The 72,089-nt window shown below is 32.7% G+C and overlaps 5 protein-coding genes across 6 annotated transcripts; 3 read left to right on the top strand and 2 right to left on the bottom strand.

The window, feature by feature from the left end:
- The first annotated feature begins 2,175 nt into the window (after positions 1 to 2,175).
- On the top strand, positions 2,176 to 11,324 carry LOC134277242 (mannan endo-1,4-beta-mannosidase-like). Its single transcript, XM_062759559.1, has 7 exons — positions 2,176 to 2,221; positions 3,116 to 3,295; positions 3,660 to 3,854; positions 9,558 to 9,789; positions 10,314 to 10,467; positions 10,842 to 10,919; positions 11,052 to 11,324. Exons 1-7 carry the CDS (start codon positions 2,176 to 2,178, stop codon positions 11,301 to 11,303), a joined length of 1,137 nt encoding a protein of 378 aa, XP_062615543.1. The 3' UTR covers positions 11,304 to 11,324.
- A 7-nt stretch (positions 11,325 to 11,331) lies between these two features.
- On the bottom strand, positions 11,332 to 15,926 carry LOC134277241 (uncharacterized). The gene is made up of 9 exons (XM_062759558.1): positions 14,648 to 15,926; positions 14,349 to 14,448; positions 13,612 to 13,662; positions 13,347 to 13,526; positions 13,065 to 13,235; positions 12,764 to 12,931; positions 12,361 to 12,557; positions 12,032 to 12,194; positions 11,332 to 11,854 (listed from the first exon to the last, which is right to left on the bottom strand). The coding sequence occupies exons 1-9, from the start codon at positions 15,881 to 15,883 to the stop codon at positions 11,781 to 11,783; spliced, it is 2,340 nt and encodes a 779-aa protein (XP_062615542.1). The 5' UTR covers positions 15,884 to 15,926; the 3' UTR covers positions 11,332 to 11,780.
- A 7,851-nt stretch (positions 15,927 to 23,777) lies between these two features.
- LOC134277225 (cell growth-regulating nucleolar protein-like) lies at positions 23,778 to 31,584 on the bottom strand. 2 transcript variants are annotated; one of them, XM_062759541.1, is made up of 8 exons: positions 31,567 to 31,584; positions 30,544 to 30,668; positions 28,931 to 29,051; positions 27,115 to 27,222; positions 26,701 to 26,784; positions 25,753 to 26,056; positions 25,402 to 25,547; positions 23,778 to 24,214 (listed from the first exon to the last, which is right to left on the bottom strand). In XM_062759541.1, the coding sequence occupies exons 2-8, from the start codon at positions 30,666 to 30,668 to the stop codon at positions 24,083 to 24,085; spliced, it is 1,020 nt and encodes a 339-aa protein (XP_062615525.1). In that variant the 5' UTR covers positions 31,567 to 31,584; the 3' UTR covers positions 23,778 to 24,082. The 2 variants fall into 2 exon arrangements, with proteins under 2 accessions (XP_062615525.1, XP_062615526.1); XM_062759542.1 differs by having other exon boundaries at positions 31,562 to 31,576.
- Positions 31,585 to 34,034: 2,450 nt separating this feature from the next.
- Positions 34,035 to 47,690, top strand: LOC134277224 (uncharacterized). Its single transcript, XM_062759540.1, has 9 exons — positions 34,035 to 34,202; positions 34,923 to 35,109; positions 36,101 to 36,251; positions 39,381 to 39,661; positions 43,639 to 43,705; positions 44,183 to 44,341; positions 44,532 to 44,713; positions 46,482 to 46,577; positions 47,577 to 47,690. Exons 1-9 carry the CDS (start codon positions 34,195 to 34,197, stop codon positions 47,610 to 47,612), a joined length of 1,167 nt encoding a protein of 388 aa, XP_062615524.1. The 5' UTR covers positions 34,035 to 34,194; the 3' UTR covers positions 47,613 to 47,690.
- An 11,682-nt stretch (positions 47,691 to 59,372) lies between these two features.
- On the top strand, positions 59,373 to 69,676 carry LOC134277223 (tetraspanin-33-like). The gene is made up of 7 exons (XM_062759539.1): positions 59,373 to 59,524; positions 64,020 to 64,220; positions 64,970 to 65,143; positions 66,549 to 66,680; positions 67,388 to 67,432; positions 68,268 to 68,381; positions 68,742 to 69,676. The coding sequence occupies exons 1-7, from the start codon at positions 59,444 to 59,446 to the stop codon at positions 68,808 to 68,810; spliced, it is 816 nt and encodes a 271-aa protein (XP_062615523.1). The 5' UTR covers positions 59,373 to 59,443; the 3' UTR covers positions 68,811 to 69,676.
- The last annotated feature ends 2,413 nt before the right edge of the window (positions 69,677 to 72,089 follow it).

Here is a 72,089-nt window from a genome sequence, read left to right as displayed (position 1 = left end):
AATTGCCGCAATGAAACGAAAAATACTCACAACCACCTCAGTAAATTGAGTAAGAAGATCATACCGCTTAAAATCCTACTTCCAACTCCCCGTGATACGTAGGAGGCAACATCGGGTTTCGCGAGGCTAACGGAAGGGGTACGAAAAAATATGTGGAAAAGCTAAGAATTACGGAAAAGCAGTATAACTTGTCACGGAAAAGCAGTGCCGAATCGGGGAAAAATGAAACCGTGGGGAAAAAAATTGAAATTAACCGAACATACTAGTAACTGGAACTAAACGCCTTTCATTAAGATAATGAAATTGATATTCAATTTAAATAGTATCTACCTCAGCACTTCATTATATAAAAAACATCATTTAATTTTCAGTGACTAGTACTCTGACTCCATAATATCTACGTAGGATAAGCAAAGCTAGCGGTACTGTAAGGTACTCATTTAGAGAGCATGAAAATGAAAAAATCATGAGCATGAGAGAGACCGTAAAAATCAGAGTTAATGAAAAAAAAATCATATAAATGAATTTATTTTCTAGTGAATGAATATCTCTTCTCTATTGTACCTTCTTATATTCAGCATTCTATATTCAGCATTCTGGTAGATTTGATTGATTGTTCTCATTGTATAATTATTTGTATAAACAATAATGTAGCAGTATATATATGTCTAGTAATCTATTTTGTACAAACTGTTGAACACTTCTAATTCATCCTGTTATAATATTTCATGTAGGGAGAGGGCGATTTTTAAATTTTTAGAACTTGTGCCCAATCCCATTGTATATATTTAGTGCAATAGAATATGTTCAAATCAAAATTTTCTAGTAAAAAATCTAATTTTTAACAAGAAAAAAAATTAAATTAAATGTTGAATATAACTTAACGAAAAGTACAATCTTGCAGTATTTTCTTAACCAATTTCACAAAATATGGCTGAAAAGATATAAGTAAACGTAATTCAGAATCATCTATTCTTTGTCATTTTTTTCTTTTACACTTTAACTTGACAAAGTTTGGAAATAATTTATCTACATTGTTAATCAGCTCCAATTCAAACATACACTCACTTTCACATGCCTCGACTAGTACGTACGAGATAAGGATCGGTAACTACAGTGCAAAAGTATTTCTAAACTGGTAATCACCGGTATTTAGACTACATATATAGTACCTGTCCATTTATCAATCTGGGTCGTTCTGGTTCTAGGGACAAGGTCAGACAAGTTCTTCCGAACTGAAGAAGGTATGGTAAATATTTCATGCAAATGAATTTAATAATATCATTTCTTTAATCACAGTCAAATCATTACTTTTTATTAAAAATATTTTTGACCCTGATATAGAAATACAACTTTTCTATGCAACGATCAGTAAAAATTATGCTTAATTGTAAGAATTCCGGTATCGAATAATCGATTCATATAATATAGAATCATCGGAGTTTCTATGTGGACATGAAACTGAAAATGAAGAACGATATGGATACCATTTTAGTGCATGTTTATACTTACGTGATTTTACTACACACAGAACTAAAATAAGCTTCATGCTTATGCATGTTATGCCTACCTGACAATTCAAGTCTCTGTTATGAACAAACTCATAGCATATTCCCAAATCTATTAAGTCTTAAGGTAACAGTAGCTGTGTGGCTATAATACATGCAGTGAGCGTAGGCACCAATATGTACGCGTACACTTTTATTGATATTGGTAACAATATGCACGCTGAGACTTTCAGAGAGTATGTGCATTCTGTTACCTACGAGACTATAATGCACCGCCTAAATCCTTACTGATCAGCAGCTTGTAGTTTAACTATATCATACCTCATAAACTGTAACATTGTAATTGATAAACATCCTATGCTGAAAAAGTTGAAGATAATAATACAGAGGATGATTTATTTATATACTTATACATTTTCATGACTATTATTTGTGAAATGATTTTATTATACACTCAATAATAATTATTACTTTAAATTAATTTGATCTTTAGTTAACGTTTGTTGCAACATCAATGAGAAATACATGGACACACAAGATGAACAGTTCATCAGAATTATGGGCACAAGTGTAAAATTGTTTTGCATCATTTGTGTCTAAATAAAATTCAAAATCCTAAAAAAAACTTCTTAAAGTGTCAAATTTCTTTTCCTCTACAGGCTACATCATGTTTGTGTCTTTTTTGCTGTTGTTGACTGCAGCTTGCATCGAAGGTAAGTCAAAGACCAAATATATGAAAATACAAAATATATAATAGAGTTCTTACTTTCAGAAAATCACACGTAGGTAAAAACTGTATCAAAAAATACCTTATATTTTTTTTTGGAATTTTTACATGAAAACTACTTAAAGGCAAAATAGCATGGAAACCAGTCCAGATTGATAACCAGATCAAAGATCAATTTCCCTATAAGTAAATTCTGTATAGCTATCCACGTACATTGTACGTGCAGGAAGCAAAGACTTTAGGCATGACTTTGTTAAGATTATCAAGGAATACTTTGAGAGATGAAAATTTAAAAGAAACCCCTTCATGTGTTTTCCTTATTTGAATATTTATTTGGTATTTATTTGTTCGACCCTCGATCGTACCTTTCATTACTGAAGCGGTCAAATTCACACTGTTGGTAAAAAGTAGTCAAAAGCCGTTTCTACTTTGCCTTTTGGGGGAATGTAAGTTTTTACGCAAAGTAAATGTTGATTAACAATTTGATCAGAAAAAAAAATCTTAGCAGTTAATTATCAATTCGGTTAGTTGTTGGTCATCATTTCGGTTAGTAGTTAATTATCATTCCGCTTAGTTAGTTGATTATCATTTCGGTTAGTAGTTAATTATCATTTAATTCTTTTATTCCTTGTATCAACAGATACATCAGATTAACAAAAATACATACAATATACATAATTGCAATGTAAACATATATTACAATGTATTTACACAAGCATTGATAAATGTACATATCTAAACATACATATTATAATTGTACTACATGTATCATAATAGTAATTCAATATTACTCATTATTATAATAAATTTATTTTACTTTCTTGTAACTGACACGCTTCTCTTAAAAAATTCCCCAGACCTCTTAATTAATGCATTTCAGCTCGGCTTTACATTCAGGGCGACCACTTTTACTATAATGGTCAGAGAGTATTCTTCAGTGGAGTTAACCAGGCGTGGGTATCTTATGGTTATGACTGGGGAAATAACCAATACCAGTACCGACGGAATAAGTTCCAGTCTGTCATCAATGCAGTCAAGAACAATGGTGGAAACTCAATCCGTAAGCTACTCAGAATCTTTGTTTCTAGAGATTTTGATTGATCATTTCAACGTATGATTCCAGAGGTCAGTCTCTCTTATGTTTTTCCTTTTGCTGTAGGAATGGTACAAAAGTAAAATTACTTTTCTTTTCTTTTTATTGAATTCTTATAATTATTCTTATAGAAATTCTGATTTAATTCTCAAATGATCAAACCAATACCTTTAGCAAAACACTGATATCGTAACCATCGTAAACGTACTCCTCTTATTCATGAGGTAATTTCCCTGGGGTTTTTTGTTGTTGTTGTTTTTTGTTTGTTTTTTTCAAAAAAAGCAAAAGTAAACGTAACCATCTGTTATCCTTCAAGGTTTTGTTTCTTCAGGTGTTTGGGTTCACGTAGAAGGACAGACGTCTCCGGCATTTGACCACACTGGTCACGTGAGTGGAACAGACTCCAGAAATTCCTTGATCCACGAACTGACAGAGTATTTGCAGTACGCGAGGAACCATCAAATCTTTGTCTTCCTCTGCTTGTGGAATGGTGCAGAAAGAGGCAGCACAAATGCCAGACTGGAAGGTATAGTTTTTATCCCCTTGCCTTAAATGTTGGGAATAGTTAGAATCAGATAACCTTATTCGAGAATCAACGTGTAATTGCATACAATGTATATCGTAACTCAGAGGATAACAATGAATCAAAGGCTGTAGAATCCATTAAAAAGCTGATCATGTTTCTCTGTATGTGCTTTGTGCAATTTCTGGAAATCTTCTCTACCTGGGACCTGGTTAACTTTAACACAGTGTTATCCTTAGCATCGTGTTAAAACACACAACTTAATTTTGATCCAAACCCCTATTATTCGAAAAATAGAGATAGACTGATAGACATTTTTATCTAGCATTACTTATAGTTTTTTCCTGGTGTATTTATAAGTATAGAAACATTATACATGTGAAAATCAGGAATGGTAAAATGCCCGATGTAAATAAACCAGTACATATTCATATAAAAGATTTTTTTCAATTTTATGAGAAAAAATGAAGATAACGAACAACAATCGACCTTAGGAAAACTAATAAAAACCGTTTCTATGAACAGGAAAAAACACGGACCCCTGGAAATTTCAGGGGTGGGATCACTGAGGTGCCTAAGAGGAATAAGTGTTTCCTGTTGACCGTTCACACCAACCTTGAGCACTATGTATTAGTGAGGTAGACGCAACATTCCGTAGTCAAATTCGGTACAAAAAAGCAGAGACCCCACAATTAGTATCAGCCAAAATAGGAAACAGTGATAACCTTAGAGACTGTATTAGTTAAAAAGTTCATTATAACGTCTAGTGAATGAGGTTTAAAATCCTTGTAACATCAGCTGTATGATTGGATTCCCTCAGTTTAAAAATTGCACTCAATACTAGCGAATAAGATGGAGGACATCAACACAGTATGCAGGTGTGATAGTGGAACATTTACTACAGAAATAAGAAAAGTTGACGATGGAAAAGCTGAAGTCACCTCATTTGTCATACATTTAAGTGATAAGTTAACTTTTTGTCATCTATAGTCTGAAAAACATCCAAACATACGAGGGCTATTCAATAATTAATGTCCTCGGTGCTTGGAAAGAAACAAAAAAAAAAGCTTTTCAATGATTTAGCCTTAATGATTTCATTTAGATATTTTTTCTTAACTAAAATACATGTCCGTTACATTTTTATCCACTTTCTGATTGTTTATAGAACACATTCTTCAGTATGGCCCTTTTAATACTGGAATATGGCAGATCCTATGATTTCCTGGACTTGTTTCTTCTTTCTGAAAGGTGTTTGTTCAAGTTTGGAAAATGCAACAAGTCAAAGGGTGAAAGATCTGGCGAATATTGTTGGTGTAACAAAATATTAACTATCTCTTTATCACCAAAACTCCTTTACTTTTCATGGCGTGTGGGTCTGGACGCTGTCATGAAGAAATTTGATGTAGTTGATTTCTGGTTCTAGTTCTATCCTATCATAAATCTTTTGATTTTTTCACAAAAATTTGCTTTCTAGACTTCTCCAGAAATTGAACTACCTCCTCGAATAAGACTTTGAACAACAGGACCACTAATATTTAAGAAAGTGGCATATAAAACTGTTTTTGTGCTTTTGGAATCGTTTGCTCTTCTCAGACCTTGGCTGTTTTTGTCATGTGCATCTTATTGTAAATTTGTTCTGCGGGTTTAAAGCAACTGATTCAAGTTTCATTATCTGTTTGAATGTCAGAAACACATGGATAACTAAAATTTTTGATTTTTTTTTTAAATAATTGTTTATATATTCTTACACGCTGTCGTTTTCACTCATTGTTCAAAAAATAGGATGACTGTTGAGTTCTAAGATTTGTTTTTACTGTCAAATGTTTCTTTAAAACAGCGTAAACTTTCCCCCAAATGATGCCTATCAATTTTGCTAGGTGTCTTAAAGTCAATCAAACACCATCAGAAATAATTTTTTGAATTTTGGCAAACTGTACATTGGTTGTTGTAAGTCCTTGTCGCCAAGGACGATACCCATTTTTGAAGCCAATTATATAATTTTTGTTCTTTGAAATCCACTGCTCATGTGTCTATAAAACAGACCTTGGTTGCTGTAAATTTCACATATTTCAGTGAATATTCCTTGGGATTTTTAATGAGTTTACAGCAGCTTTAATGAAGCGTTTAATTTCACTCTAGTTGAATGATTCTTTACTATTTAAGAAATAAATAACAAGTTTATAAACTTCAATGGGAATTGAATTTCACGTGATCAAATCCTGTGAAGGCCGAAGGCCTTCTCAGAGGATTTGATCACGTACCGACCCACTTCAATCCCCATTGAAGTTTAAATAAACTTGTTATTTATTTCTTATATATACATTTGAGACAGACAATTGAATATTTTCAAATTTAATTATTGCACTAACCGTCCGTCGTAGATTTTGAAATATGACGCAGGTGTAAATCGGCTTGCATGGCGGTTACGCTTCGAATTCATAAGGCTAAGGAATCTGTTTCGAAGGGAATATTTTGTGAAAGGCTACTTGTGATCAGTAATAGTGAACAGATTGTTGTCTGGGAATATTTTTATTCGTCGATGCTGAAAAGACACAAGAAACACATCCGAAGTTTGATGATAAAAAGTTGGAGGAATTTCGGTCGCCGGAAAGGGATGGATGGATCCGATGGATTGAGACACTTGTCCGAGCCAGTTAATTTGCAATTGATCAAAAACATTCTACGATTTCAGTAACTAAAGGCATACTTATTGTAAAACACTGATAAACACGGAGACACTGGCGACAGCTTTACCATGTTTATATTGAACTACGAAAACACTGAGGTGTTTGGCAGCTGTTCATGGCATGACTGCAATGATATTTTCCAACAGATTTACACATTTATCGTGAGTAGAATTTAGAGATAAAATAATTGTTTATCATGAAAATTTAACGAAAGGTCTACCCAAAAAATAAGGATGAACGTTAAAGACTGTGCAGCTGACAAAATTGAAAAAAAATGTAAACAAACGCTAGGCCTAGGCCCCTAACGTGTTAGTTTTCTCTATGTACACAGGTTGAATCGATAGCCAACAACCTGAAATACTTTTTTACAATGTAAATAAAATAGTTATCATTTTACTTGCTTAAATTTTGTTCATTTTTGTACATGAAAAGCAAGTAGAGCAGGCCATTTTATAATTTATGTACTGGTAAATATTATTGCGCCGTGTGATTAGGTCACGTATTGACCTCTGACCTCTGACAAACTTCATTTAAGAAATAAGGTATCATTTTTAAACATTTGTGACTAATTCATACTTTATATTTGCATAATTGTGACTTTTAACGTGTGAAATGCATTATTTTTCAAACCCAACGGCATGTATGTAATTCACTGAACGCGCGTCGACCCTTTATGACGTCACTGAGAAATTACGTCAAACGATTATCCAAACGCACATCAATGACCTCTTGACCCCATACCTGTATTTATACAGTTATAGATACGCATTCCTTTCAGTAGTGTTATATAAAGGAAAACATTTGCAAATGTAAATATATAGAATTGAAGATATTTTCTCTCTGTATGTTTATATAATAGAGAGATACCACAAATGTATATATTCATTTTTAATGCAGTGTCTCGAATAGCCCTTGTTTTTTAGCTTCTCACAATGAAACTATGTGATGAAATGTGGTCACATAAGCTGTTATCAATTCATCAAAGATTCAATCATGAGAGAAAGTCTAGCTTAACGTCATATGATATCTATGTTGTATGTCATAGAGCTCAGGGGCTCGTAACATAAAGCTTGCTAAGTTTTTGACTTAAGTAGGGTCATAAGTACGTTTTAGGCACAATCTTAGGACCTGCCTAAGTACTACTTTTAAAAGTATGTCTTAAACCGTAACATAAAGCGAACTTAGGAAGGTCTTAGCTAAGTCAAACTTATGTTCAAAATATTTCTTATGAATAACCCCATATTTTTTCTCTTTATTCAGATATATTGCTACAAAATGATTCCGTTACGCTTTAATTAAATATATATAAAGGTTAACGTCCTTACCTATCGTTTTAGTTATGTTAGTTTAGATTTTGTATCTTAAAAAGATATATTTTAATTTGTTATATAATACACTGCATATTTGATTAAGAAAAAATACTATTATTTGTGGTTCAATATGTATGAAGACTGCGATGTTTTCAGTTACCGTTTATTATTCTTTTGTTTTGACAAATGTTCACTTGCTTTGTTATTCTCGTAGACATGACAACATAACCGACCGTCTGTCTATGTCTCAGTCCATGTCAGCAAGCAAAGACTGCAGTAGTTATACTTATTTACAATTTCATCGAGAGTGGAAATTCTTTCATTTCTCTCTCTCTCTCTCTCTCTCTCTCTCTCTCTCTCTCTCTCTCTCTCTCTCTCTCTTAGCTCTGAATGTCTAGGAAACCCTGTCTAAATACGCGCTTGTCGTTCTACATTTATTTTAATTTACGGACACTCTTCTTTATTAGTTTTTTTTTGGTCATCATCCTCTTACTCCACAACATTTTTCTGTGTTTAAAAATCTATTTCATCTCATATTTTCAAAGTCAACATACAGATCCATGAATTAGACTATAACTGTACGTGTTCAATTTAATTATAATGATTAGTGAATTAGTGTATATACCGATCTGGGTAGGTCCCACTAATTTCAGACGTATCCCCCAAATTAAATTTTGCATTTACACGTACGGTGTCTTGAGAGTAATAGTGGAATCATTGATCAGTAACCCCCCCCCCCAACCCCGACGAAAAAAAATCTCATAATAGTATTTAATAGGAATAATTATTTTCTTTAATGCATAATGTAAATACTGTAAATCACTTTTTATTCGCGAAACTTTGCGTAATTACGCCAACAAAATTTTGTATAATAGTATTCCTTAAGATTATATAGAGAAATATTAACAATTTGTGAAAATTGATCTTCGCTTATAAAGAGTCAATGACTATCTCGCGAAAATAAGATGTCGCTAAAATATAGTGATCTACAGTAGAAGAATGCTTTAACACCGAAAGTCAGCATAAAATAGTTCTGAATAGACGTATAAGAAAGTTAAGATATACTTAACACCTCTTCCGACCGCCTAAGTTTTGCTAAGATTGTCAAATCTTAGCATGCTTATTACGGTCTTAAGTTTTAGACTGTACCTCAGCACGGTCTTAGACTTAAGTAGCCTTTATGTTACGACCCCCAGGACATTATTTAATGAACAGCCCTCGTAAATAGATTTAGCAGACTGCTGTACGTGTCTTTTATTACAAGTTCACTGGGATAAATAAGTCGACATATGAATGGAAAGAACTACTACAGTATTTTTAATTGATAAAACGTCGTCAATATTTCTGAATGTCGATATGAGGGACATTGCAATGTTTCTGTAAAAGTTTCTGAATAAATTCTGCACCATGAGAATACAAACAAAGGTCTGTATATAAAGAAGCACAATTAGTGCCTATAATTTGGATTCCAACATTTTGTTGGAAGACCTGGTCCCCAAAGACGAAATAAATGTTATAAATGAGGAACTCATTCTTTTATAAATGAAATTATCAAAAGTGCTTATTTGTAGAATCTTTTAACAATTTAATGACCGATCACAAGATGTTAAAAAAATCGAGTTCCATTTTTTATTGAAGAAGCATTGTCTATGAAATTAAAAATCTTTTCAATTTATATTAAGGAATAGTAATTTAAATTGTTTTTAAAGGATTAATAAAGGACACAGGAAAACTCCACAGCTATATCAATCATGCTCTCATCCCAATGGTGAAGGCTCTAAAAGACCAACCTGCACTAGCTGGCTGGGATATAATGAATGAGATGGAAGGCGTCATCAATCCTAACTTACACAATTCTGAGCCATGCTTCGATACCACCTTCTTAGGTCCCTCTGGAGCAGGATGGAAAGGTCACATATACTCAGCAGAACAACTTCTAAGGTAGGAGTTATTTTATCTTTATTTATCATGGGGTTTAATTTTCTTGGGTTCTCCGTGACTTACGATATATGCCTGACCGGAGTAGTTATATTTGCGACACCTTTGAGCATTTACTTTACCAAAAAACAAATCATTTTCTATAAAATTTTTGAAATCCACTTTATTGTCCCTATGAAAAATGTGAGGATAACGAATAATAATCGATCTCATAAAATCTATAAACAATACAATTCTGCGAAGAGGGCATAAAACGTGGAGTCCTGGACCATTTCAGAGGTGGGATCCGGTGCCTAGAAGGAGTGAGCATCCCCGACAAATAGCCAACAGTTTATTGATCACAGAGAATCCAGATAATGGTTTGATATACTAGGATACACTTTCATTCCTTCACGACGACACACGAATAAATCTTAAAATCATTTATATATAGACGAAATTACTTTAAAATTTCTATTTCATATTCTGTCTTGATCGCCTTTTAAGAAATCTCTAATAATATGAATTCATTAGAATCATTTTTGTAGATTTATAAACTGGCAAGCTGCTGCTATACGTAAGACAGACCCACAAGCTTTGGTGACGGCTGGGTCCTGGAACCCAAAAAGCAACACAAACATGAATGGCATGAAAAACCTGTATAGTGACCACTGCCTCATCAGAGCCGGACATGACAATGCCGTAAATACAGAATCTTTAGAAATTTTATCGACAAACTTCTAAATTTAGCTGCTCCAGCAGGATATATCTTCAACATTTTTTTTTACGCAAGACTTTGGAATATACTGTAAACCAGCAATTATTAGCGCCATCTTTTATTCGCGATTCGTCAGTTTGAAATCAATTCAAGACGATTAATTTTTGCGACCGAGGAAACATTCTCTACAAATACTTCTCAAAATTTTTGATTCACGGCGATTAATATTCGCGAATAAAAGTAGGTCCCGAAAATCGCGAACATTTCTCGCGCGCGAATAAAAATTGGTTTAGGCTACAGTATTTCATTGTACAGAAAATTAAGTAATTTAAATTCTAATTAACTTCTTTATCTACAGGGTACTTTGAATTTTTATTCCACACATACGTACGACAACAAAAATTCTCATCAATATGACTCTTACTCGCCCTTTAAGGTAAGTTTATTTATGTGTATAATTTTTTTTAATCTTTTCAAATATTGGATTTCAGCTTATTGAAAACTAAACCATGCCTTTTCTACACTAAAATCTGAAAACATTGCAGTTTTGATTTTTTTTCCATTTAAGCACACTAAACATCAGTACAATCTAAATAAACCTTTGATAATCGCCGAATTTAACCAAGTGCGAGGAGGACATCAAACTATTGAACAGTTGTTTACATACGCATATTACCATGGTTACGCTGGAGCATGGTCATGGCACGCAAACGCAGACGGAAGCGACACAGACAGCCTAGCAACACAAGAAGCGGGAATGAGGTCTCTAAGGGGGAAAAATGACCAGAGAAATGGCGGACTAGTCAACTTCACTATTTAAATAATCTATGGTATTATGTAAAAAAAATAAATGAAGATCTGTTCAAACAATGCTGCTTTATTTTCATAAAATTTTGTAGTCTTTATCAACATGGGCACGATTAGGTTATCGTTTGTCAAAGAAGATGACTTTGTACCTGTGTAATTCAATCAGAACAATGATAAAATAGAAACACGTTTCTACAAAGGAGGATGATACACCCACTGACTGAAATAAAGGGTTTTGTTTGTAAAATTCCATTAAATTTACTGTCAAGAGTATTAACGATCCTCATGGCAAATTCTAAAGTAGCTGATGTAGACAAGTATACAAGACAAGATAAGCAATAATATTCAATACCAAAGAACATTATCCATTTCTGAAAGTCTTTCAAAGCTGGTGCTGCATGCAGGATGTATATGAATGACGTAAACTGTTTTCTGACAAAAATGCATTTGAATGCCTTTGGTTGCTCTTTTCCCCTTCTCCATCAAATGATCACAGTAAGTTCCATATTGTGCAGAAAAGAAGAGTAAGCAATGGTAGAAAATGAAGATAGCTTGTGGTCAGTTCTGAAAATAAGCATTGAAGAAGCACATTTATTTTTCGTTGTGATTAACCATCCCTTTACAGACTTTTATTCTTATATTCAGGAGTTTTAAAGTTAATTTTGTCTGTCATTCCTCACAAGTATTAAACTTTAAAATACTTCTACTTTTGCAATTTTACAAATCAAGGATTAATTTTACCAGCAGCGTCGTTGTGACAGTCGGTTGCATTAAATGAACAGCTTGCCCACGTGGCTGATTCGTCACTTCCGTCGTCACAGTCGGATTGACAGTCACACTTCATTGACATCTGGATACAAGTCATACCTCCAGATTCACACGTAAACCACCCAGTTGGACATGTCTACATATAATAAGTCATGAACTAAAATTAGAACAGCAAAAAATTACTTACCCGGATGTCGCAATATATGCGCACATAACACTTTCAAATCTTTATGTTACTTATGATGTTCAAACTGAATTTAAAAAAAACTAAGTTGATTAACATAAAAAAATATTAAACTGACTTGAACATAAGTGCCCTGGGCGACAGTTGGACACGCTGTGGGATTACAGGCCTGGAACTCCGTTGGGTCTCCTGGACACATCTTGCCTCCGTTACTTGGGACTGGGTTGTTACAGTCTCTATTTCTGGTTCTGGTACCTGATCCACAGGACTTGGTGCAGGGACTCCACACAGTCCATGAGCTCCATCCGCCATCCTCTATGTTAATAACACAATATTCTGATTTATCAACAGTCTCTTTAAAAGTCAAAATTTCGCACATCCTATGGTCCATGTAATGAATTTGTCAGCAAATACAATTTTCAACGAATTCGATTGTTACCTGATGTTTTTCACACAACTCACGTACCGGCTATTTGAATATTCAGAAAAGATTTCGTAAAAAGGAGAGGAAAATTTCTTACTTGCACAGCTCCCCGTGCATGCTTGTGTTTCTTTGGTGTCTCCAAGACACGTTTTTCCTCCATATTGAGGTTGTGGGTTTGTGCAGGTGCGAGTTCGTTCTGACTGCCCAGCGCCACATACATACAAACAACTGGAAAAAGCCGTCCAGGGTGTCCAGCTTCCATCAACTAAGGTAAAATATCATAATTCTTTCAACTTATAGTTCAAACTAACAATCAATTGATCTTTAATGTGTACAAGATGTTACCAAAACATTTTAGTTATTGGTCAAAAAGTTGTCTAGTTTCAAACATTCCCTACCCGGACAGTTGTGGGTGTTACAGGATTGAGACATCGTTCCATCCCCGGAACAGGAAGTGCCGCCATTAGCTGGGGATGGATCTGTACACGTCCTTGTTCGGCTCTGTGTTCCAGTCCCACAAGTCACGGGGCAGGAAGCCCAGGAACCCCATAGGGCCCAATTTCCATTTACTAATGGAAAAAAGCTTCAGTTTTAATAATGAAATTCTCATTTAAAATGATGCTCAAAAAATGCAAAATCCTACCAAAATTTTGAGAGACCCCACAACAAATGTTACTTACAAACACATCCGCTTTGTGGAGAACATGTTGTGTCGGTTTCCACATCCGCTCCTGGGCAAACTTTTCCGTCATATTGTGGAGCCGGATTATCACATTTGCGCCTGCGTGTACGTGATCCTTGTCCTCCACCCGTGCACGCACATGGACCCCACGCCTCCCACGACGTCCATACACCATCAACTAAAAATGGACATATTTATTAATGCAATATAAAAACGTGTCACTCTTCAGTTACTTGGATCCAATCAATGTATGTTTAACTCACTTGGATACGGCTTAGCACAATCTTCTTCTGCCGACCCATCTCCGTCGTCATCTGATGTCAAAATTAATTCACTTGTTAACAGTAAGACGATGTCAAAATAATAATTTAATTCACTTGTTTTAAACAGGTAGGTAGAACAAAATAAAACCGCTGAATAAAAACCAGCTTGTATTTTAGAAAACTCAGGTTGCTGATCAACCAAAAAAACTTTATATGGCAAGTAATATATAGTTAAAAGTACTCGTCCAGAATAAACGTTGCCCCAACTGCCCTCCTTTTTCAAAACAAGAGATCCATGGGCCACAACACTCACCTAAATTACATAATCCCCTGCTTTCCTTCACCAGATATCCCCTTGTAATACTTATTGTAGCTACACTCTAACCCTGGTTACATAATCCCCTGCTTTCCTTCACCAGATATCCCCTTGTAATACTTATTGTAGCTACACTCTACCCCTGGGGTCAGACTTTGAACAATTTAAAATCTACCGGTACATTTCCCCCAGAATGTTTCCATGTAAGTTTCGGCTTTTCTGGCCCAATACATAGCTCTTGAAAATAACCCTATTAAAGATTCTACCTACATATTTCAATGTAAAACTTCGATTTCCTATTATGCCCCAACCCTATATTTTTGGTGTAATATATATAGTTTTGCATATTTCTGGAGATTTCATTTAAGGGGGCAGAAACATGCCTTTAATGTATTTGAAATCGTTGTGAAGAACTTTTTACCAGCATAGTTATTGGCCAGAGTACACATTTCTTCGTCTATTTTCCCGTCACAGTCATTATCTATTCCATCCCCAACAACCATTGTTGTCATCGTGCATGGCTATAAATAGAAATATATTTTCAAAACACTTCTTTAAAAAGTGAATACAACGTACGTTCAAGTAAATCAATTGCTAATAAAGCGTGAACAAAAAATGGTCCCCAATTGCAAAAAAATTAATAGTAGCTATTTCCTCAGAATAAATGAATGTTGCATGAATCCTGAGATGAAAACTATTCATATCTAATATGTTGCTCACCGCGTTAATGGATGCCATTCTCATTCCCGTGGGAAACCCATAGGATTCATACTGGGCTCGCCCGTACAACACTCCCATAAACACAATATTTGGCGAAATGTGACGAATTTCGTGAGTCCCTTCCGTCAAGGATATATATCCTCCTACGTAACCCCCTCCAGGGTAATTGTTGTAGGTTGGTGATACCGCAGAACCATCCACCCGAATCCCCGATTTTTCCGACGCCTTAACTACGAACATGAAATAATTCGTATACGACCCAGTTGATTTTTTCGGAGTCGTGAAGACGTAATCCGATGCATACTGTTCAATAGGTGGAATGATAATCATTGCTGGATCCGCCACGTTACAGGAAGAACAAGCCTGACTTTTAGAGAACTGCATTACGTATATTGGCTTTGTTGCAGTGATTAAGGAATAAAACTTGGAACTGTACTCCTTTTGCACCCAAGAACTTGCTGTGGACAGCGTGAAGGTTTCTGTAAAGGAAGCGCCATTATTCAAACCGTTGACAGTGACTCTGGTATCATATTCACTGGCCACAAATCGGAAATAGTCGCCAATGGTTCGACCAGGAATGGGTACAGTGGCAAATGTCTTCCCCCATTTTTCCACTGGCACATGTTGTTCAACAATATGGTCTTGTGTTCCAGTGGCAATATTTGTTAGAATGTTTCCACTAAAAACGGAAATGGCTTTATTGGCTGTAATCTTGCTTCCACTTAGATCGCCAGGTGCCTGTATTTGCCATGTATAGTATGAATGTAACGTTGTAGTAAGTTTGTCATTCTTGTAGTAATTTCTGCCTCCGTAAGTCACATTTAATCCCGTGTTTGGACCAAACTGTACAGTCACCGAGGTAGAATCATGAATCCCCACCACTAGTATCTCTGTATTTCTGTCCGAGGGCCAATATGTGAAAACGTAATAAGTCGTACCCAAAACGTCCGTGGGAAGCCCAAGGAAACCGTCGTTGGAGTTCGTTTCTTTATTGATTCCATAGACCATTATTTCGTCAGATCCAGTTATACGAATTCCCTTTGTGCTCTTTCCTGATCCTGTCATTCTCAGTGCGTTGTTGACCAATACCTGTTTCACCGTGCCTACGGTAACGGTAAATGATTCGCTAATAGAGGGACTGCTCCATCTCGGTGACGTCACAGACACGCTAACCGGAAGAGATTTGTACGTCGTAACGAAGATTTCGAGATTGAAGTTCGAGGCATAATTTTCCATAAAACCGATGACAAAATTAGTTCCTCTGTTATCTGGCACACCTAAATATATATTACATAAAAAATGTTAATATAACAAGAGATGAAAGGATGAATCTGTAACCGGTTTATCGGTCGGAACTCTGAACGTTTCGTAGGTTTTAATGTATTTTTTAAAGCTAGTGATTATCAAGATTTAGATTGGGGGGGGGGGGGGGTTGCTTACTTAATTACATCGTTACATGTGTCTATCCCGCTTTGTTTTTCTTAAATGATATTAATAAATTAAAAATGAGTAATTATTATGAACGTTTCATAATGTATATTTTACGCCGCCTTTCTCTTTGCAGTTACGTCACACCGGAACTGCTGCCACCGCACAGCTTCCTTAAAAATGCAAAACGCTGAGATGAACGCCTTGAAGACGCACCGCAGCATGAACACAGTGATAGTAGAGCTGTGCTTCCACCTCGCGAAGTGCTACTGCGATCATTGCGCTTTTTTGGCGTTTCTACCATGTCCGATGGCATCCAAAATGCGCTTTCACGGCAATGTTAGACCATTGTCATCCAGCTCAAAAAACAAGAGCAATGGCCTCATATTTGATCAGCAATAATTATAACGTATTTGTTGCACTCCTGACCAAGACCGTGGAAGTCTTTTGAGTAGGATTGTGAAGTGAGCACAATGATCGCTGTGACAACTCCTTGTTGTCGCTGTACATGTATAATGCAGTTAAAAAACAAGATTAATCTCATTAGAAGTGCTGTAAAAGCGCGATATTTCTAAGGACTCCGCGAGGTCTCCTTGAAAGTGCAGTCTACAGTCACTGCGTTCATGCTGCGACTCTTGCGCTTCTTCAAGGCGTGTCTACGGAGCTCCCACTGCACTGATCAATGAAGATCTCACCGCGCTGCTACGGCGATCATACTATGCCTCTACTAGTGCGTTATTATTAGACCGCGCTCATACGGCCTGAACTTTTTGCATGCTTACATGCATGGTGTGCGCCGTCCTTTGGCGATCTTATGAGACCCTACGCGACCCTACCGCGTTCAATGGAGATCTCGCCGCATTGTCACAGCGCTGTAGGAGACTCTACTGCGCTCACTTTGGCGTATTGCATTTTCATGGGCGCTGTGCGATCGCCTCAAGAATGCAGTACCACAGTGTATACTAAGTACCCGCCCGTCCATAAAAATGAAATAAGCACTGTAAATGACTAAGTTCTGATTGTGGTGACAATGAACTTTAAAATTCGTGATATTTGGTTTGAAAAAATATCAGTGTCTTTGATATTTCAGGCATATTCCAAGTTTTTTTTCTTGCCTATGGTAATAATATAGGTACTTAGTGTTCTAAGAATAAACAGAATATTATTAACATCTTATTCGTTTCTGTTGTATATATAGAAAAACAGAGTTTATTTGGAAAAAAATGAGATAATATTTATATCTTTGTAGAATCAGCCGACTAATTGATCGGAACGTCTTGCGGTTAACCGATTTTCGTTTGCCATTCTTATGAAATATAAGGGGGGGAAAGTTTTACAGCAAATTTCATTTGTGAGATTGCAAAAAATAGTAAATGAAAAAATGTTATAGCATTCGAGAAAACTCTCTCTCTCTCTCTCTCTCTCTCTCTCTCTCTCTCTCTCTCATTTCTATGCTTATTCTGTATTGACACGATTAAGTACATGTAAGTGTAAAATATCACAACTAACTGAGAAATTAAGTCCTCTTTATGTTGTTTTAAATCTATTAGGTTAAGATTATTAATTACTTGCAAACCATTGCTCGGTCAATTTAAAATCTAGGGCTTTAAAAGATTTTGTAACTGATTTCAAATTAGAATATATTATATGAGCGTTTCAAGGATTTTGTGTAACATTTAAATATATATTTTTTCAAATGGTATAATAGATAGGTAATTAGGTATTAATAGATTTCTGATCTCTCTGCAAAACAGGACAGTAAAACAATAATGTAATCACTATACAAAAGTAATTTTTTATTCATATTTCAGAAGTGTGACATTTCGTAAAGGAGTGAAGTCGTAATATTTTTTAGACCTCCGTATACACATCGTCGCAAACCACGGCCAAAAAGTACGATCCTCACCCATTCTGGAGAGAGCTGTATGCGGACTCCAAACCGTGGCTTGAGAAGATGCCGTCTGCATTTCTAAAGTATTTTTTTCAATCGTATATTGATAAAACAAAGACTAATAATTCTCACCAATTACGCCAGGCCAGACAGACACCACCACAACGATCCCAAAAAGTATCATTGCCAGGGGGGTCTCTTCTGAAAAAGTATGTAAAAAATATATTTCATAAACATCAGCATGTATACTAGTAAAATTTAATTCATAATTCTATTATTACATGCATATATTATCTCAAGATTGGTCATATTAAATTTATAAAATAGTAGCACGCGGCTGTACAAAAAAATTAAATAAAATCTAAAATTAATAATGAAATTTAAAAAAAAAAACTATGACATTTCGGGGAATTTGATAAAAATGAAAATGTACAAGCAAGTTTTCTTATAACCTTATCATGAAGTCACCCTGTTCAAAATCGTAATAAAAAAATACCAAAAAGTGTATAAATTTGGATTAATTGATGAATAATTTTACTGTGAGTGTGAAACACATTTGTGTAAAAAAGTATTATGCTTAAAAAGTGTCGGAAAATGTTCAAAATAACATGACTAAAGAATTGAAAATAACATGCTGATCTAACATTTTAAAATATTAAAGTCTATAAATGATAAATACGTTATTCTTCAGTACAATTAGTTTTTACCTGGCGACGTCCAACATGCATGCTATGTACATGTATCAAATAATTAAACATATACGTATTTGAAACGTCTCTCTTTGCGAGGTAGATTAGCTTCTGCGTGTTTTATTGTTTTATCTTTTCTCTTCTCGCCTCTGGTTGAAAAAAAATTAAAATGACAAAATGGAAAGCAATAACCCTAACTTTAGTTATCTGGAACCGAGAGAAAAATCTGCATTATGACGTTCGCCTACATGAAACAAATTTAAACGATTTTTTTTAAAATCACCGAATTTCAAGTTTACAATGAAAAATTCTATTTTGGAGGTTATATTATGTGCATGTATATTTAGGAAAAAAAAATAATCTTCTTTTGTTTTTGTAAATTTACTTGCTGATACATATTTATTTTTTTCTCTTCAAAATATTTTTCAGTCAAGGAAAATAATGCGCACCAAATTCTTGGAAGAACTTTGTTCAATTTTTTTTTTTGAAATAAATTAAATATTGTTTAATTTTTTTTTATTTTCTCACACTTTTATGATTTTTTATGTATAATTATTAATTTTCATCTTTACTTACCTGACACGGAGCACCTGCTCTCGATTCTTTCGTGGGTTAAGTCAAAGCTTGGCCGGATTAAAAAAAAAAAAACTAGTCTAGGTCAATCACATACTATTTACCATTACAAAAAATTAAGACGGATTACCCTATTGACCTAATGGCTAATGCACATTGCATTAGTTAGATTATATTCATCATTGATTAAATTTTAAAAAGACATTGAAATAAAGTATACGTAAATATTCGAATATAATAACATTACAAATGATTTCACAACCATTTTTATTCATGCCTAATATAAGATAGGCAGGCATATAATTTTTCATCTGTCGACCGTCTGCCTGTCCGTTGTCCGCAAAACTTAATCCTTACATGTACCTATATCGATCTTTTGATTGGTTAAAGAGTATTTCCGAGTATACTTTTTGACCCTGGATTTTGAACCCCACCCACTCTTTTTGCCATACATTTTGAGCGGTTGAAGTTAAATGTTGGTCTTTCATATTACGCATCTTTTTGAGGCCTTCCTTTGGGTACCAACATTTGTGATCTTTTGACCTTGTCCTTAGAGGTTGACCTATCTTTTAAAAACATTAACCTTGACCATACTCGTAACCTTTGAATGGTTGGAGCTTAAGTTTTCATATTCTTGTGGAGGGACCTTTCCTCCACGAACAATGATCGTTTTTATCGTGACTGCTCATATCTCACTGAAACCGTTTTTAAAAATACAAAGAAAAGGTTTACAAGAATATATACAGTGAAAGCATTTTTACACGTTTTTACGCTTGGGATGAAATATTATACATTTATTGACCGAATCCAAGGGCAACATGCGTTTTGTCGGACCCGAGAACCAAACTGTCTGTCTGAGGCCGTAAGCATTTTGCCTGTTTTATTATACCTCAAATCTTTATTATATCCAAATTTTATTTCATATTTCACTTAATACTAAAGCATACTTAATGTAAAATCTCTATAATTTACACAAATCTCACAAAAACTGAAATTATTTGCCTATGAAAAAGTATACACAGACTTAAAGGAACAAAAACGATCATTTTTTCGTACTTTAATAAAATTTTTCAATATGAGTGGGTCTTCGCTCCATTTTTTGAAAGATAATCCTAAAAGTTTGCGATAAAATAAACATTTTTTGGTTTACTAAATAATGGAGTGAAGACCCACTCTACCTTAAAAGTACACTTTTATGACAAAACATTCGCATCTTTCCGAGAAATACTTTAAGTCCATTAAGTCAAGGGTCATATCACAAACGTGATTTTTATGCCCACTATGAGCTGTGTAGCCTAGTGGTTAGCCCGTTCGTCTCAAAGCAGTATGACACTTCGGATTTTTATTGATGAGGTTCGAATCCCACGTATACTATCTAAAATTTTTATAAATTAGGGAATAACTAAATAATCTTATAATTTGGTATTTGCGACCGTTAATCTGATTTAACGGTCGCAAACTGAGTTTTACCGGCGACGCGTAAGCGGAACCGGTAAAACGGATGTTTGCGACCGTTAAATCAGCATTAACGGTCACAAATACCAAATTAGAAGATTAGTTATTCCCATTCTAATGCAATAAATGCATTTTGTTTGTTGTTTACGTCTTATTTTGTTGAATTTTGTTACATGAAATACGTCACGGAGCATTGTGTTTTTGCATCGCTCTAATTATGACGTCACAATGAAAAAGCTTTCACGCTCGTTAATGCTCGTTTTACTGCTTCAAACATCAGTGCATTATCCAATCAAAACGTGTTTTACAAAACAATTGCATTAGAATGAAATTTTTATTACGAGATTTATTTTCTCTCAGAAAATGTTTTTTTCTTCTCATAATTTCATAAATTTCAAGAATGAGAAGTCAATTTAAATACTCAATTCACATATTAAATGTGATTTTTTAATATCTGATGCTATAGGCATTCTGCCCGCCTTATCCCCCCATCTTCATTTTTTGGTTATACATGTATTTTGTAAGTTGTCTTCCGTTGTTTAACCTCAGGCCCTTCAATGTTGAACACCAACTAAAGTACATATACGAGTTCCATTTTTATTGAAAAAGCAGCTGTCAATGATATCAAAAAGCCCGGACTTTAATTTATCGTGGGAAATGATAGTTGAAAAGTCGTAAGTTTTAAGCTGTTGATTTTGGTAAAATCTTGTGATTTCAAATTTTCAAAAAGTTCCTCGGAATTTTTCAGTATCCACATCTGATTTACACAACTTCTTGAATATGTTGTTGAACAGTACTCTTGCAATTTCTCCTTAATAATATCTTAGTGAGGAGTAAAGAAAGAGGCTTGGTTGAACATGTTCTGGAACTCGCTATGTATCTTTGTTTGTTGTATGTTTGTAAAGATTTTTACGAAGTTTCAAAATAGATCCAATGTAACTCAAATTCATTTTGGTTGTTTATATTAAAAATATTCAAAACTGGCAAATGATTTTGAAGAATTTCTTCCTTAGAAGGGGAACTATAAGTATAAGTTGGATTACCACTGGTAGAATTAAATCCAAGTTCTTCTAAAATACAATTTATATAATGTGCCTTACAAACGAAGACAATTTTGTTACATGTACCTGCTTTGTCAGCAGGGACCATTACATACTGATTATGTAATCCAATTCTTTTTTCACTTCCTGGATCATGGGATATAGGATAGATGATTTTCATATGTATTGTCTCTCAATCTTTCAAAATAAAAAGATATTTTCAACACAGTTTATTACGTTGCAGTTGGCCTCCTGGAAAACTCCCTTGCCTATTGGCTATATAAACCCCGAATTACATGTTAACATTAAACGTAGGATTATTACACTAAAAGTGTCTGGTATCAAAAAGACCTTAACGTGAGCAGGGGGGGGGTGTCCGAAATAGGTTTTTTTTGGGGGGGGGGGTTACTTGTCAAGGTTGGATTTTTTAATGATTGGGTGAACACATCCCCCCTCCCTCCCCAGAAAATGTTCCTGGATCTGTGCCTGATTAAAAACAATGATAAAATATTATAAAACATTGTACATTTATACTGTTTCAGACACTTTCTGTCTCTCTGATTCTAGAGAATTTTCATTATCTGTACTATATCAAATGAAAAGCTATGAAGAGAGAAGATACAAATTAAGTGTCCATTACATGTACCCAAACATTTTTAATGTCAAGTTGAATTAAAGGTGACTTTAGGAATGAAAACAATTTTATAAGAAGTTTTAAATTTGAAAAATTCATAGATGACAACATATCTATATGATAAATACCATTAACTTTCAAATTAACAATCTCACACTAAGCTTTTGTTGGGATGAGAAAAATAGTTGAAACACTTCAGTATGTTTGACATTTTTAAAACATAGGTAATCAGAGATTACAGAGCTCACCTCAACGAATCTTGTCTTTAAGTAAGGCAAAGTCACACAATTAACCAACAAAAATATATATCTAAAAATGCAATATTTATGCAATTTTGATCTGATATTTTGGAATAGACCTATATAAAAACTTCAAACTAGTTCTTCATCATGAAAACATAATTAAAATCCAGCATCTGAAGCAAGTCTGGGAGTTTTCATCCCTTGATGCATCATTTGTGCAAGTTTGGTTTATATAAGCCTTATAGTTTCTTGGTAATAGACCTGCACCCATAACTTTTACCAGGTCCATTATCTGGAAAATGTATGTCGAATTCAGCATCTGAAGCAAGTTCATTAGGGTGCATCCTAAGATGTATCATCCATGCAAGTTTGCTAAACATGAGGCTCATAGTTACTTGGAAATGAAACCTGTATAAAAACTAACCATTTCACTAATCCAGAAAATGTAGGTCAGATTCAGCATCCAAAGCCAGCCTGGTAGAATGCACCCTTAGATGTATAATCCATGCGAGTTTGGTTATTAAAGAGCTCAAAGTTACTTAGAAATGAATCCTGCACCAAAAACTTTAATGTAGGTCAGATTCAGCATCCGAAGCAAGTCTGGTAGTATGCATCCTTAGATGTATCATCCATGCAAGTTTGGTCATTATAGTGCACTTGGAAATGAGACCTGCACCAAAAACATTAACCTGTTCACTCATGCAGAAAATGTAGGTCAGATTCAGCATTTAAAGCAAGCCTAGTTGTGTGCATCCCTAGATGTATCATCCATGCAAGTTTGGTCAACATAGGGCTTATAGTTACTCGGAAATGAGACCTGCACCAAAAACATTAACCTGTTCCCTCATGCAGAAAATGTAGATCAGATTCAGCATTTGAAGCAAGCCTGGTAGTGTGCATCCCTAGATGTATCATCCATGCAAGTTTGGTCAACATAGGGCTTATAGTTACTCGGAAATGAGACCTACACCAAAAACTGCACCAAAAATGTTAACCTGCACCAAAAACCTTAACTTGGTCATTCTTTCGCTGAAATTGCAGCATCTGAAACTTTGACTGGCACAGTGAAACACACTAGAAACATCTTCCATGCATCTATAATCAATACAGGACATAGAAGTACCTAAAAAGAAAACTGCTCCAAAAAACTTAACCTTAACATGGGACGCCGACGCCGAGGGTATTACATAAGCTCCCCCAACTTCGTTGAGGTGAGCTAAATATATTGAGTCATTTACAATGACTTTCACTGGGTTGATTTATTCATAATTCACAGTTATGAAAAATATTTGAAAACTGCAATAACATCCACATAAAATCATAAAACTTAAAACTGTTCAAAGTTATGCTTGCATTTGAAAATTGTACATCAATATAAATATAATGTCTCAATTTATTTGTCTTAGCAGTTTAAAATCTTGACCAGGATACTGAACACAGTAACAAGGAAGAACCAAAAAAATATTACTGTTAGCAATTCTTGCTAGTTCTTTAACTTGACTCTCTCTTTGTGAACTTTAAATTTGGGGTTCTTGTTGACTTTTTTCGTGAATTTGGCCAAAATTCTCTCTTCTGATCCTGGCTCCCCTCTCACTGAGGCATATTCAGCTAGAACCTGTAACAAATAACAGAAAGTCCAGGTGAAAGAGACTTGCTGAAAAGTCTGAACCAAAAACTTGTTGTAAAAGACTGGGTCAGAGTAAAAGACTAAACCAAAAATCTGCAGCTGGATCTTTTTGTCTTATGTACAGATTCCTGGAAAAGAACCAAAGACTTGTGGTCAGATTCTGTTCTAAATACTTCATGTTATAAGTCAGTCCCAAAATTCTGAACCAATGACTTAATTGCTGTAAAAATCGTTCCTTTATAAGCAAATGCCAAAGGCATAAATTGCTACATCTCATTTGGTTGAAAAAAAACGCTGACATCTGGTCTAGGTAAAACAAAAAAATATATAACTGAGCAAAAATGCTGAAACAAAAATTTTAATGAGAAATGAACTTATTATTATGTATATCCTTCAAGGTTTCATGAAGTCAGCACAGCCTTGTTCATGTAACAATGACACAATGTCTGTTCAAAATTAATTTTTTAATAAAACATTGTATAGCTAATTTCCAGTGTGCCTGCTGTCACTTCATTAGTAGAGGTGTCTGCTGCAGGCATATTATGTTAACAAGATATGAAATTCTTAAGAGAGGTCATTGAAAGTGTCACATGTACTAAAAAGTATATAGAATCCTTTGGTTCACCGATTTATCTCTAAGAAAAATGAAAAAAATTTACCATGTGAACAACACCATGATCTACATTTTAGTTGGCACAATCTGGGAATCCAAGATATATCAACTGACAAAGTTTATTGATTCTAAGCCCCTTATCATCTAAAATTTTCATACCTAGTCATAAAATGCCAAAAATAGGTCACAGTGCCCATAAAACATACACAGTAATATATCCCATGATATATAAACTGACAAATCTTGATGATTCTAAGCCTCTTATTATTTGAAAGATTTAGATATTGCCTTTATTCCACAGTGACCTACTTTTTTGCTGACACAATTTGAGGACTTGAGATGCATAAAGTGACAACAGTGAATGGTTCTAAGCCAATATGTCCATGATATTCAAAAAGTAGATCATGGTGAACTACTTTTAGTTTAAGTACTTCAAGGATCTTAGCTTCGAAATTGCTCAGTTTTAACAATACATGTTTTCTTTTTTTTTTTTCAGTTTTGAAGCGACATTGTTAAAATTGACAAAACATCAATTTTGCTTTATGAAGTTGTTTTTTCCTACCTTTTTCCTTAATTTTTTGAGTGGAATTTCTCCTTTTTTCTTTAAGACTTCAGTTATAACTTCCTCCCAATCAAATTTGGCCTTTACTCTACTGCCCTTCTCATCCATATTTTCCTGATTGACCTCTTCTTCTTCCATTTGCTTGTCTGTTTATTGTAAATTGAAAATTGAAAAAGAAGACCACGTTATTAATGTAAATAAATTGATATAATATACTAGTAAACTAAAAAGAAACATCATATATCTACCATCTGTATGACCCTTAAACGTTTATGAACAGTGCACATTTATAATTAAAAACATCTACGTTACAGTATGCAGGGATTATCCAAAGCATTTTTAAACAAGTACCCTGACTGGGATCCTGCGTTAAGGTACTATCCTCCAGTTCTCCATTGGTCATCCCCTCCTCACATCCTTCCTTCTTCCTCTTCTTCTTTTTCTTTGGCTTCTCCTCCCCCTCCTCTTTGACCTCACCATTTTCCTCTGCTTTCCTCTTCCTCTTCCTTTCCTCTTTCCTCTCCTTCTTCATTTCTTCTTTCTTTTCTTTCTTTGTCTGATCTTTCTGACCTGTTTCTGTCTCAGCTTTCGACTGTGGTTCATGGTTTCCATTCATAGATTTAGCTTCTGAAGATTTTGCCTCAGTTGTCTTGGTCTGAAGAAATGTATAAGAGGGTTATTTCAAAATCTAAGTCATAATCATTATGGAAATTCCCCTGTGTGGTGCAGTGGATAGAATGTCTTCTCTAGATTTGCGAAGTAAGGAAATAATAATTACGATGCGGGTTCAAATCCCACTGTGGGATGTGGAGACTGGTGCTTCAAAAGACTTAGAGACTGCATAAAATTACTTTTAATGAGGTCCCTGAGGTGCTGGCATGAAAAAAATCCCTACCAATGGCTTTGAGTGCCGAGTATAGTACAAAATTTGCAGCTCTCCACCGGAAAGTAGTGGCGTCTCCATATGAGTGAAAAATTCTCAAGAGGGACGTTAAACAACAAGCAAACAATTAAAAATTATAAGAAATGGAACATCAGTAAAGAATCTTAAATTGTATATTTTATGGGTCTTTGTAAGAATACTTCACTCAGAGCCACTTTTGAAAGTTTAATCAAAACTTTCTTGATACAGAGTTCTTTTAATACTGTAAGTATCACTATGGTGATAATTAAGGTCAAACTGACTTATCCACAAGTTTGGCTCAGCTTATAATCTCACCCGTACAATCTCACCCGTTAGTATACGTACTAAATTTGACTAAGTTTTGGTTGTACACCCACTTCTTTAGTTTCACTAACCTGCTCTGCATGTTTCATTATAAGGTTCCAGGCTTCGTCTACTAATGATTCCTTCTTTACTCTCAGTGAATTCTTCAGGAAATTCTGTGGAAAATAATATTTAACAAATAATCGTCCTATCAATATTTAGAATGTCAAATTTGCAACTATATTATCCTTTTAGAATTAATTTGATATTTTCAAACATAAGGAAATTTTCAAGTGAAACGTATGGAAAAAATATTACATTATATAATTAAAATGACTGATTAACTGTATATTGTTTTACATTCCATTTGAGAATTTTTCACTTATATAGAGACACCAACATACACCACAAAGGGTTTCAAATTTAGACCGATTTTTAGCACTCTTGGGGATTGTCTACCTTGACCAGATCCTCTTTTTTATGTGTAGGACATTTTCAACATTTACCTTAAATTTGGCCTGTTTGCGAGGGATGTTCGGATAGTCTTTAATCTGGTGTAACAGATGTAGTACATTCTTGTCAGATTGGGCACTATCTATGGCAGCCTGTACTTGCTGAAAGTCAAGACATGTACGTGATAAATAAAAGACATACAAGTATGGGATATTCTAAGGATATTTCTGCATTTCAGAAATGCTCCTCTCTACTGAAAATGGGATTATAGCAAGTAGGACTTACATACAATGTGAATACGGCTTGATAAACATGCAAAGAAAAAAGTTTGCATGAATACTTAATCTAAAGAGGTAACTATAGCTAGGTGTTACATTTTATGATTAAAAAAGAAAAAAATTCTGTTTAATAACATGACATACATGCACATACATTCATAATTTTTCTTCAATTTGCTATAAAACTTTTATTTAAATACAGTACCAGGGTTTGACACTAACGCTAGCCCGCTGGCCCGGGACAACTGCATACTGAGGTCTGGCTACCAAACATGTCTTTAAACTTGCCCTGCAGGGCTACAGTAAATTTTACCAATTACTCACTAAGAGCAAGAAAAATAATTATAATTTACACACAATATACCTGATAATTGTTAAATTTATTTTCAAACATGTTTTATCATCATAATTCTTATTTTTGTAAGTCAAAATTTAAACTTTAAAGGTGATTCGAAATACCCTAAATGATTATAAATATGGAATTTTTCGAATAGAAAAAGTGTCTTAGGTACAATCATAGCGTGACATATAATTTTTACCCAAAATACAGCCAGAATGCAGAATTTTGCATCCCTATTTTCAAAATTTCCCGGGGGAGGCCCCCGTACCCCTACCAGCAGGAGGGGGAAACCCCCTCCCACACCTACCCCCCTCATCGCTTCGCGACTCGGCCACCAGCCTTCGGCTGCTGGACAAGTAATACATGAACAGGGCTAGTAGAAATTAGAAATGGCTAGCCCTGCTGACAACTATGGTTTTAAAGTTAGTGTCTATCCTGAGTACTAAACATTTTTTACTAATATTCTTCATGTATACAGACCAAGATAAAGGGTTTTCAATAAGGAGAGACTGGAGGCAATTGTCCCTCTTTTTTAATGATAAAAATACATCTCTTCAAATATTTTAATTGGCAAAATAAATTATGGAAATGCTTTAAAAACAGCCTATTCTAAAGGGTAAATTCATCTCCTCTCTACAGTCACAGTGATTGGGAAGGCCAAAGTGGTCAATGGGACTATGGCGCAACTGTCAACATTTTTGATGGGCCATTTCGAAAATAAATGGGCCATCAATATAATCTGAAGGGCCATTTTAAGAAATAACAAAGTGACAAAAAAATATGAAATACGAGAGAAAACACGTTTTTAATTAACCGAATCCGACTTTTAACGCATGAAATGCAGCAAATTTAAAGGCACTTGCTTAGAATATAACTGACCTGTATTTTGTGTTAAAATTACGACAGTTTTGGAAAGGGCACAGCCCTACCATACAAATGAATGAGGTATTGTACCTCATGTAAGTGCTTCGTTTAACCGGAAGTACTTTTTGACAGGTTTCAACCAATGAGATTTGTTGTTTTAAATTGACTGCATTTAAAACGAAAGTAAAACAAGAAAGAAAGTCGTACGCAAAATATTTCCAAATAACATCGCTAAAAATTGAATGCGCACCTTGGCGCCATGACTGATTGATTTAATGCGCCATTTTTCACTCCAATGCGACTATGGCGCGTGGCGCAAGCCCTTCCCAATCACTGCAGTCACAATTATTCAAAGCCCTGGAGATAATGATATTGTTCCGGAATTACCTCTAGCCACTGATTCTGTTTCTGTTCCCCTTTGTTGGCCCCTGCTTTTGGTACATAGTTTTTCCCAGAGTACTTCTCTTCTTCAGATATACATTTTGTGTGTTTATCGTATTCTTGCCCCCTGAAATTTCAAAACAGAAATTTATTTTTAGTGATACTTAGAAATATGGAAATACATATGTAGATGGTAATAGATTCTCAACTGAATTTGTACAAAAATTCTTAAAAACTGCAATTTATTTGATTTTTGTTTTCTCTCCTTTTAAAGACAAACAATATGAAACGTTCACTGAAAGTATAATATAACCATATTGAACAACTAGGAAACTTCCACCAATTTGGTCAAAGGGAAATAACTCAAAATGTATTGTGTTTGAAATGTTACATATTATCCAGTATTATTATAAAATTCTCAATAATTTCTGAATGACACATGAGGGAAATATTACTCTGTCAGACTTCAATTAAAAAAATTTTAAAAGATTGATTCTCACCATGAAAACTTGATCAGGAGGAGTAAATTATTGTACTTGAGAGGTGTTTACTCTTTTCCTCATTTTTCACACAGGAAACAAACATACTGAAGGTATGTGGCCCCACCCTACCCCCCGGGGTTTAGCTGCAGATCTGTAGCGTTATGGTTTTATATATTTGTCTTTGACCATAACGCTACAGATCCCGTAGTGCAAAAAAAGTGCAATTTACGGCGCAATATTTTTTGCGCTCTTTTTGGGAGAATTTCTCCACTTTCTAGCTTTGGTCAATCAACTACCTTTCACTCCCTAATTCTAGACACATTTTGTAGCCAATATTATAGTTTATCCACCTCCCAACCATTTATAGTTGTCTCTACAGGCAATAAACTCGCTTGATATGAATTTTCAGTAATCTAACAAATAATTTTAATCAAGCGAGTTTATCACTTGTAGAGACGACTATGAAGGGTTGGGAGATGGATAAAATATACAGATTAATTAAATAATGTGTCTAGAATTAGGGATTAAAAGGTAGTTGATTGAACGATGCTGGAAAGTGGAGAAATTCTCCCCAAAAGAGCGCAAAAAATATTGCGCCATAAATTGCACCTTTTTTGCACTACGGGATCTGTAGCGTTATGGTCAAAGACAAATATATAAAACCATAATGCTACAGATCTGCAGCTACTCGGGGTTATGATTTGAACAAACTTGAGAATCTGCACTACCTGAGGATGCTTCCCAGGGCTGGGACGATTCAACTTTTTTCAATATAAATATGTCACAATATTTGCAATTGGCAATCCTCGGCTGACTCCACTATGCTCCATTCGAAATGTGTCGAGAGGTACATGTACGAGCCACCCGAAGAGCTCCGAGTGTGATATTTGAGCCATGATATCTCATGATATGTATCACGATATGTTTAATTGGTTATAAAATCTTTTTTTGCATTGAAATAAACAAAATATTTCTTTGTATATATATAAAAATAATTTCTATATTTTCAGTCTTGGCAAATCTTGCAAGGATTTATAACATGTAAATATATTGTAAGACATTTAATAAATCACCAAAAAACAAAATTATATGAATCACCCTTGTAATTTTTTTTATGTACACATAAACTGATCATACCAGAATTCCTTGCTACAGTCAATACAGGACAATGACTTGGCTTGACGACATTTTGTTGTGTAATGCTTTTCCACTTGGTTTTTCTTTAGTGAATCACCACAAGCATTGCAAGAAAAGAACACCATCTGTATTAAAAAAAAGATAATAAGGTAATGGTCTTGAAAAATACAACACATTGAACTGAATCATATGTATGTATTTATATAGTATTTTATGAGTACAATACATAATTTGCTACACCAATTGTTTGTATTCTAGTTGTGTTCTACTGTATTTTCATGCTTATCACTATGTTTTCCAGGCGCGGATCCAGGATTTGGAGTTAGGGGGGGCGCCAAAATTAGGCAAGGGGTCTGGGGGCCGCCTTGAGGCCCCCAGTGGGTCCAGGGCAAAGCCCTGGTGGGGGCCCAGGGGGCAAAGCCCCCGTAAGCTCCTGGATTCTAGAGATTTTGAAGGGTTAAAATGAGGTCTACCAAAGCCCTGGTGGGGGCCTACAGTGTAGGGGGCGAAGCCCCCGGAAGCTCCTGGATTCTAGAGATTTTGAAGGGTAAAAATGAGTTCTACCAAGTAGACATATTTGATTTACGCTAAGTTTGACAATTTTAGGGGGGGCGCGCGCCGGGTGCGCCCCCCCTTAAATCCGCCACTGTTTTCTATGGGCCTTTACCAATTACTGTAATTGTGTTGGTGCCAATAAAATATTTGTATTATTTGCATAAAAATAACTAGTTTTAGAGTCAAATCTGAAAATAATACGATGATAATACAATAGTACTTGTTTGAAAACAGTTCAAAACATGTAAATTTATAGATGCTGTACAAGTATAACAATTTTTTAAAATCCACGTTGACTAAGTTCACACATTTTAATACATCAAATAGGCCTACATATGAATATTAGGCTTAGCGCATGTCTTTGAGCAATCTTCCTTTCAAAATTTCTGACTAAAATGGTTATTAAAGATTGTTTAATAAAAGTTTCCTTTCATTATTGCAAAAGAGAAACGTCAAATCTTGCCTTACATCGATTTAAAAAATCTACAAACATGTGGCGGAAAACAACAAATAAAAGTAAAATGAAAACTTGTCTTACGCACACTTTTTAATTCCGTGTAAATGTTCGTGATGAAAAACCGCGCATTAGGCCCATAAATACATATTATATATGGATAAATTTTTCATTAAAAAATGTATGTCAGTGATTGATTAATTTTTATCAAGCCTTTTTTGTTTTTGTCTTTTGTTTTTTTGTTTTTGTTTTTGTTTGTTTGTTTGGTTTTTTTAAGGGAGGATGGGGGGGGGGGGGTCTCCTATGTTTCTGCTATTTTAATAATAATTATAAATAAATTGACTGAAGAATAGTAGTGTATCTTATATAAGCATTCATTGTATTCGTGCCAATTTTTTAACTCTATTTTCCAATAAAAAAAAAAGTTTGCATGCAATAACTTTGGAGGAACTGAACATTCTAAAATAAACAAATTAATAAAACCTTATACATACATGTATCATATGTATATTTTTTAAGGGGAGGGGGTCGGGGTATTTCGCCAACCGGCCTTAGAAGTCAATAATATGTCGTGAAACGTGTACACAAACGGCATATCGACATCCTATACCGTGAACACGTTAAGATTGAATTTGAAGAAATTGTTTTTTTTATAGGTCCCTTCTTTAACATGCATTGCTGTGATGTTAGCTGCAATAATGTAGCCCCTCTCCCCCCCTTTTTTTTTGGGGGGGGGGAGAGGCCTCTCCAGAAATCATCAGATAAAAAAAAATCGGAGAGGGCTACATTATTGCAGCTACTGTGATGTCATTCCTTTGTTATTGCAGTCTAAAAATGTAGCTTGAAGAGGACGCTTTTGCGAGACTGAGACAACCTTGTAACAATTTTATAAAGTCCACATTTTGATATTTCTTTTTTGATTTTATGTATCTAATCTTTAACAGAATGATTTTAATTTTCCCAGAAGCATGATCGACAATTGATAAACTAGGTTTATCGACTGTAAACTATAGTTTACAAACAGTAAACTATAGTTAACGATTCGTTAAGTATAGTTTTCATCTGTAAAACTATATTTAACGGTTGTTAACTATAGTTTACGAATGTTAATTTAAGTTTATCTGTCTGTAATAAAGCGTTAACAATAGATTTTGTTGATAAACATAGATTCACGTTTGTAAACTATAGTTTACAATCGTAAACTATAGTTAAGAGTTGTTAATCATAGTTTCACAAATTGTGAAACTATATTTATCAGATCGTTAACTATAGTTAACGGTTTGTAAACTATAGTTTACAAATCGTGAAACTGTATTTATCAGATAATCTATGTTTTGCAATCGCAAATGATTGTTTTCGGTGTTAAGTATAGTTTACGGTTGTGAAACAGATTATCGCGTTAACTATGGTTTACAGATGTGAAATATAGATTAACGTTGTTAACTATAGTTTACGGTTTGTAAACTATAGTTTACAACCGATAAACCTAGTTTATCGATTGTGAAACTATGATTATCTCATTTTTGTGAATTTGGCGTGCCATATATATATTTTTAAAAGAAATTTCTCTGTCTCTTTTTGACACCAGCTAAGAAAAATTACTTTGCTTCTTTAAAGAACTGTTGAAACTTGTATCATAAGATGTTATAAGTAAACATAAGAATAAGCTGAATACACGTTAAGCCAAACAACTAGACAGACGGATGGACAGAACGAAACTATATACCTCCGAATAAATATTCGATTACGGGAACATATAGAGAATGCACGTATCCAGTCATTCAGAGAAATTTGCATAAAATAATTTTATTCAATACTTTATTTTAATTTTTACATTGTGTAAAACATATGCTATCTTTTGATGTCTTCACGTGCCATCTATTTTTATAATATCATACTACCAGATAACACGCATTGGTATCTAAGGGTATAGATTAATTATGGACATTTTTAGAATTTTACTTCTCTAAAAGTGTATTTTCTGTAAAAATGTTGTATTTTGTTCTTTTATATGCGTAATTTCTTTTAATTTTAATTTCTAAGACATCAACGAACATTTCAGTCATATTTACTGGCATAAATGAAAAATGTTGCACAAAAAGATTTTGAAAAATTATATCATAAAACTTAGAGTTATCTTTCCTGGCCGAGGAGCGAATATCCTTAAACTAGCTGAATTGATATATATATGAGGGCCCTGGTAATGTATAATGATCCAAACCATTGATTGGTTAAAAGTGTAATTTATCTATGACCAGCCAAATTATCGAAGGTGACACAAAATGCAAACGTAAGTTTTAATAATTCCTGAACAATACTGCTTAATGACACGTAAAGCAACTGCGCATTGATACCTGCGTAAGCATCCGATCATATATATGATAATAACACCCTCTGGGTACCTTGTTTGACATATGTTACATACTGTTTGCCTTTTTCGTACACTTCCTTAAATAACAGTCTCCGGACTTTATTGAATTCTATATTTACTGGAAATCGATGAAAATGACAAATTTCTAAATTTTCAAAATTCGGTTTTGGTGATTTTTTGGATTTAAAAAAGTGGCCAGGTTGGACCCAAGATAAATACTAACGTTCAGCCAAAGATGTACCTTTGTGGTTGACATATAGGTGTGGGGAAAATGGTGAGGTAAGCATTAATTTCTCTATTCTGACCTTTATACATGACCCTTTATACAAGTTCGTGTAAATGGTGGATTTTTCAAAGCTTTGTTTGACATTCATACTTTGAAATTAAAAAAGAAATGCTTTTTATTTTATTTTATTTATATATTTTTGTAAAGTACTTGCGATAGCTTTTCTTACATCGTAGCCGATACTCATTAATGTTGTAGATGCAGAAATATCATAAGTAGATAAAATTATTTTAAAAAAAAAAGAACATATGCTCTCCAACAACATTTCTCAACTTAAAGTCTATCATCTGACTTTGGACGATTCTGTTTTATTCTACTCTTTTTCTTTTTAATTGTGTGGTAGCGGACATGTGGAAGACAGATGAGATATTCCATACGTGTATAATTAAAGGCATAAAGCGGGTAGAGCTACCTTAATAGGGGCGGGGATGGGGGTTACCAATAAATAACAAATCCAACACAGTATTACTATGTGCATATGCACTAACTGAAAAAATTTAATTTTAATGGAGCAAGTTTTGATTTCACCATATACTCTTTCATTATTAAACATTCAAGTTAATTTTGTAATTATGTATACAAGTATGCCCCCTTCCATCATGAAAAACTTTTTTTTTTCCTTTTTTTTTTTTTTACATTTGAGTCTCAAGATTTTTTATAATATACCAGGTGATAGTAAATACATAATTTACAAAGTAACAGAATCATTGCAGGAAGAAGAATATTGTTCTTTTGTTTTGGTACATCTTGTTTGTGGGGGCGGAATTCTGTCGGGCACAGACAAAGTTGCTGACCTACAATGCTGCACTTTTGGGGAGTATTCCGAATAAAGAGGAGCGTGGTGACTATATAGCGACTAACATCGGACACACGGACCCAGACATCATCTGTTTACAAGAGGTGATATAAGAATTAAAGGGGTTCTGTCTAGTATCATTGAAAATTCCTGGGGAATACATTTTCATGCCGTTTGTCTATAACTGTAGGAAGGGTTGCGTTTTCAAAAAATTTTACAAAACACAATCAGACTACAATACCATTATGCACAATAGTGTATAACACGTTTTGTTTTCAGTGAATGTCGTTGCCATGGTTACTAAAAATAGACATTTCTTAGAAATATTTTCAATATACTACTCCTCCTACATTTTTGGTTTGATTTCAATATTACTCGGTACACAAGTAGACTACTCTAAGATACATAATTCTTTTTATTGCTGCCTGTTGTAAGGTTCCAAATCTAATTAGATTGTGCTTCTTTTCTTTTGTTATACGTACAGACCAGTAGAGCTAAAGTCTCATCGAAGACTTCTGGCCACTTATTAGGGTTTCATAGTTATTGGACAAGGAAAAAAATGAAGTAAATTCCTTAGGATTTTATATCCTAGTATTTCAGTGATGCATACAATTTAAATGTATATACACTGTATCAAATATGCAACATTATTTTAATTTTTTGTAATTTAAGGAAGCTCTAAACACTGCACAATAAAGAGCTACACTTATGGGTAGTTTTATGCAGTTAGAGTGATCTGCCCTTAGAAGTTAGATTATTCAAATTGTTACACTTAATTACACATTTTTGAAAAGATTTATAAAACATTTTTAACATTATATAAGACCAAAAATAAGTTAATGAATTCAATATGTTCTTTAATTTTCCCAGTGTAAGTAAACAGCAGTGAATTCTGCTCACAAATAGACAACTGTCTTTGAACATTTTTCCTGCTGAAATAAGGCACGTACCCTATGTTATAAAAAGTCTCAATATGCACACCTTTATATGATATATTTTTCTTTAAGTCCAAAAAGCAGTTTCTGTTCGTGTTTAGAGCTTCGTTAAACATTGAGGTACGTCTTAACATATACTTCAATCCTTTCTTTTTGTCAGGTCTGGCTGAAGAGGGATGTAGAATTGCTGACATCGACCAACCAGCACCGATATCCTTATTTCTATAGCGCAGTCGATACGGAATCGTCCTCCAAGCCTCCCTGTGCCAACATCTCACTCATTAGTGTATTTTTTAAAATATTAGCAAATGGTAAGTCCTCTATAATATTGTGAATTTTTACTTGATGGTGGTAAAGAATAGGAAATGCTACATGTAAATTTTGCACACATTTCTACCTAATAAATTCAAAAATAATTTAATATTACTACTGATAAGTAAGACCAACTCTAACTACTTACATGGACTCCATGGAAGGACGTTTTTACCGACTTTTAATTCTAAGACAAAGTTATTCAAAAAGTATTTCTTATTAAATGAAAATGTTTATAAAAATCCTTACATCCAATACCTACGTATGATTTTTGATGAAAAACACAGCTATATTTTTTAAATCTCTTTTTTTTTGAAAGGGGGATTAGAGGCATAATATCTAGCTGTGTTTGTTGTATAATAAGAACAAAGGATAAATGACTTATGTACACGACTGTGTATATTGCACCATTAAAATGTCAAAATTCCTTGAAAAAATCATTTCATTAAAAGTCAGCATTTTGTAAATTCTATGACCAAATAACGAAATACTACCTATCATTTGCGTCGAATTTTGTCTGACATATTTCATTCCATTTGTTAGATCATCATCATTTTTATAAGAAATTTAATTGACATCGAGGAATTAATCTGTCTCTCTGAACAAAACAAGGCTAATCAATAGGGGATGCTTCTACATGCTAGATACCTGATCCTACCTATTTTATGATTATGAGTAATTTATGATTTGTTCACTGATGATTATCGTTTGTTGGTGTTTTGTTTTTCTTTTTTCTTGAAGGTCGACTATTACCATAATATTGCTCTCATCAATTGGATACCAATTCATTTGATGTACACATCATGAGAACAATAAAATGGTGAAATTATTGCTATCAAAAATTAATTTTGACCTAGGTTTGAAGTACCTTTTTAATTCTTTAATTCAGATGCATGATTATATTTTTACTGGAATAAGCTCGAGTATATGCAGCAACTTCTTTAAATAGAGCAATTATGACAAAAAATGGTCATTATATGCATTTTGACTACGCTGAACTGAAAATATCCCCAAATTTTTTTTTAAAAAATCGTTCTCTCTAATAAAACTTTTGCGGGCAATAATTGAAAAATAAAGTACAGCATACTTGGGTCTTGGTTTATAAATATGTGTATTTATACATACCTTATTGATAGGCCAAGAAAGGCAATAAGGTACATACACTGGACAAAACTGCTAACGCACCACCCAAGAGAATTAATGTTTTAAGTTTAAAAACCAGTTTGTGATGTATTTGGTATATAAATATGTTACAATAGTAAAAAATGAGGCATATTAATGTCAACCCTTATAAATTACTTCAATGTTCACTGAAGTGTGACCAATTCAAAGAAAATAATAAATTCCTTTCTATTCAATTTTCGACGAGAAAAAAATTAATTTTTTCTTCGTGTTTGTGTTCTTTACATTCGTACTAATTAAAAACTCAGAAAAAAGTTACACTGAATGCGCCGTTTGACGCTAGAGGAGCGTGCTAAGCAGATATCATGGCGTCTGAGGGGGTTCCTTTACAGAAATCTATAAAAAATGAAAACAATACAAAGCTCATCAATTCCACTCATGCAAAATGTTGCAAATAGATTAGCAAATAGATTAGCAAACATAAAAATGTTTAAGATAGTTGGCCACTGCATTAAGTTCGCAGCATACAATAAGTTGAAAATTGTTCTACAAAACTTGGTCAACCGGAAGTTGGGTGGATTTGGTATGGACGCTAAGGTACCGGGTGATTACTAGGTGATATGCGAGTCAATTACAGTGTCTTATTTGATTTATAAATGGGGGAATACTCATGTGGCAACCTCACAGACCACCTTTAGTGATCAAGAATTTCATATCTGGGCACAAATGGTGCGCAGAGCACATCTGGAAATTGGTTTTTGGACAAGAAGGTCATTCTAGGATCTTTTCATGATACCAAGACTTTTGTCAATCCCACTGTTTTGGAAATAATGACATATTATATACATTAGTACCGATCTGGCAAATATTCAATTCACAAATAAAAATTAACAAGGGGTGCGTTAGCAATTTTGTTTAGTGTACATATTCATAGACCAAGACCCAAGTACATGTACATGTGATAGACACAATAACATCTTGCAACATACATCATTTTATAAGCCAATCCCCGACACAATAATATTTTGCAGCATACAGCATGCATCTTTCATAAGGTTGAACGTCGACTGACCAGACATTGTTAGGCTATCATTTTTTATATCTTGAATTGAATATGGATTTTTTTCGTTGACCCATGCATGAAAAAGAGCACTTGGCGATATGATGTAACTGGTTGATAGGGGAAGCTCACTCCTCCATTATCCCTATACTACCTCTGATGTTTTAGAGGTTCGTCTTTGCTCTGATCACAGGTGGTACTGTTTCAAAAGACTTCAGTACTGATAAATGGTCGTTATCTTTATATATTTCATTTTCTGAAATCTCGAGTTTATGTTAAATACTAATGTTCAAATTAATTTAGTTTATTTCATTTTTCAAAAGAATTTTAAAAAATAAATTAGAAGTCAGATAATAAACTTATTTTTCATGTTTTTCGTCAGATGTTCTGATGTAATTCATGTAATTATTGTGCTTTAAAGATCTACATATCTAGCAATCTTTATATTGCAAGTAGCACGTGACTTTGATGCTGGAAAAGAAGTCAGTTGTTTTATAGTCTTTAGGAGCCAAAGTGCTTCTAGTTGTTGTCAATCCAAAGCAATCAATGCAAAACACTAGACAAATGGAGAAAAAGAAAAAGAATTTTGATTATTAAAACAATTTGAATTAAAAGATATCAGTATTATTCTTTGGTTTAATACATGAAACATATAAGGATAACGAACAGTGTTCAAGATCAAAAGTCCATAAAACAATACAAAACAGGAGCAGAGCAATCACGGACCTCCAAAACATCAGAGGTGGGATCAAGTGCCATGGAGGAGTGAGCATCCCCTGCAGACCGGCCACACCCGCCGCGTGCTCCTTGTCATGATCGGGAAATAGCAGAAAAATCCGTCGTCAATTCAGTTACAATTAGTATGAAAAACGTCAGTCAGCATTCGACTGAATGATAAATTGTATTGGCCGACAAGGTTAAATTAATAAATTTTATCTATATCAAGGATGTACGAAACATGCAACCTCTGCGGGAAAAGCCCAGTGTGCGACGGAAAAAACTGGAGTTATGAACCTTCCACAAAGGTGTATATCCTGTCTTGCAATAGCGTCTACAAATGATTTCTCGTTTTCTAACCTTCTGAGGGATTGTGTTGTGACAACTCAAGGAGAAGTCAATCTTCCTGGACTCGTGGTTCTAAGCAAACGACCAATGCTTAACCCTATAGTAAAATATTTTTTGCCATCTACAAAGAAGACAGCTTACAGAGGATATATACACTTCCAGGTAACTCCAATTATCTTTTTGAAAAGAATTACAGAAAAGAAGATAAGTGAACTTCCATTTTGAAAAAAAAGTTCACTTTTTTGTCTTTTGATCAGAATAATAGGAAAAATATTCTTTAGAGTGAATTTTTTTTCCTGTTGGTTAATATACATGGTCATACAGCTTATAAGTTATTTTATGATCATCTCCGAGGTGTTTTATAAAAAATATTCTATGCATTCCAAGTAAAATTTAACAGTAAACCACGTCACATTAACAGAAATTTTATAACACGCTTAGTAAAATGCTAGGGAAAATATTATCCTTTGTAGATATGTACAAATTTTGCATCTCGTACATGTATCAGTTGAATTCATTCACAGATTAACTTAGTATGGGTGTTTACTTATGCCGCCCACTAAATACTAGTATTGTGCATTTAACACTCAGGAAGTGACATGTCCTACCAGTTTATGTCATTCCTGTTACCAAAAAGAAAATGTTAAAATAAAAGTTATCTCACTTTCCTAGGAATTTTTTTCACGATCCTCAATATATCATCATTTTCTGTTGTCTCAAGTTTATGAGCGCCATGATTTAAAAGTGAATAAAGAAAGGGTTCAAAGGTCGATAAGTTTGTCTAATTGGTAGTGTATAATGAAAATATGTCCTATCTGTTACCTTCATAATATGCAAGTACTCTTTAAATTGTTTATTTTGCTAGAACAATTAGATGAACTAAGTAACAAAGAAATGGTTTCAATGTCTAGATGATGCATAAAGAGTACATTTTACTAAATAACGGGTGATTTATATGAGAAACGTCCATCCTGTTACTGTCATTCCTGCTACCATTAACATGGTAACAGTAAGGAAAACTGCACTTAATACCTTGAGTTTTAACAATAAAAACAATTACTTTTATTTTTCTAAGTAATAAAAGTGTAATAACACATGTTTAAAAACTTCGTTAATCATATTGAAATACGTTTGTGCTTCAGATAGTGCTATTATAACTTAAAGATGTACTCTTTTAACAGAATGGACAGAAATTTGTAACAGGATGGACAAATTATCCTGGTATATATATACCTATTTAAGTTTTATCATTTGTTTTTCTTAAAATTATGAAAAATTCTTAGTTTTGCAACAGCATAGAGTACCTTTAATAAACAAGAAATGAAGTGATAAATATTTTAATAGCTCTTTACAATTAAATTTCATAACAGGATGGACATAAATGTCTTTCATTGTCTCGAATTTGCCAGATTTGACAAAATCATGTTTTTATTCTACATTTCTTTCTCTTTTCTTAACCAATAAAGTTAGAAAAAGTCAATTTTTATTTAAATTGTAGATTTCATTGTCCATCCTGTTACACTGTTTTGTCCATCCTGTTACTGTTTTGTCCTTCCTGTTACCCGAGTCCTTACTGTTACCAGTATATTTTCCTAGTTTTAATTGCTTTGGCAGAGCACCTGTTTAAATAACTTTCTGTAATTGTTTATTCTAATCACAAAAATAATTTACAAGAATTTTTTTTCAACTATAGTATATAAACATTCCGCAATAAGGTTTTTCATGAAGAGAAACCCGTGGATTTTGCTTATGCTTGGTATATGGTAGTTTGACATGCTTTTAAACGCTCGTATATTAGATGAACGTCAAACATCTTATCATTCAATGATTTTTTTTTTCATTTTTTAACAATATACAAAAGATTATTAGATGAAAATTTTGAAATAGAGTTTTACAGCTCTTTTTATGAAAGTAAAAGGAAGGACATTAAAGTTTAAATGACTAAGATAAAATGTCAATATTTTTTAAAAGAAATATTTTCCTTTCTGCAATGCAGTGGATTTTAGTAGTTTATTACTGTGTTATTCAAATAAAGTTGAAAAAAGCATAGTAAAACCACTTTCATTTTTCAAACAATTGTCATTCAAAAAATGAACTTATTTTGAAAATTTATTATGGCCATTATGGACTTCCCTCGTCGGACGGTCATTAAAATTGTATAACTATAGGTACTAAGATGCCTAGCATTGAAGATCATTTAGTTACCAAGTACCTTAAGCTATGAATAACTTTTAAAACCCTTGAAAAAGAACTACATGTAATCAGATACATGTTATATGGATGTTTACAATCGGTGAGGTTTTTAAGTTAATTGTCAAAAGCGGGAAGTTTATCAGATACTTAAGTGTAAAAATATTTTTATCACAATTCTTTTTCATATATGATTATCTTAGTGAAATCATTTCCAAAGACCACAATACAAAACACATATATATATTAGTTACCTTCTTTCGTGCACCACATTTTTTGCTTATTAATTATCCTTACTAAGGAAACGTTGTAAAAAGAAAATTCAATACATATTTTACAATTTTAAACATTACCACATCCTGCTTGGGGTTTGAATCCAAGGCTAAAGGGGGCATTAATTTAACAATTCTGAGAAATTACACGCTGATCTTATTATTCAAACAGTTTTTGTCTGTAATTGCTAGGTCAGTGAGTAAAGAAAATGTTCTGAACATGATAAATTATTTTATTTATACATGTATATTACCAACTTAGTCCCTCATTAGTTTAAGGCACATTTTATATAGTCATAGAAAATTGATTCAACTATCAAGTTAAATGTTTTTTTTCATTTCTAAATTTTATGGCTGTACACAAGTCTGAAGAGCCTGCTTTTCTAAAGTAAAGCAAGCTGTTGACGAACAAGATGATGAAACAATTTGAAAGATATAAACAATGATTATATCCTGTAAATGCAACATTTTATAAGTTCTATGATCGACAAAATGACAATGTTAGAAATACAATATCATTAAGTCGAATGTTGATTGGAGTTTTAATTTTTTTAGGTTATTCATACACTGAATTGCCTGAGGCTCTTCCGTTTACCCAACCATGAAAAATAGTTGAATATATTTATTTTCCAAAAGAGCAATTAAGAGTTTAATAAGATTTATACATTGTCCATAAGTTCTTTAGTTCTAATCTGTTCCCCCCAATCTTTTACACTGACAGCGGCTGACATTTTCTAAAATCTAAACAGAACACCCGTAAGGAGAATTTAAAAATGTACAAGAAAGGAAGAATTGTATTTAGATATAGAAATATTGTTTAAATCGATTCTGTAAGACGTGTATCATTAAAAGATTTCTTTAAAATGATCTTACACTAATTTTGTCTCTATATACAATAAAAAATGCTTTTAAAAATGTTTTTAACCATTTATACCCGTGTCGTACCTTTTATTTCTGTCATTGTACATGAAATGTTTCATTGTTTGCTTATTTAATTTTGTACATCTGTTAATTTCAATTGAATGATTTCTATTACTTGTATTTGACCCTTGATGCTTGTCAATTTCACATGAAATTCTTTCATCAATTTAACATTAAATGCTTTCTTCAAGTCCACATGAAATGCTGACCTATCAATTTTACATGAAATGCTTCCATCTTGTATGTCTACCGATTCCACATGTAAAGCTTTTTTACTTGTGTTTCATTTTAGGTCACTTCCACATGAAACGCTTTTTCTTTGTAATCTACCTTTCATTCTGTAAATTTCAATACTGTAACAGTTCCTCTCCTTTTCAATTACTTTATCTTTTTTATGAAATGCCTTCAGTTACTAGTACTATATGATTATTTACCTTTCATCTCTGTCGATTTTACATGCTTGTTTCCTTTAATTTCATCTTGCATGTTGGTCAGTTTCCTTTCCTGTATCTTACGTATACCTTTGCATGTATTACCATGATATGTTTTTCTTCACTTATATTCCACCTTGTATGTCTGTCTGTTCCCATGAAAGCTTTCTTTTACTCATATTTCAACTTAAATCTTTAAATTCCCATTTCAAAAAGATAAACTGAAATAATTTGAAAAGAATAATGTCTAGATTATAAGGTATGTATAAATAACTGGTCATGTGTTTTAAGCAACAATTAACAAAACAAATAATTTTTTTTTCAGGATGAAAAAGTCGGTGACATAGCTTGTACGCATTTAACACCGTTACTGGGACCCATATACATTGAACGTAAGAACATTTATTTTTAATTAATACATTTATTTATTTTTCTTTTTATCTATAATCTATCTACATTTTTTCTTCTTCAAATGGAATATTTAAATTAAGATACGCACAGCAGCATGCTGAGCTGATTTTTGGATTCAGAATGCAAAGCATCTTCGCTGACCAAGGGTTTCGGATATCTACTCAATTTATAAACGTTCATAAGGAAAAACTCTTGGCTAGCGAAGACAAATGCAAAGCAATTCAAATAAAACAGTTTATAAGGCAATTACCATGCAAGTAACACCATTGTAATAAGTACATTACTTTACTAATAATAAATTACAGAAACAAATACTAGTATTAAACTGCAATTTAAAAAGTTTATTTGAAGAAATATTGTCATATTATGCTAGTACTTAATCGATTTATTTGTTCTTATTAATCGATTATGCATTTATTGCCTGTGAACTTTGCTTTGTGTTTATTCTATTATTATAGCAAACCTGCAGGGAATCTTCGAGGGTTATGCAGATCAGAACTTTTTTGAGACGATCACATTAGATTATGATTTGTCGTCATCATTACGTGTTGTAATAATGGGAGATCTAAACTGTGGTCCGGGAATTCCTGAAAAGAATATTGAAGAGGAATGTGAAAGTATGTTTACTAGTATTAATTATCAACAGGTCAAGTTATCTTGAACATTAAATTTTGTTTGATATATTAACACTTAAGAGTAAAGTTAACTTTTAAAAGCTTGATTCTGTTTTAGAAGGCATGAAATCTAAAGGGAAAAAAAATAAATAAAAACGGTACTGGTATCTTATATAAATTTCGTTTGTTGTAGAATCATACTACCACTTTACATTAGCTGGCTACACGAGTCCTTACGTCGAGCGTGTAGGACTATGTACATACTGTAAGGATAATGCCTTAGCACTGACGCAGTACGATAAGACAGATCTAAGTATTAACAACAACATCATAGATCACATATTTGTTCGCGGCGTCTCTGTGGTCTTTATACAGGTTAGTCATATTGGTTATAATGTGCATGTGTTTTAAGGTAATTAATCATTGTTATGAATTTGAATTGTTGTATTTTTAAGTGTCTCTCTATATGGGAAGCCACAAAAGCAAAACATATATTTTTAGCAATTCTCAGAATTTTGTTTGAAATCGTCTTTGATGGTTACTAGAGTATTATGTGTTGCCTCACGCTTAGACCAAGTCTACATATTTTATGGTTGGTTGAGAAATGTTTTAATAGATGTCCCTTAGATGCATAGGAGGGAGGAGAGTATTTATATATAAGATATTTAAGTTTTATTTATGGTGAACATACTTAGCACATCCTTGGGACCTATAAGCCCTGGAGACAAAGATTTGGTAAATTGGTGTTGCCATCAATCATACTGTTTATTGCTTTAGTCAGTCTTGCTTTAGTAAAGATATAATGAAAATCTTCAAGGTATTCTAAATAATGATTATTCAATACTAAACTTACCTTGCTCCATCCTGAGTCCTGAGCTAGGGGACTTGGAACAACACAATTTAAAAAGGACTAACTGCTCACTATAGACATACGAACATCTTCCAGCTAGATTTCTTTACTGGATATGCAGAAGAGAAGGCACTTGAAGGTCAAATGGATTATCCAAGTTATGACCAAGCTATTCAGTGACTGTTGCCTGACACACTGGAAAAATGGGACATAAAATTTACAATTCATGGAGAAGTAAAGGTCTAGCTGCTCATTATAATCATTCCATTTTTTGTTCGATTGGTCTGATATTTTTTTCAATACTTATGTGATAATGTCACTAATCTAGCCCAATACCAGTATGATAACGTTTAAAATTTTGACAGAGGAATTAAATAAAATGTGAAGAAAATAAACAGCAATCAAACTCAAAAGGCTATCAAAATAATGCAATTTGTACGAGTAAGCAGGGTAATAACAAACCTATAAAAACACCAGATGGAATACTTGTCATGATCGGAAAAATGGAAGAATCCTTAGACAATTTAGTGTGAAAATAATGGTTTAAAAATTTGAATGAGAAGCAGCAATATTTGTATTTGATAACAAGGCCTTTCTGTCGACCATAGAATTTGCGAAATATCCACCTTAAACAGGAATGTTGATATCCTTGTACCATCAACTTATTTTTCGATAACTGCCCTGTTTTAGAAAATTCAACTTTATCTTGTTTTTGCATATCGAACCAACTTTAAGATAATACCTGCATATGCAAATGATAATGGTATATTTCTTCATTAAAAAAAAAAGAATGACAATGCTAGTGTGGTGAGGTTACCATTTTATTGTATTTTCTTTAAAAGTATCCAAAAATTAACCTGACATTTAGACTCTGTGGTGTCTTTAAATTCGAGTTCAAAGGGTTATTATTTCGAATAAACTTATCAATGCATTATGCTTGCCTGATAAATGACCATAAGTTTTTTTAAAGTTATTTTTTTTTTAGAAAATTACAGGGCAGCGGGTCCTCATAATAATCACAATTTATTGTAGCCCATTGAAACAATACATACCTACCAATCTAACTAGTAAGAAATTGGTTCAATCTTTCATATAAGAAGAAAAAAAATTTAAAAAAAAAATTATGGACGGCGCATAATGACTGTTCAAAGGGAACAAACAGTAATTGTCATATTATAAACTGGGGTGACCTAAAAAGCAATGTAAATTTAGGACAATTATAAATTCAAAGATTTGATTGTAAACGTCATCAAGAGAAACAATGTAATTATATTTCAATATTTGATTTTACAGCGAGTCCTGACAGAATACGTACCCAGTCTACCTTATACTCCGTCGGATCATTATGGTGTACAGGCAACTGTGGTGGACAAAGGAAACCATCTAAAGGTGGATGTTAGATACAAAGAAGCTAATTGAAGAATTTATAAATGGCACTTACTAAGAGTAAAATTATTAGATAATTTTGTAAATCACATGTAGAGTATATATTACATTTACAGATTGTCAAATACACTAGTATATCTCCTTACTGTATGCTGTTGACATGAACTCGAGTTAAAATTAGTATTTTAAATAAAAAATGGAGGGGTATTGAAATTTATCAAGTCCCTTCCTTTCTTCTTTTTTTCAAAAGAAAAAAGCAAGGCTAATTTTACTTGACATATGACATGTGTATTTAAAATTTCAAAATGCAATGTTCAAGTTATCATAATTTTGATTGGACACTTTTCAACGTCACATAATACCTGATGAAGATTGTACCCATTGCCCACCAATGGCAGTGTTGGCTGGTACAGTTGGAGACCATTGATCTTACTTCTGATGTATGAAACAACGCTGGATTTGCGAACCCATTGGGCACTGACACAAAACCCCTCTACTTTAACTCTTAAGATCAAACTCTAAGTCATTTGTTCATTAATACCCTGTGGGCTACAAGAAGCTCCTCGGGATTTTGTTCTCCGTACAAACAATCAAATAGTGTCACAAAGTCCAATGGCAATGATTACTAGTATTCATTCAATATGCTAACAAACTACTAGTAACCTCAAGTTATATTTTTTTTTACTTCAAAAGTGAAACCATTTGTAATCTGAATTTGTACCCAAAAGGAAGGGGTGAAATTGTACAATTTTAGTAAGTAATGACTGTTCCATGTACTGTGTGATGATTTCTCCGAACCATCACGAAGGAATGAGAGAGGGACTGCAAATGTTTTGTAATCTGCCTTATAAACCGTTCGTAATACATCAGATACTATATTCGAAAAGGATTTGTTCATTTTGATGCCTTTAAAAGTAGACAGACACAAATAAATATGTATTTTCTTAAACAGCTTGTTTTTTAATTTATAACATTTCACAATCCAAACAATTCTTTTTTCAGTTCTTGTTGGTGCCGTGGCCAGAATGGATCACGTGATGTAAATGACATCCAAACCAATGTCTCAGAACAATATCTGTGCCAAACAAAATCATGAAAATGTTTGAATTTATTGTTTTTGCCTGTACATGTACATATGTAAAATAATCAGTGAAAATAACAATGAGCTGTCACAGTGATACAACATTTTTACTAGACAATTAACATGATCAAGTAATTTTATTATTTATTTTCTAAGAAATCCTCTCTGAACTGGTTCAGAATACTACATGTAGACTTTGATACTGCCATAAGATAGTAACAACCTCACGTAGGCGTTTGCCTCTAAATGTACTTAACTTTCATATTTTGTTAACAAGGGAAGAAGCAACTTTATACTTTAAAAAAGTCGGTTTTCGACCCCTAGCAGGTATAAGAATCAAAATCCGGAAAGCTTTATGCAAAATTACAGGCCACTCCTATACTTCTCCCAAAATATAACGGGAAAATCTAAGAGTATTTCAGGGAATCAGATTTTCGAAAAATGAATATTATCCTTGACTCCCAAACGCCACTAGGGTGAAATCAAAATTCCAGAACCATATTGCACATCTACGGGACACCAATAGTTACTGTAGATCACGTAATTTTCACCAGATATTCATTCTTTATTAGCAAGACACACTTTTTACGAATTGTGGTTATTGCTTCATATAATCGTTAGGAATACTAATTAATATGAGAGGTAATGAAATTTTCGTGAGCACACTATCTCGCGTAAATACAGGAAAATAAGTTCCCGTGCATAAAAAGTGAGTTACAGTATCATATGGGTACCAGTTGCGTCCTGTTATTAGCAGACCTTTTTTATATTCATATGAAGCAGAATTTGTCCAAAATCTCATACGTAAAAGAAGAAAACGCTGGTTGTGGCCTTCAAAACGACATTTAGATATTGCCTATTAACAATGGTTATTTCCATTCTTTTGTCGATATGATATATCCCAGTGAGCTTGAAATAAAAGATACCACAGAGTCTGAAACATCTGTTTCGTATCTAGATATTCTACTTGAGAAAGACGTAAATGATAATCTAACAATGAAGCATTATAACAAACGAGATTATTTAACTTTTCATTCAATATACAAGATCACACTAAATGTCGATGGTTGTTTCCCAATCATGAGAAGAAGCACACGGTGGGTGTGATCGGTCGGTAGTGGATGTTCACTCCTTCACGGCACATTATCCCATGCAACTTTGATGTTTTGGAGGTCCATATTTGCTATGCTCTTATTCTGTATTGTTTCATGGAATTTTGAGCTTGAATGCTGTTCGTTTTCTCAAATATATTTCATTCTATAAAAAAAATTAGACACAACAAAAATGTAAGAGAAGTTCAAACAACAAACATTTAGTTGAAAAACAGTCAATTTTACCCCCTATTGGTGCAAAAGGTGAAAATAGAATGACTTATTGCACATTACAAGGCATTATCATATTACTATCCAAAATAATCTGCTGCTTCTTTCTGTGAGAAAAAAACCTTAAAATAAAAAGAAATGTCGCTTAATATCAAAACATCAAAAAATGACATTAAGGTTTTTCCCCCGTAATTCAAAACTGATACATGTAAAAGTATTTCCTTCTCTGTGTTAATATTTATATGATTTTAAAATGTTTGTAATTAAGAAAGTATTTATCAACTAGTGTCACTATATTGTTCATCATATTGGTGCCTTATAAATTAAATCACACAAGTAAAGGTTGACGTACTTTTATTTAAGCAAGAACAACCTCTACACTAATATTTTAACTAAGAATAACCTCTAAACTTATATTTTCAAGTTTTCCAAAAAAATGAATATAATCTATAGACTTTGAAAAGAAGGTTTCGTTGACCGTAAATAAGGATGGAAAATTGTTCAAAGAGATACAATCTTCGGGTACACAAGTACACTGTCTACACTGTCGTTTATTTGTTAAATTTATGAATGACAGACTTAACATATTTAACGTACTGTTAGCCTTAGTACAGTAAAATATCGAGTGTCCTTTTGTTGTAATTTTCTTTCTAATTCGTTACTAGAATGGAACCACAGGAATTTTAGAACAATAACTCAATAAACTTAACAAGTTTGTATTGCAATTATCTTTCTAACTCTTACTAGAATTTAACCTTTGGAATTTTGAAACGATAACTCAATTAAAAAAAATAACTCGATAAAAGAAAAAGTTTTATTTCTTTATCTACATTTTTCGCCATTTTTTGTGATTCATATTAGGAAGAAAAGGAGTACACTAAAAGAAGAATGTCCCTTTTCGCAAAAAGATGACGTTTTAAGAATGTCTTTGGAATGTTTAGTTTTCACTTTTTTTGTATTTTTACAACCAAGTGATAATTCGATCATTTCTTTGGAAATCTAACTATTTAAGCTTATCAATAATTACCTTTTTTCGGTTTCGAATTTAGAGTATATATAAAGGTGCAAAGAAATATTAATTGCATGTAACAACGCTTTAATTATATTGAAGGATGAAGTTGGGTAAGGATTTAGTATTATCACTTATTTCATATACATGTGTGTATATTAGTTGTCTTTAAGCCGCATTGTTTCTTACATAACAGCTTTAATTTAGAATGAAAAGAAATATATTTTTTTAAGTAAAATCTCAGTAACAAGTTTATAAATAATATAATAAACATAGCTATAATAAATCAAATTTATAACGTTTGTACTTTATCGCTTCTTTTTAAAATATCTATGGTTAAAAACATGAATTGAAAGAATTTATAGAGTAGATAGTTCGATCCTTCATAAAAACAGTTAAGTAATTAATTGAAAATGCTCATAGAAATATCTCTGAATTAATAACGTAAAGTATATATATCACTACACAAAAAAGAAAGTCATTACAGGTAATCATATTCTGTATTGAAAATCATCAAATCTCCAATATATGTTCAGGGAAAGCAAATAGATTAAACATCTAATTAAAAAATTGTTCAGCAAATAAAATTTAGGTGAAAAAAACTATTGGTAACCAACCATTCAGAGAAATTTGCTTGTTTTTAATTCTTATTTGGTATTGTAGCGCTTCTATAAAACTTAGTGTAAAAAGCTTGTGCTATCATTGCAAGATATCACAGATCAATTCTAATTTTAAATCATGATAATAAGAATTTGCATCTAAGGTTAGATAAAAAAAAATCCATTTCTCTAAACATGTATTTCTTTGATTTTTAAGGGAACCAATGACTCTTTACAATACCCTTTCCAAGACTTCAAGGAACTTTTTAATTATATTTAAATACATGTACTTTAAATGAAAATTGTTTCCTGAAAAGTTCTCAGTTTCAAGCTCCATGTTGAGACTTGGTGCATGGCAGCCTCGTATCATTTCGGGGCGTAATGGGCGATATAAAAAAAAATCAAAATAAATGCAATTTTCTCTTCTTTAGAAATTTCCATTATTGCAATGACCAGTGAACCTTTATTTAAACTATTGAATTTATATCCCGCTGCATGGCTTTATGTTTCTGTTTTCATTGCGAAACTTAGTGAGTGATTGCAATTCAAAAAACATTTGTTTACTGCTGGCCATTAAAAATCGAATTTCATAAATTACATGTATATACCGATATATTAATTCATGACACATTGGTCCAAGGATTTAGCCCCAGATCGTCTTGGAATAATCGGACAAAGCCGGTGAAATCATGAAGCTCAGATACTCGGATGAACATCTTATGGCCAAAATCCTCTTGTCTTTTATATGGCTTCTCGTTTTTGACAGAAAACCACACAGTTTATTGATATCATTTTTAGTTACTAACAGGTCAAACATTACAAAACATTACCATTATGAAAAAAATTAGTTGCGGTTCAGCTCTTCCCAGGGAACTAAAATGAAAAATGGGGCTGGTATAATATAAATTCATTTCCTCTGCTTTTTTTTTTTTTGGTTTGTAAATTTCAGGATTAGAGTTAGGGTAAGTAAATTAAAACAGTTATAAAGTTTGTAAGATTGTCGGCTGAACATTCGACGGAAATGGTAGACCTTGTGAAATGAATTTTATCAAGTATTTCTAGATTGCCAAGTACTAGTATTTTACGAAATACTAAAAAAATGTCACTTATAAGCCTAATCATTTGCTATTTCATGCATCATTGTAACAAAATTTGATGATAGTTAGTAGTAATCAATAGTTCATTACAAAAAGTGAGCAGGGAAATCACGGACCTCAAAAATATCAGAGGTGGAATGGAGAAGTAGGCTTCCCTGTCGATCTGTTACATCCATCTTATCTCTTTGACGTCTTTGTCATGATCTGGTAATCGGATAAAAAGTGTGAAATACTAGCATGTCATTTTGCATTAGAAATGCCAGGCGATATTTGAATTAAACAAATTAAGTTGACTTTAAACGAGACTTCAGCGTGATACCTTTGTTTCATTCACTTTTTGTTAATAGCTTGTCTTTTGGAATCAGATCCTGCTCCTACCAAAAATGACATAATTCAACATATTTTATTGTCAAACAAGCTGACTTGTATAATTTCATAATTGTGGTTGACTTATAGTATTCATATAAACCACGACCCATCTTTTTGGCCGTTACAAAAGACTTTTTTCTTAATCTGAGTTCAAAGGGATTTTGAATTAACTTTTAAAAAAAATGTTAATCAATTATTGAACATCTTTGGTATATTTGAATGTCGAATTGCAGGTCGTTGCGAGAGACTTTCTTTTCAGATAGACAGAAACAAATGTGTCTGTTACGGGTCACAACTAGTATTTTTTCCAAAGGTGGATAAATGTATACATGTATATCTCATTAGAATGTCTAACAGTATAAGAGCACGTACATGAACTTTTCAGTTATCGCCATCCACGTTGTGTTGTCCCTGTCTCTACACACAGATGGGTCTATTGCATGCAATGGTCGGCTGAGAAGCTACCAGTTTTGTACTGATGTATGCCATCCATGTTCAGGGTCTTTGATAGAAGGTTCTGGTTTTGCTCTAGTTCGACAAAACTTTCGGAATACCCTAAACAATCTCAGAAGTTCACTCTGGGAAATAATCGAGCAGCTTACCAATTCCAAACGAGAATACGTAAGAACATTTTAATTTACCATATGCAACTTAGTTTTTTCTGCAAGTCCAGCGATTGGAAATACTTACATTTGATTCTTTTAATGCAATCGCAATCTAAACAGATCATTTTTACCTTCTTTGTTTAGATTATCAAAGGTTTAGATAAAAAAGAAAAGCAATTTTAAATCAAAAGGGTCAACATTATCATGATTATGGATATAGAATTATTTCTCAAAGAATTACATAAGAAAAATTCTTTTCAACAGGAAAGATCAATTTTTAGAGATGATATCTCCATTATTGAACAATTTGAATTTGCCGAGGACTTAACAATATCTACTGATGTTACAGGAAACTGTGAAATTGTAAGTTCCCATTGTGCTTTAATTGTATTTCATTTAATTATCAATAAGCATGTACAATGAATGTTTTTGTCAGAAATATTTTGGGGAAAATGTTTCTGTTTGTTTTTATACAATAACCGTGTCTGTGCACTTTGCTATTGGTACTTTTATCGTTGATTGGCATTTCAGTGTATTTTTTTTTCTTTCTAAGAATCGTTCTCATTTACGATTAGTGGAACTTCTCACAGAAACCTCTTTACTGATGAAACCTCTTCACACTGGATATGCCATACAAAAATCACTGACCATCCCATGGTCTGACAACGTCATACAAAATGTTCTGTGTTACCTCAAATTTTTACCCACTGTAAATTCTGAAGACAAAGTTAATATTCCTTGCTCATATGTTGTAAAATTCAGACGTTTGGGAACTGGCAAAAGGAAACTGTTTGCTTTGTGGATGCTGAGGAGAATCCAGGCAGCAATAGATTTAACACCGGAAATTGAATCAGCGTTTACTGTAATCCGGAATAATGCTTCAAATTTTGTTTAATTTCTTTAGATATATTTTTTCATTCAACTAAATTTCAATATTTATAATAATCTATTTATTAAAAGTTAAATTATTACACTTTTAAATTGATGCAGGATACAATCAGTATGCTATTTATGAAGAAAAGTTAAATTCATTGAAAGTTAAAATAGTCTATACCTGATTATATTTTAATTTTTTAATATTGATGAGAGGTAAAAATGTTATTCATTAAAAAAAAACTCTGTACATGCAGGTTATAGTTTTCCTATTAAAACCATTTACAAATGCTTTTTGAACTTACAATTTGAAAAACACGTATTTTTCTTTTACTGTATATAATAATAATTTTGTCATACATGTATATATTGAATAAAGACTATAACGAAAATATATTCTGTTACTTTTTCACCAAAAACTACGAAGTGATAATTTCTATAGAAACCATTAACAAAACTCCTTTTTTAAACTTGTAAGCCAAAATACGGATTCTGAGACACTCAGGGACAAAGTATAACGTGAAAAAATGGAAAAGTATTGTTTACAATTCCAGACAAAACGTCGAACATTATATTTGCTAGTACTGATTGATATACATTTGCATTCAGTGTATTTTTCTTTATGAAATCCATTGGAAATCTACAATGTTCAAATCTCGATATACATAACATACACGAAACCTTGTCACTTGCGGTAGAATACATGAAATATACATATTTGGACACAGAAAACGAAACAGTATTCAAGCTCCGAAGTCCATCAAACAATAGAAAATAGGAGAAGAGCAAATACGGACCTCCAAAACATCAAAGGTTGGATCGGTTACCATGAAGGAGTGAGAATCCCCCGCCCATTGGTCACACCCGCCGTGTGCTAATTGTCCTGACCGGGAAATAACGGAAAAATCCGTCGATAATTCAGTGTGTATAAAATAGCTTAACAATTAGTACATTGTATGAAAAACGTCAGTCAGCATATGACAAATTGTATTTACAGACAAGGAATTTGTATCGACCATAGAACTTATGATGACTTAAACGAGACTGTTGATACTCTTGTTTCAGCAACTTGTTCGTCAATGACTTACCTCGTTTTAAAAATTGTTCATATGTAGAGCATGCTCTTGCGCATCGAATCAACTGAGAGATATAATTCCTGTATGCAGGTGATGAAGGTATATTGCTGTATAAGTAAGGAAAGTTGACGATTAAAAAGTTAAATTCATCTCGTTTGTCATAAAGCTTGGTTATTAGATTATCATTAACGTCTTTTTCAAGTAAAATATAATCTAAATATGAAACAGATGTGTCAAAATATGTGGTATCTTTTATTTCAAGATCATCGGGATATATCGTATTGACAGAAAAATGGAAATAATCATTGTTACTTGATAATACGTTGTCGATATATCTAAATGTCGAGTTGAAGTCCACAGCGAGTACTAGTATTTTCTTCTTTTCGCGTATAAGACTTTGTACAAATTCTGCTTCATATGAATACTAAATTGGTAATAAAAATCCAATAGATTGTTGGAAGACTTGGTCTCCAAAAACCACAAAGATATTGTCCATCAGAAACTCGAGCATCTTTTTTTTATTATAAATATTAACCTCAAAGTACTTTTACGAACAATCAGAATTTATTTTAACAAAATAATTTCGCAAATGGCCAAAGACAAGATAAACAAATTTACGAGTTCCATTTTTTATTGAAAAAAGTTGTCAATGATATCAATAAGTCTGGAATTAAATTTATACTAGGGAATAGTTGTATATAAAGTCTTGAGTTTTTATGTTGTTGATTTTGGTAAAATTTTATGATTTCAAATGTCCAAAAAGTTCTCTGGAATTTTTTTAATACCCGCATCCGATGAACCTCACTTCTCGAATATCTTCTTGCACAGTACTCCTGAAATTTCTCTTGCACTATTGTTAATATTTCAATGAGGAGTAAAGAAAGAGGCTTGGTAGAGCATTTATTGGAACCCGCTGTGTAAGTTTGTTTGTAAGAATTTTTATGTACAGAAATGGTTCAAAATCATTTTGGTTGTTTGGAATATTTAAAAATATTTAAAACTGACAAATGATTTTGAAGAATTTCTTCATTAGAAAGAGAGCTATGAATATAATTTGGATTACCATTTGTAGAATTAAAGCCGAGTTCTTCTAAAGTATATATATTTAATGTAATATCATATAATGAGCCTTACAAAAAAGACAATATCAGCAGGTACCAGTTCGTGCTGATCATGTAATCTATCTAATTCTTTTTCACTTCTGGATTATTGAATACAGAAGGATGGATAGATTTCATATTGCCTCTCAATCGCTTAATGCGCGATTTTAACATACATCTGATACATTTAATCCATTCAGACAAAGTGTCAACTGTAAGGTCTTCATTTTCATATTTCGCCCATCGCCTGGCGTAATCTTCTACAGAATCCATAAAATTAATGAAACCCCGACGCCATTTGAGGGATCGGGGGTCTCTATATTTAGGACCTTCTAAAATATGTGATCTACATGTAAGGTCCTCATTATTAACTTATTTACGTCACCAGAAATAACGTGTCCAGCAGGACTAAATTAAGTTATAAGGTGAAGAAGAACTCGAACACGGTGGAGGATTTGTAAAGTTTTCTGGTAATTAAAAAGTTGGAAGCAATAGTCAATGTATATTTTTATGAAATACAAGTTGTAGTTTTGAACTTGAAATATGGTGAAATACAAGATTATACCCTTTTGTATGGCACGCCAAATTCACAAAAATGAGATAAACCTAGTTTCACATTTGATAAACTAGGTTTATCGACTGTAAACTATAGTTTACAAACCGTAAACTATAGTTCACTATTCGTTAAGTATAGTTAACGATTCGTTAAGTATAGTTTTCATCTGTAAAACTATCTTTAACGGTTGTTAACTATAGTTTACGAATGATAATCTAAGTTTATCTGTCTGTAATAAGCGTTAACAATAGATTTTGTTGATAAACATAGACTCACGTTTGTAAACTATAGTTTACAATCGTAAACTATAGTTAAGAGTTGTTAATCATAGTTTCACAAATCGTGAAACTATATTTTTCAGATCATTAACTATAGTTAACGGTTTGTAAACTATAGCTTACAAATTGTGAAACTGTATTTATCAGATAATCTATGTTTTGCAATCGCAAATGATTGTTTTCAGTGTTAAGTATAGTTTATTGTTGTGAAACATAGATTATCGCGTTAACTATGGTTTAAGGATGTAAAATATAGATTAACGTTGTTAACTATAGTTTACAGTCCGTAAACTATAGTAAACCTAGTTTATCGACTGTGAAACTATGTTTAGCTCATTTTTGTGAATTTGGCGTGTCATACTTTTGTGGTTAAGAATATTATTTATATTGACTGCGGCAATTCAATTGTTGGCGTATTGAAGTTTAAGGGATTGTTTTACCAGGAAGCAGCATATTTTTTCAGTTTATTTAAGTAGTTTTAAAAGCCTATGATTTGCAGGCTGCATTTCATTTCCGGAATTTTATGTAATTATCAACTTTTCATTTCCGACATTTTTTGTATTCATTTCCGACAATTTTAAAGGAATAAATCATTTATAAATCATTGAATTCCATTTTCTGAGTTTTGTAAATCTATCAATGACTTGGACTTAAGTTTGGTGCTGTCACTGGCATTTAATCTGGTGCACATTAAATGTGGTGAAAACAGTTTTATGCTCAATGGACTCTTAAATTTACCTAGATTTAGTGCTGCATGTACATATATACATGTATGTATAGATGGATTTATAGATTTTTTATCAATGTTTTGCAATAGCAGATAGCAAGAATTAATAAATGCTTTTTCAATACTTTGATTTTAGAAACATCATTTATAATGTACAGTATATTGTTTTAATTTTTTCCTCATAATGTTCACTTCCGTTATAAAACTTTCGACGTCACAAACCGCGGCTCTTTTAATTCAGTACCAGCTCTAAATATTCACAATGAAATATAACAAAATTAACAATCATGGAGAGAGAAACTTAAAAAATGTATATATAAGCATTAAATTTTATTTTTGGATGCACTAAAGCGCGGTATTACAAACATTTTTTGTCTGACAACTTGTCATAAATTATGTCATATGTTCTTCAAAAACAGTTTGAAGTAAGGTTAGGTATTGGAACATCAAAATATTTTACTACATGTACTCGTATATAGTCGCAGCTTATTGTAGAATAATTTTACGATACGTCAAAAGGGGAAAAAAAAGAAGAATGAGTCTGAGATTGGTGGTTTACTTCTAAACCTATTTTAATAGAAATCATTTTTGAACTGCTAGTGTATCTTTCTTTGGAAGATAATTGACTAGAATGTTCAAAATATGAAATACCGTAATGTGATTTTGAAGAATTTCTTAACTTGAGTTCCAGATGTAGCATTCAAGTAAATTAAGTATGGATACAATAATAAAAAAAAAAGAACTTTTCTTTTCGAAATGTAGGACTTTCAACATTCTATGCAATAATTCCCCGAGAAAAGTTAATAAAAGGTTGTTAACGCCTCGGCTTTTATATTTCAAACAGCAATTATCCTGCAACATTCACGAAAACGCAGACTTTATTTCTTAAACTCAAGTTAAATTAAAGAAGAAAACATTTGCTGTTGCCTTTAAATTGCGACAATTAGATATATGCTCTACGTTCTAACATTTTCTAAAACTAGGCAAGCTATTGACAAACAAGTTGAAAGAAAGTCATCATTTATCGATACAATTATCTTGTCAGCAAATCGAAATTTAATCTACCATTAAATTGAATGTTGGCCGACCTTTATATACTAATTGTTTGATCATTTTATACAAGGGGCAAATGTAGGATGCGGCCGTTCGACAGGGGATAGGTACTCCTCCATGGCGCCTGATCCCATCTTTCATGTGTTTGAAAGTGTGTGTTTCACTGCTCCCATTTGTATTGTAGCAGTGTATTCTCCATGAACTTTATTACTTTTCGTTACAATACATTTGTCTTCATAAGACGTCAATTTAGGTAAGGAATCTTGCTAGGAAAAGGGCACATACAAACCATGCATGCACCAGTTCCTCCATTTTCGACATTTATTTTAGAATTAGGATGACTGCATTAAAAGAAATACATATTTTTTTCAGCTGACAGTGCTTTCAACAATATCGTCGTTTTAATGTATATTAATGTTCAGTTCTACATGTATAGCTGTTCAAAGTTTCTCCTTTATGCTGCTGTCAATATTTAAAAATTGACATGTGACTTTTCTATATTTTCCTCTTGAGAAAGGGGCTATCACTATAAGTTGGATCACCTCTTGTGGAATTAAATCCTTGTTCCTCTCTTTTTAAAAATGTTTTTTTTTTTACTAACAACGAGACCAATATTAAATTAGAAACTGAACCTCAATCCTTAAAACTGAAAGAGTTGCTAATGCACGTGAATTTTCGAATTTCTTTCTCTCTTTATTTTATTTATTTATTTTTGGTAGGGTTGGAATTCTTCTGATTGCGATAAATATTAAAGCAAAGCATGTTACAGATATATAAATTGATGTAAAAAAAAAAAAAAAGGTTTTCAACAATATTCTGACTTGTCAGCATTCTCCTAATTTTGATCATGACTTTCGTCAAAAGAAAACTAAAGGTACTTTTAAAATTTATTTCAAACCTTACAGCTCCATAAATTTTTATCTAATCCCCAAACCCCAATAATTAAAAAAAAAATAAATCGGCTAGAAACACAAAGAAACATTATTTTACTTCCCCTTCGATCTCTGTAGCATATTTGGATCGGGTTCGATCGTCGTAAAATATAACGCGCGAATGAGTTCACAGCCCACATCCGACTTGGAATGATGTCACTCCCACAATAAACAGGGAATTTTTCTATTGATATGGGGTGTTTTAGCAATGAGAGAACTTTAGTCAGCCCCTGTGTCAAGTACACACTCTTTTTCTTCAATTTTGCTTGTTGGGTAAGTACAAATATACTGACCATTCTGATTCTATATTCCAGAATTAAATTTTGCCCGAAGGGTACAATCCATAACATTATCCATTACATCTGAAATGTGTGTGTATCGTTTTAGACAAGAATGCTGTTATCATTAAAACTGGTATAATTTGATGTCTAAAAATGACAATTTGGAAGAACAGACGTATTTTGATATTAATTCACATATATATCATACATACCAGACCTAATAATTTTACATTTGAAACATAAAAAAAATCTATAAAAAAAAAAAATTTAAGGGAAAGCAGTGATGTTGTATGTGAAATAAATCATGTAAACTATCATTTTTCAAACATGGTACTAATGGCATCAAGGCACTGTATTTAACGTATTAATTTCTACAATCATATGATAAAAGCTAATTTATTTATTAATGAAGTCATAATTAATACCTAGATGTGTCTTCTGTATCAAAAATATTTTGTTGTTGGTACAGTTCAGTTTGCTATTTTATCTTCAAAAGGATATTATCAATGTAAAATAGAAACTCTTCTTTTTATAAGTTTATAATTTAAAGTGCTTTCAAGTGGTGCACTTAAAGTGTAGCTCAAAAAGATGAAAAATATATATCCTATTGACTATAAATGATATATGAACTTCCTGTTATAAGCATCTCTTCTTAAACACATTTTGATAGAAATAATTCACAGGTAATGCAAAAACATTATTGTACATAAATATTCATATAAGGAAATGTAATGAATGATTTCCCACATATTTATGGTACAAAATATTTTATTTTATATGGGGAAAATTTACTCTGAAATGTTTCATTGTTAATTGATTTGTATATAAAAGATTTAAATGACTATATTTCACATTCAATTAAAGTACAGTAATTGTCAGAATTTTTCACAACAAAAATGGCAACAACAACAACAACAAAATATAGTGTATGAACAGTTGAAAAAATGGGGAGCCAGCAAACCTCTAGTCAACAATTACTTAACAAGTCACAAGCAAACATTTTTATCTGTAGGCATTTTATTAAACAGAATCTCTCTTAAGTGGAGGGTCGTAAATTCACTATTTGTCAATAAATGTAGTTGTGGTTGAATTGTCAAAGGCTGAAAAACCAAATCTTTGATTTTCCCATTGGACCAGGTGACTTGTATCTTTCCATTTATGAGCAAACAAAAAAAAAAAAAAAAAAAAAAAAACTCCTGTAGGTAAAGCAAATATAAACATACTCTGACATCTTTCTAAGTATAAACATCCTGTTGTCTGTGGTATTTTTAATGATGGATTATTTTCCTGTTTGTACAAAAAAAGAATTTTAATATATCATAGTTTTATTCACTCTGTCAACAGATAAACAAGCCAAATTTTTATTATCAGAATGATATGCTTTGTTGGATAGATTAGTGTGTTCTTGTCTTCTTTAATAATCCATAAGCATCATGAGCATGAAATAAAATCTTTAAACAAAAAATAAAATTTTGATTTATTTACACTCCTACAATCAGTATAACACTGAAATAAGGGCTATTTTGTTACATCAGACTGGGTTTCTTATTGCTTGTGCCATTTACACAGCTAGGATATATATTTGGGAAAAATTGCTGTGCATGCAAAAAAATTCTTGTCTTCATAAAAGATAGATGATCTGATCTGGCCTTGTGATGTTTTTAATATCTATAGAATGTTCAACATGTAGATGGAATGGAATGTGGAGACTGAGACTATATGCATGCGATAACACAGCTCATTCATGAAAGGTCATATAGCAATAAGTACATCATACTACATGCACTCAATGTACCATACATGCAAGGTTCTCATACACACAGCATAAAAAAAAATTTTAAGTACTTCATGTACTAGCTGTGTTAGTAAATTTTCATACAGCATAATTGAACTGTTGAACTAGACTGAACTCTTCGATTTTAATTAAAAGACATTGTTTTTATTTATATGTTTGTGGTTCCTGTGGTTGACATAACAGTATAGAATGCATATTCATCATGCCCCAGCGGTAAATGACCAGTGATAGTTACATGATATTGTATCTCTCTGTAGGATATTGATTGAGTCAGGCTGATATGACATCAGAGGCAGACAAACACTTCATATACAGATCCATTCAATTAAGGGGTCCTTTCCCTCCCGTTATAGGGTCTCATCCTTTATAAAAACAAGTGCTATTTTGTTTTACGTACTGCACTGTGATATTTAAGTACTATGCACTGATACCTTGATCTTAATTAAAGCTGGAGGAAAAATTTAGTTTTATGTATACAGCATTAATACATTATAATTACGATAAATATTCAATTGACAATGTATAACAGGAATTTTAACACTTTTTGAACTTTAAACAGCTGATTCTTAGTACATGTATTTCATTCTTTCCCTATTTAACTAATAAAATATATTGCATACACTTGTGTATTACTAAACTTGAGTCAAAACTCATAAGTATTGATTGAGAAATAAAATGTAGGTTTGTTCCAATATCCTGAAGAAACAAATATATGACCTTGAAATCTTGTACATGTATGTATACCAGTTTATGTTTATTTATGAGCTATAACATTCCACCATACATTTTATAAATTCTTTCTCATTAATTTTTCTCTTTGTTGATTATTTTGATTATCATTCTCATTTTTTGAGGGGGGTGGTGGGGTGGTGATTCCTTCATTCCTTTGTCTTTCACAGTAAGATGAATAATACTGTAAAATCACATATTCAAGTGGGGTCAAATTTTCATAGTTTGAGTAAAAACTCTTGGTTTGCAGGGATTTGAATTCGTGGATGAAGAATTGTTGAGTAGTTATGTATGTAACATTTTACATTTTGTTGTGGACATGAATTAGTGGGTCTCTTCATTCCTCGATAACAACGAAAATTACCCCCCCCCCCCCCCCCCTTCATGAAAATTTGTGATTTCACAGTAAACTTTCCCACTTACTATCAATAAAAAAACAAAATTTTCAATTATTGATAATTTGAAATCTTAAAAATCTGAAATGCAAATCCAGGACATATGAAATAACTTTTTCTCTCATGATTACAGATGATTGAACCACTAACTTGACTAAGATAGTACCGGTACTTCCTGTCAGACAGGCAGATTTTTAATGAAAAAAATCTTACAAAATGTCATTTTCCAGAGCTCTCCTTCTGTTGAAATGATTAAAAGTTTTTGAATACAGTAAAATTCATATAGCTGGGGATCCAAGATAACTTCACTATAGATGAATTCACAATAAGCGTGTTCATACTAAACAAGTTTTGTAGTTGTACATTATAATGGCATGAACATGTAGCTATAGGACCACAAGATTTTGTTATAAGATATCTGTAATTTGACCCCTGTTATTTTAATCATCAATTATCCTTTATTTCAATTAAAGAAAAAAAAAGTTATTGAAACTGTGTAGTAGCTTTATATATAAATTTGATTGTGAATTCATTCAATTTTTTTTGTACCATAAAATGACATTACGGTAATATCCTTTTGGAAGGAAACCCTACTTAACACATGTAAATTTAATGTTTATAGTCATTATCAGTGAAGCATTTCTATTAAAATTTCCAAAAATAAACCTCATGCAGTCAAAGTTGTGTTTGCTCAGGGTTACTGAGCAGTAATATCAGTGGCATCATTCAGATCTATAGTAATTAACTACCTATAGTTTGTTTGTTCACAGCAGTTAAAAAAAATTTCCACTCGGTAAATGTTTTCATACACTTTGAGTATATCAGTGCATGGTGGCTTTATGGAGAGGAAATGAATGATAAAAAATAAATACATTCAAAGAAATGAATGATAAAAAATAATCAAGAAGTGCCCCTTGTTGCCTCAAAGAAGCAACTACGCTTATCATTTTCAAGCTGCCAAACAATGTATACCCCTTCTGGTGGGTTAAATAAAACCCCATAACTGCAGTTTTGTTCAGCTTGCAGGAAAAGAGGAAAAATTTTATTTTACTTAAAACTGGATAACTAAATATTGACTTCTTGGGACCTATAAAAGAATCACTTAGTTTATGCACATAATTACTTAAAAGCTGGCCAGGAGGGACACTTGTCCTTGCCCCTTGCCCCCCCCCCCCCCCACCAACTTTTTCCAGTGTTCACTTGGAAGCCCTAAAATATCAGTAGACAGTTTGAATGATGATCTTTTTCCTAGTTTAACAGTGTCATTCTATAAATTTATGTTTTTAAGATCATGATTCATTGCATCATATCTCGATTGTATTTTATGATATCATAAACTACATGTAATAATATTAGACTGTTTTTAGACATCACAATTCAATGTGTTTTCCTTTCAGTTTGTGTCTGAGAGCAACCAGATAACTTTTTCAGTATCCTTATTTTATTAGCTATTCCTAAATATGAGCAGTGTCGAGTCCTTTTCCCCAATATTTATGTCAAAGCATTTTGTAAACCATTTATCTCTTCATTTAACTTTCCTTCATATATATGTGTTATTATTTTTTCAGTTATTTGGTGGAGTTCTTATAGGCATCGGTGTGTGGGCATTTATTGAGAAGAACAAATATTACCAGAAGGACATTTCTACTGTGTACGATGTCATCTTCGACATTTCAATCATCTTCCTCATCATTGGAATTATCATCTTCATCTTGGGCTATGCAGGATGTATAGGGGCACTCAGGGAAAACATCTGTCTTCTTAAAATTGTAAGTATAATGATATCATAGACTTACAAACGATGTGTTTGCCAGCATGGTTTAAGGAATAACTGTCTTATTTTTCGATTTCATGATGTGATCAATTGATTGGCTCACCAAAGGCGTTTATGCATAAAAGTATCATGCAAGCCAATTGATTGATCATCGTCATGAAAACAAAAAATTTGACAGTTATTCCTTATATTTACATGCTCTTGATTTCACCAATCCACGTCAATAAGCCCTGCTTCTTTCTAGCTTTTTGTCATGCCCTGCAGATGATTTTTTTTAATCTCACCTATTGATGAATCAGTACATTTATGTAGAAATAAATTACATTAACTTAAACTATTTGTAATTTTATCTCGGAGAGAGACATTGGAAATGTAAATATACAGTGGGTAAAGCATCTGCTTCAGAGTGGCAAAGTAAAGATTTGATTCTTATGTTGGAGTTCAAATACCGGTCTTGGAAGTGCAGACCGGTCCTTATAAGAGACCCTATAAAATGAGGTTCAATGTTGCAGTAGGTGCTGGCTTAAAAAAGACCCCTTACTGTCGATGGCTGTAAGTGCCAAGTATAGGACAAAATTTAATTGTGTATACTTGTATCCAAGTGCCTAGCAAATATTTGCATACAAGTAAAACGTAAAGAGATTTCTTATTTGTATGTTACATGTATCTAAAGAAATATACATTGACTCCCAAGAACAAAAGTGATATTCTACAATATTTAATTCTCAATGATTTCTTTTTCAGTATTATTATTCTATGATCCTCATTTTCCTGGTCCTAGTAGTGGGCATCGTCTTAGCATTTGTCTTCAGGGACATTGTCAAGGAAGAAGTGACCAAGATTTTGCAGGATAATCTAATCACCACATACCAGGATGACCCTGATAAACAGAGTACCATTGATTGGATACAAGAAAATGTGAGTTGGTTTCAGTTTATAGGTTAGATTTTGGTCAATGATTATTTTGAAACATGTGAGGCCATCTATAAAACATACCCCAGTAAATGGTTACTTGTCCTTTCCTGACTTTCAAAAATTGGATGTACATTGTACATGGGGAAATGTTTTCAAAAACTTGTGAATATATAATTAAAGCTAGTTGTCAATGACAATTTTGAAAAATTAAATTGAATTTTTTTTTAAATCAAGTTCAAATCATACTAACAGATGTGAAGATTGTATATATAAGCCAAGGTCCTATGTCCCAGTACATGTAGTTGCTGGCACAAAAAGGATGTCAAAGGCCCCAATTGACAAGTACAGTGTAAATTTGCAGCCCTCCGCCAGCAAGTGGTGGCATCTCAATATAGATGCAAAATTCTAAAAATGCAGCCTTGGTATTTTTTTTTTTGTTTGAGTTTTATGCAATATTATTTTTAAGTGTCTGAAGTGTATATAATTGTCTTTATAAGAGGATTTTGAGAGCTATTTTTTTTTGCAAACACTTAAGTTTAATTTAAACTCCTTTTCTGTTTCTTTTTTATGCACTAAAACAACATATCATTATGAAATAAAATATTGGCTTTTCATTTTCCTAAGTAAGTGCTTTGATAAAATCAGCTACACATAAATTATCTTCACAAAGTGTTATCCTTCATGTATAGTGCAAAAATTGTAAAACAGTACCTGCTTTCAGTGACCTATAGAGTCAGTATAGCTTTCATGAGAGATCTAAACCCACTATGAAGGAAACATGGGTCAAATTTTGTGGCAAAAAATATTCTATTGTCAACTTTATAGAGTCAAAAAAATTCATCCTTGTGGCAAAAGGATCCACAGTCACAAATAAGGTATAAACATGTATTAGTTGAGTTTGTATGAGTTTAACACTTAATGCTAGATGTAGAAACATTCTAATGAAGGGAAAAATAGAAAACAGAAGCTAAAAGGTGTCCATGCAGTTACATGTAGTTTATGCTAAAATCTGATAAGAAACAAGGTTTTTGAACATTTGAGTAGTATTGCTGCCTGTCATCAACCAAATGTGTGATACAGTTATTTGAACTACAAAGTGCATGAGGACACATAATTTCCTTCTTTTTGTTTTTTTTTTAAACATAAGTGGATCAGTAAATGTGGATCTAAAATGGGAAAATCTAATAACAATCTATCATGTCTATTTTAGTTTGTGATGTCACAGGTTATATGTTTTAAAACTAGTGTACTAAGTGTAGTATGTTGAATTGGTAAAAAATCTATGATTCAAAGTCTTTGGTAATATATTTATAATAAAATTGTGTTGAAAAATTGATAAACAATTCTGAAATTCCAGTCCTAACTTTAAAATAAAAGAAGTATTTATTAGATATTTTTTTTGTTTCAGATTGAATGCTGTGGTGTAACCAGTTACAAAGACTGGACCAAGAATGAGTATTACAACTGTACAACAGACAATCCCAGTCCTCTGGCCTGTTCTGTGCCATACTCATGTTGTAGAGTACAGGACTCAATATCAGTGAGTATTACAACTGTAATGGAATAACCCAAGTCAGCTGGCCTGTTCTGTGCCATACTTATGTTGTAGAATGCAGAACTCAATTTCAATGAGTTTTTTTTTGTAATCAGTGATTGAATTTTACATGCATTGAGCATGTTTTCGGATATTTTCATTATCTAATTTGAAAATACTTTATGGTTTGGTAAAAAAGGTTGCAGTTTTGGTAAGTGGTTTCATTGGATGAGCAGAAAATGTCAGCTGTCTTGTATTAAGACAAAGAGCAGTGCGCTATTCCTAAGTCAGACTTGTAAGAGACAAAGAAAAGTGTTTTGAAGGTGTACACACAATAGTACATAGGGCTAATTAAATTCCATGACTTATAATGCAAGCCTTACCGTGTGAGCTGGCCCTTAGACCACTTTCATCTCCTTTAAAATTGATTCTTACAATATTATAAATACCGAGATGGAAGTAGCAGTTTGCATGTTCATTTAGCATGTATTATAATGATAAATGTATTCAGTTATCCTAAATATTTAAAGACTAAAACCAACATTATGGGAGTAATATATGAAGCAGTATTTGGGAAAGAGTCAAAACTACTTGCTCCTTAGATTGCAAAACTTCTTTGCAAACAAAAGAAATCAGATTTATAGATTTTTTATAGAGAGCAGTTTTATACCATAATTAAGACAAGATGAGAGACATCTCTATTTTTTTTCCAGAGTGGTCTTCCAAACATTCTTTGTGGAAAAGAAGTCCTAAAAGCAGTAAGTATATAAAAGAAAAGGGGTGAGGTCTCTTTCAAGATCATATGTGCTTTACGTCACAAAAGTAGAATATAACTGTTTTAGCTCACCTGAGCTGAAAGCTCAAGTGAGCTTTTGTGATCACCCGACGTCCGTCGTCCGTCCGTCTGTCTGTAAACTTTTGACATTTTCAACTACTTCTCAAGAACTGCTAGGCCAATTTTAGCCAAACTTGTTACAAAGCATCCTAGGTTGAAAGGGAGTTTAAATTATTAAAATGAAGGGCCAATTCCCTTTACAAAGGGAGATAATCAAGAAAAGACAAAACTAGGGTGGGGTCATTTAAAAATCTTGTTCTCAATAACCACTGGGCCAGGAAAGCTGAAACTTACATGGAAGCATCCTGGGGTAGTGTCGATTCTAAATTGTTAAAATCATGACACACGGGGGTAAGGTGGGGCCACAATAGGGAATACAAGTTTTACATAGAAATACATTGGAAAAATTTGGGCCACAATAGGGAATCCAAGTTTTACATAGAAATACAGTATATAGGAAAAATATTTAAAATCTTCTTCTCAAGAACCACTAGGCCTAGAAAAGCTAAAACTTATGTGGAAGCATCCTGGGGTAGTGTAAATTATAAAGTATTAAAATTATGACAGGGGAGGGGGTAAGGGTCACAATAGGTGTAACAAGAGGGGAAATCTGGTAAAGAGTTGCATCACCAAAGTTACTCAGGTGAGGGATGAGGCCCATGAGCATCTTGTTCAAGTTAATTCAGAATCTGTTTATGTGAGAAAAAATGTTGTATATGCAAGTGGAATAAATTAATTGTTTGTGCATTGTTTTTTAGGGAGGGGATTTGTCCTTGATTTACACAATAGGCTGTGTAGATATGTTTCTAAACTTGGCAGAGACACAGCTCCCCATTGTAGGGGGAATCGTCATAGGCATTGCTGTCCCCCTGGTAAGTTAATACTATCAATATCTTAATACATGATATTTAGATGGTAATAATGCATTTATTAGGTATTAGAGATATTAAAAAAAAAGATATTATGACAAAATAAATTCTTCCAATTGTACTGTGAAATCATTCTCATTCCTTGTGGTCAATGTATGTGCATGGACAAGCAAACTTTTGCTGGTTCATGGTGACTTCATTTATTATTTACAAAAGTTCATGGAGATTTATTAAATTCCTGGGCAATGGTGACATGTGAAATCCACAAATCCACAAACATGGTTCCCCCCAAAAATGATGCTTCCACTGAAGACGTGTACTGCAAACTCCAGAGACTAATATGTTTATGGTTTGTTGTTGTAGCTGGTTGCTATTTGCCTGTCAAGGTTGTTAGAGGGACAGATTCTGGACCAGAGGAGCAACTGGAGATGAAGTGATGAGGTGGCCTAATCCAAAAGGAATACTGACAGGTCAACAAAAGTAGAAGAAAAGTGAAATCTCATAGTCGTTGTTATGCATAATGATACCCACATCTTACCCCTCCATAACCATCAGCTTAGCTGACAGTATATATTCAGTGTCATGTATTAACAGAAGACTTAATAATACATGTACCGTTATATGCAGAGAATCATGAATCATGACGTTAACATAAGGAACATAAATCTGGGTCATAGATTATGGAGCTTGTTTTTTGTTTTCCTAATTATGATAGACATGTTCATATTCTAGTTTTGTTTTCAGAGCTAAAATGTTAATTTGTGTGTAGATTTATAAATTGCCATAGAAGAAAGAAATCTCAGAACTGCTGTCAGATCTCTTAACCATAACAGCTTTCACTTTGATTTCATATGTATATTCCAGATTTTATTATGTATATTTAAAATATTCATACAGTATGTAAAGAACTTGCAAGAATTATACAATACTTTATGCCTATCAATTACCTTAACTTTTGAAACATCTGAGATTTTGCATCAAATTTTTCAATATTATGTTTAGGGTGAAAGGTAAAAGGTCATATTGGAACTATTGTACTTGCTTTATAGAAATTTGAAATCAACTTGGGCATTTACGTATCTCAAACATATCTTTATTTGTTAGAATCTCCATTTTCATGTGCTTTACTATATTGAAGACTGTAAAATCACATATTTTCATGGGGTCAAAATTTCTTGGTTTCCATATCCTCGAAAAGAACAAAAATTAACCCCCCATGAAAATTTGTGATTTCACAGTATATACATGTATATAATGAAGTGTTAACTCAATTTATAATGCATATTTCAACCGTAAAAGGGGGGATGTTCTGTCATACTAAACATATTCTTGCCGAAGGAATTAATGTTATACATGTATAAGTAACATATATAGCAAAGGTCACTCTTCTGAAAGTATATTTATTCATTTTTAATTTGCTTGGTTTGAATCATTTTAAATTTTTCATAGTTGGATGCATTTTTTTTCTCTATTAAAAATTATAAATATATGTACAATACAGCTACACTTTGTTACTGTAGATTTACTATAATTATATTATAGCTAATTCTATAAGTTTTTCAAGACCACGTCTTTAGATATTTTTTTTTAAAGTATAAGTAGCTTAAAATGGGGGTTGTTTTATATAATGTTATATAAATATTTTCCGTAGCTTTTGAGGGATTAGCTAAATAGGTCATAATAATTATGTAATGCAGCTTGAGAAATCTTCACATCGAGTTTGAATAGCAATTTGATTGTTTGTGCCTTAATTTTGTTTGCATTTATTTATTTCATTCTGGGAACTTTTAAGAAAGAAAACTTGCAATCACTTAATTCAATGAATTAGTGTTTTCATTACATTTTGTACATATTTTAACCAAATCAAGTCAGTTGTCATGGTAACAGTACAGTTGAGCCTTGTTAAATCAGATCCTTCTGTTCCCAAATAATTGTCCACATTAATGAAGAATAACTTTAATAATTGTTAGTAGTATTATATCTGAACTTTAAATCTGCTCCCCACAATTTGTTGTTGTTGTTTTTCTTTTTGGAAAATAAAATTGAGGCTCAGTTGTACATGGAATTGGGTTTTCTTTCAAAATCTTATTAACGAGAACAAGAAATTATTCTTTGAAAATTCCTTTCTCTAGTCATTATTTTTCAGATTTTAAAGTTTTTTGATGTTTGTACATCTATGTCCATGTAGCTTAACAATTTAAAAGTAAGACTATACTGTACATTTAAGAGTTCTCAGTATAAATACAGTACAAGCAATATTTCTTTAGTTTAGAATGTACTGAATTTATATTTATATATATTTTTTGCATCATGTATCATAAGGTTTAGACTACTAGACATTCCTTTTTTCTTCACCACAGTCTTTTAGGTAATTTTTTTTGTACTTCGTAGTTCTGTCTTTGCTTCTGCTCATCTTCAGTGAAAAGTATTTTTTTATTGTGCATGTATATTTGTTCACATATATAGTATAAGATTTTTTATGTATTACATATTTGAACATTGCAGGTGAATTGCGAGATGGTTTTGAATTCTCTGATACAGATTTATCAGTTGCAGGTTATAGCTATTTTTTCATTATTGATAAGATGTTAAACTCTCTCTATACGCAAATTATATTTTCACAAATTATATATTTTTGTTATGGAAAATGGCAGGTTCTCTATACTTAATTCTTTTTTGTCGTAGTCAGTAAAAAGCTGTATTTTTTAATCACAGATGTTTTTTGCTCATTTCTTTGTTTTGTTTAGAATATACTGCAGGTCAGAATTTATATGTTTATATGTAAAGAAATTCAATATTTACGTTGTGCAATATATCCATATTACACATAATACCCAGGATTACACATGTAATTGCAATTGTACATTGCCATCTTAATCATGAAAATATATGCAATTTATACATAAAAACCACTCAGGAGAACTATGGAAAAAATTTGGAGCTGTTTGTGTAAAATACTTGGGGAATATATACACTCTACATTGTACTAAATCAAAAATTTAAAGAACTATTTGCAATCTGTACGTTTTGCATTCATCTTTGTCTCATAATTAAAAAAAATGTAAATTCATTATTCTTTCAACAAGATGTCATGAAAATTGAATGTTGATAGCTATAAACATCCTTTTTTTTTTAAGGACAACAAATATACATATTTCATTTGACTGTCCGAATTACTCAATGTGTTTAAAATATCTGATAAAAGGGGCTATACACGCTGTCTATAACCTTTTGGCCCAATTTCTCAGTATATTTTTTTCCTTTCTGTTTTAAATTTAGGATATTGACAGGGCAGCTGGATTTGCTGCTATACTAAAGAGTAAAGAACTCATGGAATATCTCATTGTAAGAAACCCATGGCCAATCTTGCATACGTTTATCAATAAGCATATGCGAGATTGGGAATATCTCTCACAAATATATTTTTGAACTTGAATATCTCAAAAATTGATATATGGATTGAAATATATACCCAAGTCTGCTAAATAAATGTAAGTTGTGAACTACTGTTTGCAAAATCTCCTAGTACCCAACTTTATCAAGTAAATTAAGAGCTTCATTGCAGTTTTGAATAAAAGATTAATAAGGATATTTGTTTGTTGAACATTTTCAAATGTACATGCTTTTTTGATTATGTGCCCTAAAATCTGGGATAGAATATGCAGCCAAAATTAAAACATTGATCTGTAATATTTTTTTACTATGTTTTTC

The sequence above is a fragment of the Saccostrea cucullata genome, unplaced genomic scaffold (assembly GCF_032062105.1).
Source record: "Saccostrea cucullata isolate Sc308-1 unplaced genomic scaffold, CSIRO_AGI_Scuc_v1 ctg1221, whole genome shotgun sequence".
In the NCBI taxonomy this organism is placed as follows: domain Eukaryota; kingdom Metazoa; phylum Mollusca; class Bivalvia; order Ostreida; family Ostreidae; genus Saccostrea; species Saccostrea cuccullata.
Note: the sequence above shows the minus strand (reverse complement) of the source record. Positions and strands in the feature narration are given on the sequence as shown.

Coding starts and splice junctions, on each gene's coding strand:
- LOC134277242 (XM_062759559.1), top strand. CDS start 2,176: ATGTTTGTGTCTTTTTTGCTGTTGTTGACTGCAGCTTGCATCGAAG. Junction 2,222..3,115: donor GACTGCAGCTTGCATCGAAG/GTAAGTCAAAGA, acceptor AATGCATTTCAG/CTCGGCTTTACATTCAGGGC. Junction 10,468..10,841: donor GAGCCGGACATGACAATGCC/GTAAATACAGAA, acceptor CTTTATCTACAG/GGTACTTTGAATTTTTATTC.
- LOC134277224 (XM_062759540.1), top strand. Junction 39,662..43,638: donor GAGGATATATACACTTCCAG/GTAACTCCAATT, acceptor TTTTTTTTTCAG/GATGAAAAAGTCGGTGACAT. Junction 46,578..47,576: donor ACAAAGGAAACCATCTAAAG/GTGGATGTTAGA, acceptor TTCTTTTTTCAG/TTCTTGTTGGTGCCGTGGCC.
- LOC134277241 (XM_062759558.1), bottom strand. CDS start 15,883: ATGGAAAATTATGCCTCGAACTTCAATCTCGAAATCTTCGTTACGACG. Junction 13,527..13,611: donor TTGTGCTAAGCCGTATCCAA/GTGAGTTAAACA, acceptor GTCCATTTTTAG/TTGATGGTGTATGGACGTCG. Junction 12,195..12,360: donor CCCAGGGCACTTATGTTCAA/GTCAGTTTAATA, acceptor TATTATATGTAG/ACATGTCCAACTGGGTGGTT.
- LOC134277225 (XM_062759541.1), bottom strand. CDS start 30,668: ATGGTGTTCTTTTCTTGCAATGCTTGTGGTGATTCACTAAAGAAAAAC. Junction 29,052..30,543: donor GACTGTAGCAAGGAATTCTG/GTATGATCAGTT, acceptor TTGAAATTTCAG/GGGGCAAGAATACGATAAAC. Junction 26,057..26,700: donor TAATGAAACATGCAGAGCAG/GTTAGTGAAACT, acceptor ACATTTCTTCAG/ACCAAGACAACTGAGGCAAA.
- LOC134277223 (XM_062759539.1), top strand. CDS start 59,444: ATGGGGTGTTTTAGCAATGAGAGAACTTTAGTCAGCCCCTGTGTCAAG. Junction 59,525..64,019: donor TCTTCAATTTTGCTTGTTGG/GTAAGTACAAAT, acceptor TTATTTTTTCAG/TTATTTGGTGGAGTTCTTAT. Junction 68,382..68,741: donor TAGGCATTGCTGTCCCCCTG/GTAAGTTAATAC, acceptor TTGTTGTTGTAG/CTGGTTGCTATTTGCCTGTC.